The sequence below is a fragment of the Vombatus ursinus genome, unplaced genomic scaffold (assembly GCF_900497805.2).
Source record: "Vombatus ursinus unplaced genomic scaffold, bare-nosed wombat genome assembly UNPS02009205.1, whole genome shotgun sequence".
Lineage (NCBI taxonomy): Eukaryota > Metazoa > Chordata > Mammalia > Diprotodontia > Vombatidae > Vombatus > Vombatus ursinus.
Window position 1 is genome coordinate 59,336,640 of NW_020948983.1, and position 72,089 is coordinate 59,408,728.

At 41.1% G+C, this 72,089-nt stretch overlaps 1 protein-coding gene across 1 annotated transcript; it reads right to left on the reverse strand.

Moving 5' to 3' along the window:
• Nucleotides 1–4,312: 4,312 nt before the first annotated feature.
• On the reverse strand, nt 4,313–55,256 carry ANP32A (acidic nuclear phosphoprotein 32 family member A). Its single transcript, XM_027851496.1, has 7 exons — nt 55,046–55,256; nt 11,935–12,084; nt 11,554–11,676; nt 7,820–8,018; nt 6,300–6,397; nt 4,903–4,966; nt 4,313–4,564 (listed from the first exon to the last, which is right to left on the reverse strand). Exons 1-7 carry the CDS (start codon nt 55,097–55,099, stop codon nt 4,503–4,505), a joined length of 750 nt encoding a protein of 249 aa, XP_027707297.1. The 5' UTR covers nt 55,100–55,256; the 3' UTR covers nt 4,313–4,502.
• Between the last annotated feature and the right edge of the window lie 16,833 nt (nt 55,257–72,089).

Consider the following 72,089-nt stretch of genomic DNA (forward strand, 5'->3'; position numbering starts at 1 on the left):
GTGGAGATTTTGTTGAATCCTGACTGTCATTCACTATGTAAGACTATCCCTCCCCTAGCTTTGCATCATCTGAACACTGGGTAAGTATGCTACCAGGACCTTTATCCATGTTGTCAATATAAGCAGCCTATGTGGTCAGGACATGCTATTAGAGGAGCTGACTTTGGTGAAGGAAGGCCACTTATTTTCAGAGACTTGAACAAAAGAGAAAATGGCAGGAGTTGGGGTGGAAGGTGTGGTGTGTGTGTGTGTGTGTGTGTGTAAGTGTGTGAGAGATATAGAAGGATTTGGAGGTTTGCAATAGGGGAAGTGAGGGACCTCACCAAGGAAGGCCTTGACTTTTTAAGTAAAGTCTGTGGCCATGACACAATGGAGTTCACAGGCCCATCCATTCCAGGATCAAACCTAGTCTCATGAGCACTTTGATATTACCCATTGATCAACTTGCTAAGGTCTGGATCTAGTCCAGTGGGGTGACAGCATAGCTACTAGCAGGGCACGATTTCTTGTTTATTTGGTTGGTTCTTTTTGGGGGGGGGGGGGGTTTAGGCAATGGAGTTAAGTGACTTGCCCAGGGTCACAGAGCTAGTAAGTGTTATGTGTCTGAGGCCGGATTTGAACTCAGGTCCTCCTGAATCAGCGCTGGTGCTCTATCCACCTAGCTACTCCAGGGCACTATTTCTTGATGTCTCATGTAGTTAACTTCCCCCAACTCCAGGGGCACAAGGACCCAAGGAGCCCAGGAGCTAAGCCTTCATGCTTAATTAGGACTGTGAAGTTTACAACCTGGCCAGTCTGTCCATTATTTCAATTTATCAAGCCTATTAATCTTATTGATTCCTTGATTCTTTTTAATGGGAGTCAAAGAGAAAAATAATTAGAGGTAAATATATAAGAAATAAAAAACATGTCATTTTGAAATAAAATGAAATTATTTTGATTAATTGTATCCCTGCTTCCCATGTAGTCAAGAGTTAACCAGACAATCTCACCATGAGAGATATGGCCTATTAATAGGACATAACTTCCTTCTAGGACAATAGCATATGACATTCCTTGGAGCACAGAGGGAGTGTGCTCCAGACTCCTCCATCAAATCCTCAGTGAGTAGGTAGGGGTAGTAAATTTCACCACATAAGGAAACTGAGGCCCAGAGAATTGAGATAATTTACCTAAGGTCACACAGCAAGTTTTGGACAGAGTGAGAACAAGAAACTGGATCTTCTATCCTGCCAGTTCTTTCTGTCTGCCCTAGTCATGGTAAGGGGTTACTGAGCTTCAGCACAAAAGAAAGCCTTCTTCTGTTAACAATTCACATTTATTTCTCCAGTGCTTTACAAAGCACTTTGCTGATTCTGTGGATAATGCAAGCCTTGTGTCATTTTACAGAGGAGCAAACAAACTCGAAAAAGTGATGTGAGTGGCCTGACTACACAGCTAGGAGGCAAGATTGGAATCCAAATCTCTTGGTGCCAACATCCTTTTCTCAGCAGAGCACTGTTTTCCTCATAAGGCCAGGCATGGGGAAGCAACAGTAACATGGAAGTCATTGACCTGCCTAATGCTGCCTTGACCAAGAGGATTTTGAAATGCCATGAATACGTTACCACTCTACCTTGTTGTACCATTTTTTTTTTTGAGAGGGGAGGGTCTGGACCTGTGACTTCATTAGTGTCAGGGACTCCACAAACATAGACGGGCAGCTCCATCTCCATCCTTCGTAATTTATCAATAATAGTAATGGCTTACACTTAGAGTGTTCATTACTATGTGTCAGGCACATTGCAGTGATTACCGTATTTGATCTTTACAACCACCCTGGGAGGTGGTGCTATTATTATCCCCATTTTACAGTTGGAGAAACTGAAGCAAACAGTGATTTTTCTTTCAAAGTAACTTACCCAGGGAATACGTGTCTAAGGCCAGATCTAAACTCCAGTCCTTCTGACTCTAAGCCTGGCACTCTATCCACTGAGCCACCTACCTGCTTGGGAAGCTAAAGAGTGAAGTGGTGTGTTTGTGGTCACAGCTTTTAGGTGCTATGAGGCAGGGCTTCCCTCTGTCCCCATGCCTTGGCACTTGCTAACCTCCATTCCTGGAATGTTCCCCTTCTTCCATACTGCTTTGTAGAGTACCTACTTTCTTTCAGGGCTTAGCTCAAGCACTGCCTTCTCCAGGAAGCCTTCCCTGATACACCAACTGCTACTGCCTTCTGCCAAATTATCTTGTAATTAGTAGCATTTATATAGAAATCTGGGATTTGCAAAGTGATTTACATGTTATCTTATTTTAACCTCACAACAACCCTGTGATGTCAGTGCTATTATCTATCCCCTTTTTTTGAAGAGGAAACTGAGGGTGAATGCCTTGCCCAGGGTCACACAACTAGTAAGTGTATATATCTATATGTATATATGCTGTCTCCCCTACTAAAAGGTAAGCACAGATAGGTTGGGAACTGTGACTGTTTCACTTCCAATGTCTTTGTATGCCTAACAAAGTGCCTGGAACATAATAGGTGCTGATTGACTGACACCCAAGCCCAAGTCTTTCTGACTTTAAGACTGGCTCTTTATCCACTACATTACGCGGTGTTTCAGCTGACTGCTAATTTAAAATGAGAGCTCCTTTGGAACTAACTGTGCCCCCTCTGTCAACCCCCACCCCTGGCCCAGCTTATAATGTTATATATAGCCATGGTTTGGTGTAACCAATCAATGCCATTATCTATTACTACTACTACTACTACCACCACCACCACCACTATCACTACTACTACTAAAATTATGGACACTCATTTAATTGAAGAAAAAGCACTTGCTTTGACAGCTCGGGGCAAATGATCAGGACAAAATGTATAAAACCCCTAAGTCCCCAAAAGCATACCCTAGCCTTCCATCACCCTGATAGGCAATAAGAATAACCATTCAGGAGTTCAGGAGAGGATCCCATTGTTTTTTGGCTTGCTAGTCAAAAACAATGACTGTTTTGACTCAGCTGGACTTCCTGGTTACATTTCATATAGGAAAAAATAAGCTTCACTGAATACCAAAAATCCTGCAGAATTCCTCCTGAGGAATAATAGGCTATTTGGAAGGTGTTCATGAAAATGGCCAGTGGGCCATCGGACTCAAATAAGCCACCCCAAAAAATTGTATAAAAAGATTTATTGAAATTTATCAATGACAAACAGACATAAAACTCAAAGTTTGGCTCTTCTGGGGGAGGTGGGGAACTGTTGCAAATGTTCTTTTATACAGATGAAATATTGACTAGGAAATAACAAGTCACTTCTAAAGCGATCCAAAAGAGGGATAGGAAAGAAAAACTGTACATTCACTAGGCAATTGCAGTCATTTCAGACTTCCACTAGGTAAGAAAATACAATTTTGCATTAGTTTTTCCGTGCTCGGGTGTACGAAAAAAGAAACCCCTACATTACATGCCGTGCTATCTCCTGCACTTCGGTTCATAAAAATTTTCAAAGTATAGAAGCACAAGTGGAAGTCTCTCATTTTTTTTCCCCCAAATGCTGGAGTGTCATAATATAATACAAAACCAAGCAGTACACACCTTGTTTTTGTCCCTTCTTTTAAAAGGGTTGGAAAAAAAATGTTGTTTCTTTAAATTACATTTGTCAAATTAATTTCCCGTAGAACTCAGAGGACTTGAGAACCCTTGGACACCTTCCAAATGTCTGCGATTTTCAGCATTCTGGCGCCTCCCCTAGTCAATACAATGGGGACAGCTTAGTCTTCTCAAAGAACAGAACCCAGCATGGGATTTGGGGAGTAAGAAGGGGAAAGAGAGGGAAAGAGAGAGACATGATTGTGGAGGGGCCAGGAAAATACCTCTTCAAACCAAGACCACCCCCCCCCCAAAAAAAACCAACCCCACCATCAAACCACTCCCTTAGTTGCTATTTACAAACCACACACATGATTCTGATCCTCCAAAGAGGTACAGGGGCAGCCCAGGCTGAAAGTGGCAAGTCACTCGGGAACAAGAAACAAGACATCACCTGCTCAGTGTAGCGGCCTCCCCCTGCTGTGGTGGGTGGGTGGGTGATTGTGCCTGTGCCATCCAGAATAGCACCTATAATATGGCTGGTATTCCATATGCACCCCCGGTCCTGATGGGACAAGCCCAAGCCCAGATGCTGCCCATCTGGGGAGATGTCACCCACCAATATTTGTAAAATGTGAGGTTGCCAACACTCTACTCCCAGAATAAGAAACAGATAGAACCACTTGGTTTATACTTGCATTTACGGGGACTAAACCAGACACAAAGAAAAAGTAGGAAAAAAAAATTTAAGAGCGGCAGTAAAAATAGTACTTTATTCCACCCCTTCCCACCCCCCACCCAATCCACTTTTCCCCTCTCATTCCCACAGCAACATTACAATCAGAAAAAAATAAGTTTTGGGGGGGTGGGGTTTGGGGGATATGGGTAAAAACAGTCAAATCACAATAGGAATTTTTCAAAATAGGTTATTCCATTTAGTCATCTTCATCTCCCCCATCTTCAGGTTCTCGTTTTCTCTTTTGTCCCTTTTCTTCTTCTAAAAGAGGAAAAAAGGGTGGGGGGGGGAAAGCATGATCCAGGTTATATGCATGCCCTGTCTCTTTTTATAGAATACAGTCACTGAGAAAGGAGCTAGATGAGGTACACCCCAGCACATGTTCAACTGTTCCCAACTCAGTGTGTTTCAAACCCAAAAAACCAAACATATATTTTCTGCAAAGCAGGAGAGACAACCAGAGTCTGTGGACAGAGACTATATCTGGCTTAACCTGGGCCCCATCATATCTTGTGGAGGAAAATATACTTGGAGATCTATGTGCAAAGGTGACTACCTGACCATCTCTGTTCCCAATGAAAACAAAATGGCTGCCTTACCACCAACTTCATCTTCATCTTCTTCATCATCTACTTCCCCATCATTGTAACCTTCCTCATCCTCCTGAAAGAATGAAAGGACAGAACATCAAAAATATTGAAGCCTCCTGGGGGAGGCCTCATAATCTGGGGAAGGTTTGTTGTAGAACAGTTGCTTTCCTTGACACTGAATTCGAAAGGTTAAGGATACATCCCTCAAATGCCACCAAGTTCTGTGAAACTATTTAAAGGTCTATCATGTAAGAATTTTTCTAAATCATACTAGAACCCATGTTCTATACCACTATACCACTTCTTAGGGACATGAGTTCTATAAATTAACTTATGGAGTATCACAGTCTTAGAGCTTTAAGGGCCCATGAGATCAGCTGATCTAACCTTCATCTTGTAAAGACATAGACATTGACATGCAGAAAAATAAGAGCTAGGAAGGACAAGAACTTGAACCAGAATCTGGATCTCCTGTCTTCTAATCCAATGCTTTCTTCTATTGCCCTCTTATCTGAGCTAAGCTTCTTTTTTTGAAGAGGCAGGACCTTGTTCTGGCCTGCCAGAATTTGATAAATAAGTACATATTCATGTCCTTTGTTGCTTTATAGGTTTTTTTTTTAAATCATAGGGAGGGAAAGAAGAAGGATGAAAAGAACTTAACATGCCATCATCCCATGGGAATCATTTCTACATATCCTGGGATGCTGACGGTTAGGACCAATGGCCAAGTTCATCTATATTTTATCCCAAGCAAGAGAACCTCTTTTCACTTTTAATGACTTCCCTTTACATTCCTCCTGAAAAAAAAAATTGGAAATGGAATCTCTGCATATAGAACCTTGTCTCGAATATACTGAAGGGAGCCCACTATGTAAAGAAGCCCTGGGATTTTTTTTTTTAACAAAGGAAAACATTCCTTTGTCAAGAGATCTGTAAAAGAAATTAGGTAGTGGGTCTCGTGTTGGCAGCAGAAACACCAGACTGGGAGTTAGGGCATTGAGGTTCTTCTGGTAGTTGGGTTAGTTCTATCTGGACCCAATGGCTAGTGTTAGTACCTTTGGCCAGCACTTTACCTCTTCTGGGACTCAGCTTCCTTGGCTGCAAAACTGGATGCTCTCTTTTTAGGTCTAACATTCTCTGACTGTATCATATCAAATTAGCAGCTGGCAGGATGTAGTTGGGGAAAGAGCAATGGGCTTGGTGTCAGAAAGGCCTGAGTTCAAATCTTATCCCAGCCACTTCCTGACTGTGTGGTCCTTAACAAGTCAATGAACCTCTCTGAACCTCAAAAGTTCCTCATCTGGAATCCTCTGGAATCCTTTCCAGCTCAAAATCTACGCTCAGCACAGAGCCCCTGGATGACAGCTTCAATTCTCTCACCCCACGGTGGCCTTCAGCTGACTTACCTCTTCTTCTCCACTCACGTCCTCCTCTTCTCCTTCCTCTTCCTCATCATCATCTTCTTCATCTTCCACTACCTGGGCATCTTTGTCATACTCCTCCTCTGCACAATCAGAGCCAGAATCAAAGTGATTAGCTGGTCCCTTCCTCTCACATATGTGCTCTAGAGACTACTAGGGCCCGAGTTGTTAGAATGTATAAACAACAGCAGTATTTGCACTAACGTTTCCACATCACCATATGAAAAACGTTGTAATCTAAAAGTTTTGTAGCCATAAAGAACAAAAGATTTCTTATTTGGTCATTGGAAAGGTCAAAAGCCCTTAGGGTGAAGCAAGATGGAGACTCGTTCCATATTCAAATTGCCACCTTCATGGGTGCAACAATTCACAGGACCTGGAAAGATCCGAGTCAGCTTCCCTGCCAAAGCAAATATGTTGCAATCATCAGAATGGTTTGAGTTAAAAAGGAAAAAAAAATAAATATTTTGTCTGAATTATTCAGATGATTGCCTCAATTCTCTACTTCCTTTTGGCAGCAAAAACCCCACCAAAGGCTGCAAGACTGACACAGATCTTGAAGCCAATGCAAAATATAGGGGAAAACCAGGAGGTGGGGTTTCTTTCTCTCTCATCTCTCTAGAGGGTTCTGTAAAGGAAGACAGCTGTTTCCCCAAATTTACTTCACTCTGGCTTTTGAGTACACCTTGGCTGGCTGGTGCCTTTACTGCCAAAGTCCTCTGCACCCTGGGCACCTGGGTAATCCTTTAGTTCCCTGGGCCACAGCTGTCAGGAGAACGCAGGGAATCTCTCTGCCCCCACATCTAGAGAAGGGAAGACATCATCTGCCTCAGGTGATCAGGGAGAGTGCAGCACCAATCCTCCCCCACAGCTAAAGAGGTAAAGTCAGCAGAAGGGAACACTAACCCCTATCTGAACTGACTATGGAGGGTAGAGGAAGGGCATTCTTACTTCCCATGTTAACCTCCTCTGCCCAGTTTCCCTGCAGACAGGATGGTTAAACCCTGGGCCAGGCTGCACTGAGGCCCAGGAGAATTTCCTTCCCTGGGGCAGGGAGAACTTTGGGAAAAGACAGAAATCAAAGGAACAGGAATTATTCTGGTTATATAGCTTTCATCATGGGTTTGGTGAATTAGGACCCTTTGAGAGGCTTTGTGGGTGAAGCCACACCCTTTCCATTCATGACTATTAAGTCACCTGGGTTAAGGATTGCTCACTCTCCTACAGGATATCCCATAGGGATATGGAATTTCTTTCCCAGGAAGGCTTTGGAAAGAGGATAGACAGCCCACACTCCTAGGTGTCTGGGAGCAGAAGGATGAGCTCAGTGACTTTCTGGTCACTGCAAGTGACTTTCTGGGGACACAGCAAGCCCTCTTGCAATTGTTTACCTGTTCCTGGCTTATTCTCTGAAATGAAGAAGCAAAGAACAGCAGAGGCCCAAGAGCCTGAGTGTCAAGGTCAAAGGCACCTGCAACTCTATCAGCTCTCCGTAAGTTACATACCGTCCTCATCTTCCTCGTCATCTTCAAGTCCCTCCACATACCCCTCAGCATCTGAGTCGGGGGCCTCCTCCTCATCCCGGTCATAGCCATCAAGGTATGTGAGTTGGGGGAGGAGTTTGAACACATTTTCTCTGTAGTCATTCAAGTTAGTTACCTCACAATTAAAAAGATCTAAGCTCTTGAGGTTTTCTAACTTTTTCTGAAAGCAAAAAGCAAACAAACAGTGAATCAATGATATGAGGGGACTAGAATTCAAAACGAGGAAAGTCAAAGAAGTAAATATTGGGCTCAGAAACAATGAACAAATATGTATTGTCTACTGTGGAATAAGCATGGTCAACAATACAAAATGTAGATGGGCCATGCATAATCTCTGCCCTCGTGGAGCTTACAAGTTTATTAGGAGGCTAACAGTCCTTAATTATATATAACATATAATACTATATGATATGAGAATTACTATATGAGGTCTGAGGGGAAAGAGTGTTGAGATGGGATAGAACGGAGAGAGTCAGGGCAGGCTTCCTTGAGATGGGCTCTAAAAGACAAAGTGAAAGGACATTCTAGGTATACAAACTGCTGGGTCTGTGTGTGTGTGTGTGTGTGTGTGTGTGTGTGTGTGTGTGTGAGAGAGAGAAGAAAGGGTGGGAAAGGAGAGGAGAGAGCAGGAGAAGGTAGGAGAGATGAGGGCAGCAGAGGGGAAGAGAAGGGAGGAGAGGAGAGGTAGGGGGAGGAGAGAAGAGGGGAGGAAAAGAGAGGAGAGGAGAGGGCACAGTGCAATTTGACTAGAGTGCATTTGGCATGAAGGAGAGTTATCAGAAATAAAGCTTGGAAAGATAGGATGGCCACCAGATTGTGGAAGGCCTTCTGAATGCTAGAAAAGGGGAACTAGAATTTTCTTCAAGAGGAAATAGGGAGCCACTGAAGACTGTTTTCTAGCCCGAGTGACAACTGAATCTGTGAATAAGGAAATTTATTTTTAGCAACATTGTCAAGGATGGATTAGAGACGAGAGAGACTAGAGGTGGGATCTGTAGGGAGGCTTTTAAAAATAGCCTAAGTGGGTGGCAATGAAGGCAAGATCTATCCGCTAACCCCTTGAAAGCAAAATTAATTTAGCAACCACATTAACCCCACGTGGGCTAAAAGGCTTCCCTAAGGCAGGAAGCATTATATCTGTGCAGGCCTTTTAATGATTACAACCAATTCTCAATTGTCTAGGGGCTCTCCAAACTGTGTGTCCCTTCTTTGCTGTAGCCCAAATTGTGGCCACATGTCCCCACCTCTAGTAGAGGAGTGCCAAAGGGATAGTTCAGAGTTTTGTCCTGAGGTGTTAATTTGTTTCTGTTCAGGATTTAGATGTGTGAGGTTTAGGAGCTTTTTCTGACAAAACTTCTGGTCCTCAAATTCTGCTGTCACTTAGTTCAAGTAAAACTGGCCCATCTGCTCACTCATAAAAGTCAAGAAGAAAAAAGTAAACTTTCCTACACCCCAATCAGAATAGCTCTCTGGTTCCCAGGCAAGTTTAGTTAAAAAAAAATAATTTGTGTTGCATGGTGCCTTTTATTTTCTCAAAGTAATTTCATATGTAACACATCTCATTTTAAATTCCTAAGAACCACGAGGTAGGCAAGGTTCTTGTGTCTCCATTTGACAGATGAGAAAATGAAGCCTTCCTCTGAGATGTAAAATGAGAGGTCTAGAGTTACACAAGCTAGTTAAAGACTGAGCTAGAACCCAGGCCTCTTGGTTTCCCAATCCTGTGCTCTTCTTCTAAAATGGCCCATATTTTGAATGAACAGAACAGGGAAGGGAAGCAAGGAGGAAAACGTAGAAGGTGGCAGAAATTAAGGACATGACTGCCACAAGTGGATATGACTAACTAATAGCATGGTTTAAAACCTACCAACAGAGGACAGAGTCTGGGGGGTGGGCCTTCACGGCCCAATGTCTCCGTCCCACTAAAAGCAGGTTTCTACCACCTAGTGGCCCAGTTTAGAAAACACATCATGATCAATCTCCACAGTGAGCTAGTCCTCCCATGGTATTTTCAGTGGCTCACACAGTCTGGGTATTTAAGGTGGCCAATAATCACTGAGCCACAAGGGTTTCACAGGGACCCTATTCAATCAAGCAACAAGTACTATAAACTGCCTACTAGCACCAGGCCCTATGCTCGAGGGTATACAAAAACAAACATACAAAGCATTCAACAATCTCTACTTACAGAGAACACACACCACCCACAGACCCAAGGATTTCTCCAAAATCCTTTTCCAGCTCTAATCCTATGATCCTGGTCTGATCCTATGCTTATCTTCTTCCTACCAAAGCTGTTCCTATTCCGGGTGGCAAGCAGAATGAGGTACCTCAGAAGGTGGTGAATTTCTCATCACCTGATATCTTTAGACAGAGAGTAGATGAGGTTTTCTCATCATCTAGTAGAAATGATTGAGAGATGAGGGCTTATGTTTCTGTTTTAGAGATCCTTCAATTGTTATGATTTGTATTCTTCTGATATGTGATTGGAAAAGCAAAGATGGGGCCTGCTCACTTTTACTGGTACCCCCACTGCAGAGTAGGAGAAACTGAGGCTCAAGCAAATTTGCCAAATAGAACCAGTTCAGTCCCTCTCAGTTACAGCTCAAAACAAATGCCTTCTCTGTGTTCTACTTCACCTAGCCCCCACATTCCAGGGCTGCAGAAGTGCTTTCTAATCACCCCAATCTAGATGATGTTGGGCTTCCATCCCAGGAATGCAAAAATAGTAAATTCATTCACAGGGGCTGGGATTTGCAAGATCTATAAGGAAAAGGTTTGATAACTAAACTGACAACTTGGACAAGATTACAGGGGGAATGCTCAGCTGTTTCAGAACAGACTGCTTGAGTATCCTGAGGCACTTCAGAAACACTCATTTACATTCCAACAGATGTGTTAATCTAATCGGGAATCATTCTGCATTCATTAAAGCAGGTCCCCTCAGGATCTCAACCAGGTAACACTTTGTTAACCTAATTCTAGTTACTAGCTTTCCTACCAATTACTAAGCCACTTAAAGTGATAAAGAGCATTTTAAAATACATATTTAAGATTCAGACTTGCTCTCCTTTGCAACCAATGTGAATTTGTGAGGTCTGGCCATGTTTGCAGCCTTCAGAGTCACATCAAGTCAGATTCATATCTAGGAAAAAGAAATGGGAATCCTTTTCACTTGGGTCCCCTTTCCCCGGGAGGCTACAAAAACTGTAAATCTAATCTGTCCCGGAAGATTCGTGTCCAAAAGGACACCTGGTTAGAACCTAGAAGCTAAGTCCTGAATGCCAGAGCGGGAGCTAAAAGATCATCTGGTTTAACTTCTCCATTTTACAGAGGAGAAAAATGAGGCACAATGAGGTTCCTCAAATTCCTAGAACATATCAGGGTGGTGGAGAGGAAACTGTATTAGGAACTGGAAGGCCTGAGTTTTAACCCTTAGGTCTGCCTCTGGTTTGGTCTGTGATCAGAGAAGTCATTTAACCTCTGGGACTTAATTTCTTCTCTGTGAAATGGGGATGACAGATCTTATCTGTCAATCACGTTGAGATCTGGTGATGATGATAGTAAGAATGTGTGTGAAAGCACTTTGGAAATGATAAAATGTGACACAAGTGTAAAGATTATTGTTATTCTCTATTGAGGTTTTTGTTTGTTTTGGGGAGGGGGGGATGGGACTTCCCATACTAACTACTCACCAGCGGGTCTATTGTGCTGAGGTCTTTTATTGTGTTTCCACTTAGATTTAGATGTGTGAGGTTTGGGCACTTTTCTGCCAATACTTCCAGTCCTCCGGAGATTCTGTTATCACTTAGTTCAAGCTAAAAAAGGCAGGGAAACAAGAAAAAAGCCACCACTTCACATGAGCACACCCGAAGGAAAACAACCAAGCTCCGCCTCCCTTCTCAGTCCCCATGCTCCCCACGAAAAAGGCAAGGCTACTAGTCACAGGAAATTATCTGGCAAGTTGGAGCAGACATCTGGCACTTAACCACTTAACTTCAATTATGCTCCTCAAATATAAAATAATAACTCCCCACCTCCACATAGCAACACACATTCCAATTACTCTTATTTACCTTCTTAAGTTTATTTAACTTTGGTAAGTTTGCAACTGAGGAGAGGCCTACGTTGATTGTACTTAAGAACTCCAGTTCTTCAAATTCATCTGTGAGGCCTTCGATTTTACCATCATATGACCGACAGTTGTCCAGGATGAGCTCTTTCACCTGCATGGAGAGAACACCTTCATGAGGAAAGGTGTGTGGGGGGTGGTTGGGAAGAGAGGAAGCCTCGCTGAACAAGAGTGGGGGGCGGGGTGTGAGAGTAGGAAGCCTTCTGTAATTACACCATGGGTAGACTTTTCCAGTTTGGGGTGTCACGGTGCTGACGACACAGATAGTGTTACAAAATGTGGTCTTTCTCCCTTGGGTCTGGAAACATTAGGGAATAGTGGAGGAAGGGAGTGGGATAGGGAGAGGGTATGCGGGAAGGAGAGGGAGCCAATTTGCTGAATTTAGGAGCTTACCTCATGGCAAAAGCCTCAGAGGAAATACAGGGGTACAGACCCAACTTACTGAAGACAGTGCTGGCTACTTGTGATAATTGCCACATTCCAATCCAACAGCCAAGAGCTCTCAAGTTGCCATTAAAAAAATAACACACACACACACAAGACATAGCCCTAAAGCCACCTGACTTGATGCTACCTGCCAGCATTTGCCTCGGCAACAAGATGGTTAGGTAATCTTCCATGCCCGAGAAGCAGCATCCCACTGGATTTCTTCCTCTGATGGCCACTCATCTCAAGTCACTGCCTGCCCTGTAGCCTTGATTTTTCATCTTTCGTCCCTCTTTGGGGTCAGCCATCCAGCTCACTTTACATTTACCATTGTTTCTCCTTCCCTGTCCCCTATGCTTTCTGTATGTACCCACAGTCTCAATGTCCCTCATCACCAGCTGAAACTTCACCTTTCTTTAGCTTTCCCAAACACCTAGACTTTGCCTGCCCCTCCCCGCTTCTCTCTCCTTTTCCCTCTTCCCCTCCCCTTTCCTCCTGAAACTCACTCTCATTATGGTTATTGCCACAATAATTTCTATCATGTCAGGATGATGGAGGTAGCTGCCTTGTGGCAGAAACAACAACAACCCACTGGATTTGAAGTTACAGGAGCTGGGTTCAAATCCTCAACTCGCCATTTACTGCCTGGGTGACCTTGGGGGAGTCAATCGCCCTGTGCCTCAGTTTCCTCATCTGTAAAATGAGCATACTAATACAGGCAGTGCTACACTTGGAGGAATGCTGAAATGATGGACACAAGGTATTTGGTAAACAAACAGGCAAACACACTATTATCCTCATCACATTATCAGATTAGGGATAGAAGCTAGTAGAGGACAACAGAGCTTCCAAGTACGTCAGAGGCCATCTAGTCCAGCGCCCTCATTTGAAGGAGAAGGAAACCCAGGCAGAGAGAAGGGGCAGTGGCTGGTTCAAGGTCATACAACTGGACCGGCAAAGCTAGGGCTAGAACCCAGGTCCTGATCCTAATCAGTTTTTTCTTTCTTCCTTACAATATACGGGCAGCTCTTCACTACCCAGGGTTTGGGATTTCGGTTTTTGTCTTTGTTGTTTCTGTATGTGGGCTGTTTTTTGAGGGGCAAAGGAAAGATGAACAAGGGCAGAGATAATAGAAAATCACAAACTCGGGGCCTGCCCTCAGCAAATTGCCAAGTTAGCAGTTTGTCTTCGAAGTCTCTGGTTTCCCTCTTTCTTCATGGTCTTCCTCCTCCCCACCCCACCCCCCCTTAACCCTACCCCCAACACAACACATCAATGCCCTTATGCTCTTTCTTCCAGCAAACCAGAGCTTTCATTCCTACCAAGGAGTAAATAATTTATAACAGCTTAAAGGGGAATTTTGCACTTTAAGAGGAATCAAAACTTTAGCCTAAAAGGATGAAGCAGAAATGTGGGATTCTGAGGAGAGGATAGGAGGGGGAAAGGCGGACATGGAGAAAGCTTTCCAAGAGTCTGTGAAATCCCATCTTGGTTTAAGGCAGAAATGGCCCAAGAAAGGCCTGGGCAAACTCCACAAACACTGTGAATTGTTCTCACAGTGGTCCATTCTTGTTTGTAAAGAAGTTTGGTTTGCTTAGATACAGAGCCTGGATATTCAGTGTCCTCAACCCTGCCCCCACTGCAAAGCAAAAAACTAGATTCCTCTGATGGTGTGAGAAAAGGAAAGGGAGGAGAGGTGACAAACAGAGCAGACATATGGCCTGCCCCAACACCCCAGCCAGCAAATACAGCACAAAGGGTGGGTGCTGCCTGCACAACAGTGCTAGATTTGGGAGCACTGGCAACATACTAGCCTTCTGTTTGCTTTCCTCCTCCTCAGCCCCAGGGGCTGCTTCCCCACTGTGGTCCACTGGACCCATTCCCAGAGTACCTCATTTCCACTGTAGGTAGCCTGGTAAAAAGGGCCATATCCTCCAGACTGCTGCTACCTCTCCCAAGTGGGGGAGGGGGAAGTCTGCAAGATGAAGTCACTGGCAACTTTAATTTTCACAGTCACGTCCATTTTACAGATGGAGAAGTAAAAAACTGGCCCTGGCCCAAGGTCTCTCTCCCAAGTTTCTCCCAGGAGGCAGCGGATGGACAAGGTAAAGTTCAGTTCAGTTTTCCAAGGTTATTTGTTAAACAAACTGCACTCGGGAGTAAATGGTGATAAACCTCAGTTCCCTGGAACAGCTAATTTCTCTTTGCCCTTAGGTCTGGGATCTCCCAACTTGCTGATAGGAGAGGATGACACTGGCCAGAGTCTAAGTGGGGAACCAACTAGGGCATATGCGACCAAGGAGCAGAACCCCCAACTCTAGGATATTTTAGACAAAGCACCCAGTAAGTGCAATAGCATAGATGTTTCCCCTCAAATTAGGACATAAGAAAGAGACTTGAGAGCTGGGGCTGCTGTTTCTATTATCTCATCCTCTTCCTTCAACTCTTAGCTCAGTCAGCCCCTTGCCCAGAGCAGGTAATTCAATGTTTGTTGAATTGAATTAAAAACAGTAATAAATGATTTCTCTTTACTCCGTTACCTCATAAGCAATACTTATTACTAAAGAATAAGGGATTACTATGTAACTACAGTACATAGGGAGGGCAGTTAGCAGTGGATACAGGGTAGGCCTGGAGTTGGGAAGACTCATCTTCATAATACATACAGCATCTTACATATATACATTCATACATACATACATACAGCAACATACACACACACACCACATTTAACAGCTGTGTGACACTAGGCAAGTCACTTAACCCTGCCTGCCTCAGTTTCCTCATGTGTAAAACCAGCTTGAGAAGGAAATGACAAACCATTCCTGTATCTTTGCCAAGAAAAACCCCAATAGGGTCACGAAGAGTTGGACATGACTGAAACTACCCAACAATAACAACAAATAGTACATAGTAACTAGAAGTTACTATGGGATTTGGGATTGGGGGTGGGGATACCATGGCATAGGATCATTGATCAAAGGGTCCTAGTTTTATGGCTAGATGGGACCACAGAGGTCACTGAGGCCAACCCCTTCATTTTGCAAATACAAGAAATGTCAGAGCTAGGAGCTGGATCCATAGAATTTTTTCTACTCATCAACCACCTAATTCAATCTGTACCTGCAAAGGAATCCTCAGTGTAACACACCCAGACAGTTATCAGCTAGCCTCTGTTGGAATACTTGCAAAAAGGGGAACCTTACTACTTCTTTCTCCTCCTCTAGGAACCTATTCCACTTCTGGATAGTTCTTTTTTGTTGTTGTTGTTTGGGGTTAGGGGGAAGGCAATAGGGGTTAAGTGACTTGCCCAGGGTCACACAGCTAGTAAGTGTCAGGCTGGTCCTCCTGACTCCAGGGCCAGGGCTCTATTCACTTCCCCCCACAGCTGCCCCTCTGGATAGTTCCAATTGTTAATATGCCTAAATCTGTCTCTTTGCACAAAGATAAGTCATCTTGTCTCCCTTCCCCAATATCCCCAAGTCTTTTCTTCTCCAGGCTAAACCTCCTCAGGAATCTCAATGGATTTATCCCATGACATGATCTCAAGGCTCTTCTCTTTCCTTGTTGCCTACCTCTGGATACCGCCTAACTGATCAATTTCTTTCCTAAACTTTGGTGATCAGAACTGAAAACAATATTCCAGATGTGGTCTGAGCAGGGTAGCTGGACTATATCACCTACTAATTCTTGGAAGTTACTCTTTTTTTTGGTGTTAAGTGACTTGCCCAGGGTCACATAGCTAGTGAGTATCATGTGTCTGAGGCCAGATTTGAACTTGGGTTCTCCTGACTCCAGGGCCAGTACTCTATCCACTGCACCACCTAGCTGCCCCAACTCCTCTTTTAATACAGCCTAGAATCACACTAGCTTTTTTGTCCATCACATTACGTTTGTCCACTAAAACCCTGGATCTTTTTGTTGTTGATGTCCTGTTCTCTCCCATCTAAAAGGTCATTCTTTTTTGGCTAAGAAAACAAAAGCAGAGTAAGAACTGAGCAGTTCTCGTCTTTCTCGTCAGTTATCACTGTCCCATCCACCCATCCTCTTTCCTCCAATCCAATGATCTTTCCACACTATCTCCCATTTCTGGGCTTTGAAAAAAAAAGTCCCTTTTATTAAATATCCTTATAATGGGGCTTGGTCATCTTTGTTAATCTTCATCCCTTACCTGGCTCTTGGAATTTTTTAAATTCCACCAAAGGGGTAAAAGGTAGGAATCTACCTCTTTCCTTCCCCCTAACTTCAAAACAAAACAAAGACTGACTATCTGTAATTCAGAAAGCACTGTGCCTAATAAAACACTCCATTTTCAAGCATTTCAGATATAAAGCCTTTTCTGATACAGTGAATTTGACTCTCCTTTCTACTACCTTCTTCTTTATAGAATCACAGACTACTCGAGTTGGAAGGGATCTAGGACAAGGTCAGCTAGGCCAACCCAAACCTAAAATATGAATCCCCCTCTACAACACCTCCAAAGGATCACCTAGCCTTTGTTTAAAGTCACTCCCTAATCCTCAATTCAATTCAGTACATAATTATTCAGCATTTACTATAATTAAGGCACTCGGCTAAGGATATACAGGCAAAAATGAACCAATCCCTAACTTCAAGGAGCTTACAATTCTCCTGGGCAGGCTGAAAAGGGTGAAGGGGCCAAAGGAGAGATCAGATAAAGTGTTCTAGGGATATTTTGGAGAGAGGAAACTTACAGGTTTGGGGGGGAGTTTGGGGAGATCAACTGTGATTTCAAGGAAGAGTCACTGCCTCAGTTGAACTTTGGAGGAGAGAGAGATTCTAAAAACTGGATATGAGAAGGGATTGCTTTCCAGGCATGGGGGACAAGCTTGTATTTATAAATGCACAGCAGTGGGAGTTAGTACATTGAGTTGAGGAAACAGCTAATAGTCCAGTTTGACTGCAATGTGGAATGCAATAGAAAATGAAAGCCAAATCGGGGCAAGACTGTGGAGGGCATTAAATGCTCGGCTCAAGAGTCTATTGTACCTTAGAGCCAACAGGAAGCTACTGAAGGCTTTTTGAGCAGGACAGTGAAATGGTCAGGCTAGACTCGTACAATATAAAGATTTTTTTTGACACCTTTGTCCAGCAGAATACTTGGCACATAATAAGCCCTTGATAAGTGCTTGATTGGAAGAGGAGTCCTATATAGGAGGGGGAAGGGAAGAGGGAGAATTCTGTTGAGTTTGAGGCATCACGGGGCATTAAGTGTTGCCATTCAGCAACTAGGAAAGAGACCAGGAATATATCAAAGAAGCCCTGGTCTAGGTTAAAATCCTAGTTCTGCTATTTAGGGGAAAGAAATATCACATGCCAGGCACAGTGCTAAGTGCTTTAAAATATTATCTCATCTGATCCTCACAACAACCCTGGGAGGTAGATGCTGTTATTATCCCCATTTTATAGATGAGGAAACCAAGGCAAAGGGGTTGAGTGACTTGTCCAGGGTCACACAACTAGAAAGTAGCTGAGGCCATATTTAAACTCAGGTCTAGTGCTCCAGCCACTACATTACCTGGCTGGTCCCCATTTCACAGTTGAAGGAACAGAGGTGAGATTGCTAGCCCAGGGTCACACAGTTAGGAAGTATGTCTGAGGCTGGATTTGAACTCACATTTTCCTAACTCCAGGCCCAGCACTCTGTGCACTATGGCACCACCTAGCTGCCTGTGTGACCTTGACTAAGTCTTCCTTTCCATGAGCTTTAGTTTCTCATCTGCAGCATGGAAGAAGGTAGGCTAAATGATCTCTATGGTGTAGACTTTGATCTGTCCCAGCACAATGTAAAGTGGGTGCTTAATACAAATTTGCTAAAATGAGGGGTTGTTTTTCTTTTATTAAGGAAGAAATTAACCTACCTGTAATTTCTATTTTTATAGATGAAAAAGCAAAAATGCCTCTTCCATTTGACCTTTCAAATAACTGAAAACAGTAATCATAAGCCCCCCCCCACACTTTAGTATTGTCTTCCCCAGTTTCTTTGAGTGATCTTTATGTGGTATGATGTTTAGTCCCCCTATCAATCTTGTTATTATCCAGGTGGTCAATAGTCCTTCCTAAAACGTGACTCTCGGTCCTGGGGACAATATGTTAAACGTAGTTTGGCCAGAAGAGAGAGTGTAGTGGAATTCACTCACTGCCACCTCTCTGGACTTTTATACTCTTATTAATGAAGTTTTTTGTCTGCCACCATCATACTGTTGACTTCAAACCATCCACTAAAAATCCCTGGTTCTCTTTCCAAGATCAGCTGTCTGGCTATGTCTCCCTCACTAGAGGGTAAGCTCCTTGAGGGAAGGGACTGTGTGTGTGTGTGTGTGTGTGTGTGTGTGTGTGTGTGTGTGTCTTTGTCTTTCTATCCCTACCACTTAGCACAGTGCCTGGCACATAGCAAACACTTAATAAATGCTTCTAGGCTGACTGACTTAAGGAGCTGAGTTTTCTTCTGTCTAAGTGCCAAACCTTACATTTATCCCTATTACACCTCATCTTGTCAGGATCCTCTCATTGTTCCAGCCTGTCAAGGCCTTTTTTGATCCTGATTCTCTCATCCAATACATTAGCTATGCCTCCCAGCTCTCTGTTATCTGCAAATGTATAAGCATGCCATCTCAGGGAAGAGTCAAGGAGAGCAGTCTCTGGGGAGGATGGGTGGGAAGACAGACTTTACCACAATGTACCATGGTTTACACCCTGGGAGAAGATCTCCTGCCCCACTGCTGTATCTGAGGGTTGGAGGAGACTAAGGATTTATGGCTGTGAGCTTCTAGTCTCAGCATATGTTGGAAGGCAACCTGCTTTGTCTGGCAATAACCCTCTCCTACAATCACCAGGCTGTATTAGGCTCAACCTATCTTCTCCAGGGAGGAAGGCATACTGAGAGCCAGAAATGATTTGTGTATGGATAATGTATGCAGTATACTTTCTCAGCAGCAAATCAGATATTATTGATGGATTCCAAAAACTTGTGTGATTATTCTACTTAGGAGAAGAGGAGGGACCTTTCAGTAAGAAAGGGGAAATGAAACAGCAGGTCCTGTGTGCCTCAGTATGTATGTACACACACAAACAAACACACACACAAAGCTAGCTTTAGACTCACTCCTACCTATATGTGGTATAAATGGCACCAGACTTGGAGTCAGAAAGACCTGGATTCAAATACTACTTAATGACTTTGTGACCCCAGGAAAGTCATTTAACCACTCTGGGCCTGAGTTTCTTATCTGTAAAATCCAGCTCTAACCTGTGTCCTGACCTCCAGTCTCACATCTTCAATCATCTACCAGATAATTTGAAATGGATGTCCTTTAGATATTTTAAACCAAGCATGTCCAAAACTAAGCTTATTATCTTTTCCCCAAAAACTGTTTCCCTTTTCTAACTTTTAAAATCCCATCTTCCCAGTCACCCAGACTTGAAACCTAGGCTTCATCCTTGACTCTCGCTCTATCTCCATACGCAATCTGATGTCAAGTCCTGTCAATTCTACCTTTGCTACATCTTTCACATAAGCCCCATTCTCTCATCTGACATGGCCACCACCCTGGTACCAGCCCTTATCACCTCAAATCTGAGCTATTGCAATAGCTTCCTGGCTGGTCGGTCTGCCTCAAGTTTCTCTGTACTTCAGTCTACCCTCTACTCAACGGTCAAAATGATCTTTCTAAAGCACAGGTCTGATCAAGTCACTCCCCTATTCAATAAATTTCAGTGGCTCCCTATTGCCTCCAGGATCAAATATCAAATACTCTGTTTAGCTTTTAAAGTCTTCCATAACCTGGCCCCTTCCTCTCCCATCTCTCCAGTCTTCTTACATCTTTTTTTTTTTTTATTTTTTTAAGGTAATTGGGGTTAAGTGACTTGCCCAGGGTCACACAGCTAGTAAGTGTCAAGTGCTTGGTCTGATGCCAGATTTGAACACAGGTCCTCCTGACTTCAGGGCTGGTGCTCTATCCACTGCGCCACCTAGCTGCCCCCAGTCTTCTTACACCTTATTCCCCTTCCTTACTATTCCTTGCACATGATATCTCACCAATCCAGTGATATTTACTGACTGTCGTCCATGCTTAGAATTCTCTCTCCTTATCTCCATCTGTTGGCTTACCTGACTCCTTTCAGGTCCTTGCTAAAATCCACCTTTTTACAAGAAGCCTTTCCTGATCCTCTTTAATCTTCTCTCTGTGATTATCTCCAAATTAATATATATGCATATGTTATGTGTATGTATGTGTGTATGCATGCATATACACATATATATTGTTTGTACTTATTAGTATCCACATTGTTTTCCCATTAGACTGTGAGCTGCTTGAGAGCAGGAGCCGGTTTTTTTGCCTTTTTTTGTAACCCTAGTGCTTAGTACAGGGTCTGGCACATAGTAGGTGAATAATAAATGCTCCTTAACTAGATTTGACTTGATTGGACCCAATGGCTCTTCAGGTTCCTTTAGCTCTAACCCAATGATCCCTGTAACACTCTTACTCAATTGTATTCCAATCGACTGCCAATTATTCCTTTCCCTGACTATAAGCTGCCCTTCTCATCTCTTTTCATTCCCCCTTCCAAATATGACTACCAGGTACCCCTCACCTAACTGCATCCTCTCTGGGTTATGCCTCAAACAAATGATAAACCAAACCATAATCTCCTTTCCCAATTGAAGTCCCCCCCTTGCCTGGGTGTAAATTCAGTGAATGCTTGAAAAAAAGATGATGCCAAAATGAGGTAATGGTTTGAGAAGGAAAGGGGATGGATTTGTGAGGACAACCTTCCCTTTCCCAGGCATAGACATTCCACCTGAAAATCCCCTAGTGGGAAAGGCTGCCATTTTTGTACTCGGTATGAGGGCAGTTGGGACAGCTAAGGCTACTCTGATGCCCAGCTCATATCCGTCTATCTTTCTGCATTTCCTTCCTGGATGTCCTTACATCACCATGCATTGGTTGGAGGTGTGGGGGTGGAGGGGGAGGTGGAATGTACGTCTCTGGGGAAGCCAGCATCACCAAAGAACCCCTTCTCCTGTGATGCACCGGGCTCTTTGGCGCAGAAGGCCCCCAAAAGAACAAGGAGATGTGCTATTATGGTTGGGATGGCAACCTGATTTCAGAGTCAGCAGCAGCACATTGTTAGGTGCCTGGCATAGACTCTGCTTGTGCAACCCCTCCTTTCCCCCACAGCCAATCTCTTATTCACAGGCACCTAAGGCTAAAAAAAAGGAGTCATCAAGTGCCTCCTGCTGCTTCCATACCTAGCCATGTTCCACCATTTTCTTTACAGGCCTCCAAGGAAGGAGGCCTGGTAAGGGAGACTTACCTTGGTGTGAATGTCTCCCTTGGTGAGAATGGGAATGCATTATTCTGCCTCACAAGTCTGACTTTCAATTCACTTCATCCTATCCTATGTTCCACGGGGTTATAACTCCAAATTACCCAATACAAAAAGAACACTATCTCTTTTACATCTAGTGTATGTGTCCTGCCTTTAAAAAAAAAGTCCTTTTCCCCTGCCAAGTCCTGGGTGTGATCTAAGTGCCAAGTTAAAATTAAACTGAAAATTTGTACTTTGGATTTAAACTACATGTTCCTCATTTTGGGACATCCCCCCCCCCAACAAACTAAAAATATCATTAGTATGTGGTTATATTCCTCCTTCCAACAACTAGAGTTGCTCAGGTTGTAAAAACTGTTTTTTTCTACCTAAAAACAAACAAACAAACAAACAAAAAGCCAAGACCAAAATCCTAGGTTTTATTCGTCAAGTATCAACTTAAAATTTTTTTTAAAAGCAAATTCTTCAAAGTTCAGGCATTACCAATGAGGAGGATCAATGCCTTGGAAAATTATGAAGAAATGGAATCTAGGAGTGGCTGTGCTGATCAACAGAAAGTTCCAGACTCCCCTTTACAGGGTGCATAGCTTTCACTACGCAAATAAAATAAAAGCATATCAGAAACTTGCCACCAACAGTAGAGAAATCTACCATTGCAAACACTGAGTTTAACACCAAATATACCTATTATTACTCTAAGGAATGCCATTAAGCTCCTATGAATAAAGGTAAAGAGTACAGGATATGAAGATAGAAGCCTCAAAGCTCAACTTTACTTAAAATCCTGAGCAAATCACTTAATGTATCTGGGCCTCAGTTTCCTCATCTGTAAAACTGGCAGTGGGAGGAAGGAGTGGAAAGATTGGCTTTAGAATGCTCTCTGAGGTCCCTTGCCAGCTTTTTGATTCCTGACACTTTGTCCAATTTTTCCTTTAAATTCTTTTACCTTCCTCTCCAGTCCCTCTGGACCATAGGATTTAGAGCTAGAAGGGAACCTTATAAGTTATCTAGCTAGTCTTCCACTTCAACTCTTTCTACTTAATTGCCTCTCTAAAATACCTAAGTGTCTAGGTAACTGATTTTGAGTTTTGCGCTACTACATATGCCGGTGAGCAGGGGCTGCTTCTTCTATGGGCAGATAGTATTGGGTATCCTATTATTTCCATCTGGCATGGCCTTCAGGCCTATGTACCCATTACCTATTACTGCCATTTACCTGGTGGCCCTTAATGGAATTTTACAGACACTACCTCCTCCACAAAGCCTCCCCTGATCTCCCTTGTCAGAAGTACCTACCTTTATACACCAAATTCTTACAGTACTTTGTTTGGCTCTCTGAACCATCAGTCACAGGGCATCCTGTCCTAGAGTTGTGTGTGTATACAGGATCACAGATTTAGTTTCAGAGTTAGAAGAGAACTTAGAAATTGAGTCTGACCTTCCTCCCACTTCATTTGAACAAAAAAAAATGAGGCCCAGAGAGACTATGATTTGTTCTAGATGGCATAAGTAATAAACTCGGAATCAGGCTCCAAGGCCAGGTCTTTTGACTCCAAAGTCACCATCTGAGTTCAAATTTTGCCTCAGACACTTCCTAACTGTATGACCTTGAAACAGTCACTTAACTGCTGTGTGTCTCAGTTTCCTCATCTGTAAAATGGGGATAATAATAGCATCTACCTCCCAGGGTTGTTGTGAAGACCAAATGAGATAGTAATTATGAAGTGTTTAGTACAGTACCCAGCACTATATAAATAAATGCTACATAAATGTTATACATATATGTATATGTGTGTATATATATATACATACACATACATATAACCAAAAATCTTCTCAAAACTCATACCTTCCCCCATTAGAAGGCCATTAGGGCAGAGACTATCTTATTCTATCTTTGCACCTATAGAACTCATCACAGTGCTTTATATTAGAAGCTTAGTTATTTTTTTAGAAAAAAAAATTAATAGTAGGTGATCAATAAATCCTTACGGAGTACAATCCAACTCTCCCCAACACTATGTAGTAGGATCACAAAATCATGGAAATGGTAGGGACTCAAGAGATTATCTAGCTTAAGCCTTCCCCATTTTACAGAGGAAGAAATGGAGTACCACAGAAGTAAAATGTCTTAGTCAAGGTAACAGAGCCAGTTGGTAGCAGAGCTGGGACTAGAATATTCAGTTTCCTGGTCCAGTGGTTGTTCGACAGGACATAATCAAAAAAAATTAAATCTTTATTTGTCCATACGTGTGTGTGTGTGTGTATGTGTGTGTGTGTGTCTGTGTATGTATGTAGGTATGTATGTAGACTGGTTCTTCCATCTCATCTAGGCTCTAAATGCAATATTGGCCTGATCTCAATACTGATTGGCATAGGAGCTTTAACCTGTTCATTTTTTTTCCAACCAGAACTGGTTCACCCCTCCTCAGGCAGCCTAGAGGCCCTCTGCTCCTGGGTGCTCACCATACTGACACCAGACTTAGTTTGGAGGTTCAATTGGTTTTAGCCCTCCTGAAGCTCAAAACTCCTAAACTCCAGTGATCCACTAGCCTCAGGCTTCCCAGTAGGACATATTAATTTAAGCACTTACAAGTATTCATCCCTTTAAATCTCTTAGATCATGAAAAACAAAACAAAACAAAAACTATAAAAGAAAAAAAAAGATCTTTCTGAATTTCCAAACCGTTTTTGTTTTGTATAACACAGCATGAGAACACAGACAGGCAAAGCAATGAAGACACATGGAGGACATACTGGGTGACGACATCCCTTATTACTTTAAGGAGCCATCTGAATTCAGGATGAGGCTACGCCTCGTGCCGCCGTAATTAAGCTGTCCATCACCGCCCTAGTTTAATAGGCTAATCCCAAATGGGGAGGGGAAGAGGAAGGGAGGGGGGAATAGAAGAGGGAGATTGTCAGAAGTTAATGTAATGTAAGCATTGTTGCTCCCCACTCAGAATTGGCTTCCCTGCCTAAGTGGGTGAGGGATTGGGTTTCTCCCTCCCAAGTGCAGGACAGCTGGTTCCTTTGCAGGACTCACACACTGAACTGAATGAGCAGACCCAAGTGTGGTTTGAAATGACAGCCCAGGTGTAAGACAGAAAGATTTTGGTTTGGGCTTTTTAAATAAGCCAATTCAGCCAGGTTCCATCCCCCTACTCATTCCATGATAGCAGTTTCTGAGAATTTGATGAGACACAGGAACATAGGGTTAGGTTTTGAGTGATGCCAGAAGGGAAGTCTGGGGCTCTTAAGTAATTATGGAAATGAAGAACCACCTGTTCTCCAAAAATACCATGAAAACAAAAAATGTCCCTTGAGAAGGTAACCTTGTTAACTGCTGCCACCAGAGGCTGTCAGCTCTTTACTCCATCCATTTCAGTCAGACTGGTTTCCCAATCTCCCTTGCCCAAGCTATCCACTGCTCTGTTTCTGGGATGGCCGTTCTGTCTGCTTATCTGCTATTACCTATTTCTTAAGGACCATACCATACCGCCCCTCCTCCCCCAAGGCCTTTTCTCCCAACCCTGAGGCTGGGTGATACGATCCAGTTTTATCCAGATCACTGGGCAGTCACAAGTAAACATCTCAAATTGTGAAGTTCTGCTCCCAAACACTGGGCCACACTGTTCTAACTCGGAGTCTTACAAATCACAGCCTGCTGTCTTATTAGAGAGATTCAATTTTCCTTAAGCAATAGCAAGTCAGGAAGAAAGGTTTGGAAGGAACAGAGTAAAGATGGGAATCCTGACTCCACTTCGATCCCGGCATATCCTTCCTTCAGAAGCCTGCTCTTCATCTTTAAAATGAAGTGTAAAGCCCTTAGATCAAGGGTTTACACTAATTCAAGGCCTTTCACAATGAAGCTTTACATTATCTATCTGTTTCCTCATCTTTCTATACTCCCCTGACCCAAGCTTCATTTGTCTCCTCATTCATCCCCTTGACTATGCCATGGAACACCTCCCCTCATCTCCCCACTTCCCACACAAATCACACATGTAAAATGACATTCCCTCTCTTCTCTGCCTATCTGTTCTTACTCATCCTTCAAGGACTATCCTCTTTAAGGTCTTCCCGGACCAGCCCAGCCCTCAGTATTAACTCCCTGGTCTGATGATACATATTACCTATGCCTCACCACGCTATTAGTTTTCTTTCTATGTATGTGCCCATCTTCCACTAAAGTCCTTAGTGCTGATGCCTCACTGAGGCATGCAGGTGACTGAATTCTTCAAAGTTATCCAGGCAGAGTGAAGAACCTGGTAGATCCTACAATAAACTGCTCAGCTTTGGGGACAGGCAGGGTAATGGACTGTATGAACCAACCACACTAAATGCTTAAACTTTATTATTAGGTTGGCCCCAGATAATGAATTTTTCCATTACAGAAACTCTCAAAGACAGTATACTAAATTATACTCCAATGGCAATCTGTGGTGTTGGAGGTATGGTGTAGCTATGCTCTGAAAGCCTCTATGTCTCGTCTCTCCCACCTAGTCTATAAGATCCTTGTGGGCAAAGATGACTTCTTTTTGTACCATCCACGGAACCTGATACAATACCAGGCATATCAATGCTCAGGAAATCAACCAATAAATTGATGATTACTTAAATGAATCACTAGAGCTTGGATGGAGTTGTCAGAAGGGCCTCTCTACAAAGGGAAAGTTTTAAGGTCCTCTAAAAATCCACTCATTTGCTTCTAGAGGGAGAAGGACACCCTCCTTACATAAAGCCTTAAAAGTTACCGGAATAGTTTTCCAGGCCTGCTGGCCAAGTTGAATGATTAATCTAGTTGAACGGGTCTCCTGAAATTGGCTTCTGGTTTTGAAGCTTGGCTAGGGGGCTGTTTAATGTATGGTCTAACAAACCAGCATAAATAAATGTCCTCAAGAAAATAACTTAGCATTTTAACAAATAAGAAGGAAAATCTGAGTTTGTTTCCCTGCGACAAAGAGGGACACATCTATACGATGACTGGCTCTGGGGGGAACTACAGTAGATGGCAGCAAAGTGGGGATTTTTCTCTGGGTGAAGCTAACTGACCCGATACAGAAATTGAACCCATGACCTTGGCCTCATTAGTCCTCTACTGTGGCAACACAGGATGACAGAACCATCTGCAGTAACAGAGGTACTGCAAAGCCCACACAATTTAAATGCTGCCAATCCAATGTGGAGTAGGGCAAAAACTGAGAATAACCAGACAGAATTTCTAGAGCTAGGGCAGAAAGCTTTTTTTGATCATGAACCAGAGAAGCCACTCCCATGATCACTCCTCCCCACAAGAGGACCATATATAAAAAGCAACTTAGTTTAGGGTCTGTTTGTTTTTTCTTAAAGAGAGACGTATAAAACAACCACTTTAAAACTACAAACAATAAAACTCAAAATCTTATAAAAGTAAATGTTGACAACTAAAAATAAATAGTTAAAAAATAAAACTACCAACAAGAATCAAAAATTCATCCCTAAGTACAACAAATACTAAGAAATATACTTTAGTTCCATGTTAATGACCAGCTTGGGGTGGGGGTGGGGTAGGGGAAGGAATAACATAGGGGAAGGAAAAGAAATAAAAAAGAGACAAAAAGATAGTAGCAGGAAGACAAGAAGAGAGAAGCCAGACTCATTTGTTAAGATGAGTATTAGGAGATTACATTCTGTTTCACTTGGGTTAAGGGATTCAGGTAACAGGATTTGATTAGCTGATTCATGTCTTCACAGGTCCTTAAGCAGAATAAAAATTGTAAATAAGAGGAAGTATTCTTTGAGAATAAGTGGAAAAAATGGATTATATAAAACACAGTGATCCTGACATCAACTCCTAGCAAAATTTATTAAACAATCCAAGAACTTAGAAAAGAAATTAGTGATCACCAGGAGTCAGCACAGATTCACTAGAACAAGAACTTTATTTCCCTTTTTGGTAAGTTTATTAGGCTGGTAAATTAGATGAATGCCTGTATTCCTATTTCAATAAGGAATTTGAAAAAGTCTCATGATCACCATTTGGAAAGGTTAGGCAAATGTGAGTTTTATGATTGTACAGCTTCAAATCTGTACCCCAAAAGTGTTGACTAACGATGGAGATCAACTTTCAGGAAGGCCTCTTGTGGCTGCATTAAAGGATCTGTACTTGGATCCATTCAACCTTTTTTTTTTTTTTAATCAGTGGTGTGAATAGGAAGGGGTCTGCTTACTCAACTTCAGGAATACACAAGCTAATGTGACAGGTGAGACAATGAAGGTTTTTAAAAGATCTCAACAGTATGAAACCATAGGTGGAAAATGACAAGTTATAATCCAACAGGAACAACTCTCAGGGCCTAAATTTAAGTTTTTAAAGCAGAAACTCATAGTAGGTGCTTAATAAACTCTTGTTGATCGTTGTTTGTCTTTTGTTCTAGGAGGAGAACAAAGTCTCAGAGGTGAAGTCTTGGACTTGCAAGTGAACTGGATTTAAGTGAGGGAGGGCTGTGCAAAGTCACCAGCCTCCAGAGTCATCTGGGTCCAGTGGCCAGATATAGATCAAGACAACTGGAGATGGCCCCAGATGCAGTGGGAGACCTTGGCCTTTTTAAACTATGATCTTTCCCAGGTCTCAGTTTGTTGGAGGCAACACCCATTCCGAGATTAAGGCTAGGTAAGAAATGTTGTTGCTTGTTGATTGGCTGAGAGTTAGGCAGGTGCCTTGCCATGGTCCTGCAGTTAGTATGTGCCTGGGACAGCAGTTTAACCTCTGTTTTCATGACTCCAAAGCCTATCTTTATTCACTTCACTATGCTGCTTCTCAGGAAACATCTTTGCTTTCTTTACATCTAAATACATGAAAGGCTATCACTGAAAGAGTTAGTAAACATTCCTTGTTACTTCACATGGAGAGAAACTTAACCATTAGGATGAAATAAATTACTTCTAAGGTCCTGACCAAGGGGCAGCTAGGTGGCACTGTGGACAGACCATTGGGATTGGAATCAGGAAGACTCATCTTCATAAGTTCAACTCAGACCTCAGATATTTACTAGTTATGTGACCTTGGGCAAGTCACTTCACCCTGTATGCCTCAGTTTCTCATCTATAAAATGAATTGGAAAGGAAATGGCAAGCTGCTTTATGTATCTTTGCCAAGAAAACCCCAAAATGATGTCATGGAGAGTCAGACACGACTGAAATGACTTAATAACAACAACAAAAGGACCTAACCACTGCTGAGAGTCTATGACTTCATTTCTTATCCTAGAGAAGCTCCATTCCTGCTAGAGTAGGTATTATTCTCTGGCCTGTAAGCCCAATGGCCAGAATAAGAAGTTCATCCTTACCTTAGAAAAGAAGCCTTTTTTATCATATGAAAGTAAAAGGAACAACTGCTTCCAAAATGTCACGTCTAAGACTGCCAGTGCTTCCAAATAAAAAAATGGTACTAATTCTCAGTAAAAATCTTAGGGATAGAAGCATTGGTGTAGGGAACCTCCAGAAAAGGAAACTCCCTCCAGCAATGCAGGTTGGAACCTTCTCTGAAACATATACTCTTAGAGAGTTGCCCAGAACATTGAGAGATAAAGTGACTTGCCCAAGGTCACACACCCAGTTATGTGTCAGAGGTGAGACTTGAACCCAAGCCTTCCCTATTTCCACTTTCCCACCAAACCAGAATTTAAGCAGAATGAATAAAGCCCAGTAATGGAGAGTGGAACCATAGGGCAGTGAGGGGATTGCATTCTCAAAGCAAGAGCTGGAAAAGGGCAGTGGTAGCAGTGGAATGCAGGACAAACATGGGATGTGAAGTATGGTCTAATATGGAACCAGCTCGATATATATTGGGCAAAGCTGAGCCTGCACTCACTGATCTGTTACTTCAGCTCAGTCCTATCCCCTAGTTCATAAACTTTACTTTGCTCTTGGAAAAATTCCCTTCTAGTTAGGGTAACCAGACTCATCCCAACTAGTAAATTGAGTCTCCCTTCAAATGATAAGCTCCCAGGAGCCAAGAAATAGCAGTGATTTGACACCTGTCAAGGGGAGGATCCTTTACTCAGACCACTACAGAGTGAAATCCTCTAGGTGAAGTCCCTGCCCTTTTTAATACTATGTGGCTATTTTTTGAACTGAGCAAGTACTGGTTCACAGCCCTGTCCATATGGGTCAGGGTAATCCTGCAGTGCTCAGTCTGTTGCTAAGGTAGAAGACCACGGCCTAAGCCTCTTGGTGCACAAGGCTGTATAGTCAGATTATGTTCACTCATGAGACCTGTGCTAACCAGCCTGAGTATTTTACTTCTTTGCCAAAATACCATTCTGCTGGGAAAGAAATTAGATGATGTTTTATAGTCTGGTGGGGGTGGGGCAGAGAAAAAGAGTATTACAGAGTCACCCTTTCCTGGAGTCTATCCACCTGGATGTAATGAAGCCTGGACAGGCAAAGGATACTACTGTTTATATTTATATATGGTAACAACTTGCCTCACCATCTAGACAGAAGATTTCTTGAGGTCACTGGCTGAGACCTAATTACTTCCTTTTCTCCTCAGAGCCTCACATGGACCTTCACCTAGCACACAGGTTCTTAACCTGGGTTCAATACATTTTTAATTGGTAACTATTTCAATATGATTTGTTTTCTTTGTAATCTCATGTATTTCATTTTAAGCATTTAAAATTTAGGCATTTAAAATGTAAAAGAAGGGATCCAAAGGCATCACCTGCCCACTAAAGAGGTCCTTGACACAAAAAATGGTTAAGTACTCAAAGCAGGACCTCATCTATTTATGAGAACATTAAAGCATATCCCTCCCAAGTGTGGAACAAAAAGCCATATTCATGAGATTTCCATGCAATTTTTAATTATTTCTGCTGATAGAGGAGAGCACAAATTATCCAAAATAATGAATAATCCAAAAAATTATTTTATTGGGCATTAAAATACATTGTTGGTGGGACTCTGCAACAATAAACTTCAGGGACTCAATTGAGTTCAACACTTATGAAGTACCTACTGTGTTTGAAATGCCTTGCTAGGTGCTAAGGATACAAAGACATAAATAAAACACAGACTTTGCCTCGCTGTCCGAGTAGATACAATGTATGAATGTAGCAAGCCAGAAGCAGATTTGTACCTCCTGATAGGTAGTCTCTTTAAGTTTGATGTTGGCAAGTGCAACTAACTATCTCACAAACCTTCTAAATATGATTACCTTTCCACAAGGGAGATAGATGATTGTCAGACAAATTAAATGTTGACCAAACCAGTCTTTTGTTTTGATTTTTGGACAATGTAAAATGGCTTATTTTAAAATAAAGAAGAAAGACTTTATAGGATCACAGATTTAGGCCTGGAAGGGGACTTCAAGGTCATTGAGTTCAACCTTCACATTTTACAGAGAGGGTACGTTTTGCCCATGAGCCTAGAGGTACCAAGTGGCAGCCTCCTTGGGCATTAGAAAGGAAATGTTTACAGTAGAGAAGGAATAAGGTTAATGGGAACACCAGCAATAGAGAAATTCCCCAGAAGGTTGGAATATGTATGTTATCAACTATCCTACGCTGAAGTTGGTCAAAAGGGGCTATAATTAACACGTACCATAAAAGTTCTCTGAAGGCTCTTTCAAATTATATGCCCTTACCCTACAAATAAATTTCATGTTAATACATCCACATTCTAACAGCCGAAGTTTCTACAAATATGTATAAAATTTGGCCAAATAATTTGTGTTTGGTCAGCTATTTTTGTTCATTGAAATGAAGTCTACAGTTGAAGCAAAAGGATGCCCTGGGTGAGGAATACAGTAAGGTAAAATAAAAACCTTTACAAAATATGAAGCCAAAAGATCAAATTTTATTGCACTCACAACATTTGAAAGTCATTAAAAAAACAAGTCTCTTTTCAAAGAAGCATCTTTTCAGTAAAAACAACCAACAAATTGTTATACTCTATGTACTGATCCTTAGAGAAGAGTTAATGACTAGGTATGGTAGGCTAGGCTTGGAGTCAGGAGCTGGGGTTCTAGTCTTAACTTGGTTTCTAACCCTGTTTTACCTTAGATGAGTCATTTCATTTCTCTAGCTTTGAAATGAAGAGATGGGACTAATCTCTCTAAGGTTCCTCCAATTCCAAAGTGAGTCTCCATGGACCTCAGTCTAACCCCAGACTCAGTGACTAGTCTTTTCCAAGATCCTATTGGGAGCTAAAAATCCTCATGTAATCATTAGCTCCAACATCACCACATAACCCCTACATCTGTGGAGCTTACAACTTTTCAAAGCACTTCTGTCCATATCTGTGATCTTATTTTAACCTCATGGCAATCCTGGGATGTAGATAGGACAGGTATTAACTTCACTTTTTAAAGCAATGAACCTGAGGCCCTGAGATGAATCAATTTGTCCAACAAAGAAGGTTAGTTGTAGAGCATAGACTAGAAGTGAGTACTCCTGTCTTAATCCCATCCTGGGGACAGACACATTGTACTCTAGGAGAGTACCAGAATGATACATCAGGGCAGTTCTTCTCAGCACCTCAAGAGAATCCAATCAACATGCCTTGGAATCTTCGAGGACTGACTGGTGAGAGAAAATGTCTGCCATCCCATGCTACCATCCTCACCTTCCAACCATTCATTTGTGCTACACATTTTGTTCCTAGATCACAGAGTTAGAGGTGGAAGAGTCTTTCGAGGTCAGATATCTGGTCCACCTCAACACTTACAGATAAGGCTCAGAATAGGGAACATGGTTAGTCCATGACAAAGCCAGGAATAACTCCTGACTCTAAACCCACTGAACCCTGAAAGTGTCTAATTATGATATTCTGCTAAGTTCTGCTTTGATCTCTTATCATTACATTAACTTCCTTTATGCCAACTTAACATATGATAATTTGGATTTACACAAACAATCTGAATCGGGGGTGATTATTCACTTTATAAAAAGAACCTGTCATACAATTCCTTTAAATAGAAAGTTCCCTATGTTGCATTTAAAGGAAACTCTCGATTTTTTTTTCAAAATATATTTATGTACAACTTGTCTGAAACATGTTCCTGGGACACTCCCTCATCTTGAGGACACTGGGGACCCAGTAGATTGAGTGCTGGATTTTGAGTCGGAAAGACTTGAGTTCAAACGACCCTGTCTGCCTTAATTTCTTCATCTGCATAAAGGAATAATGATGGAATCTTCCTTACAGGGTTATTTTAAGGAATATGTGTGTGTGTGTACAGATATACACATATATGTATATAGACACATATACCTACATATACACGTGTTTGTATGTGTATATGTAAGTGTGTATTTATGTATATGAAAGTGCTTTCTTTGCAAACCTTAAAAAAACACATAAAGGCCCATTTGAGGCCTAGTTCAGTGGCCACTCCCTCCAAGAAACCTTTCTAGATTCCCACTCTGCTGAAGGAGAGGGCAGGGAAATCAGTCCTTTTCACATTCTGCCTTACAGTTATTTGTAAATATGATTACAGTGATCAGACTGTAAGCTCCTAGAGGGCAAGGACTATGTCTTTCTTACTTATCTATGTTTCCTTAGTTTCTAGCACAATGTCTTACACAGAGCAGACACACTAAATTATTGAATTATTTAGTAAACTCAATAACAAGTAAAGCAAACTGTCCCAGACAGTGTGGACAGAATGTAGTCCTAATCCCCCAACCTCCTTCACTCATCAATTTCCCTTTCCCTAGAAAAACCCTAGTTTCCATATTTCTGAATTCCAGATGCTCTCCAAAAACTCGCCTCTCCTTTCCTCTCGAAAGATAAAATAAGATAAAGCACATTAAAAGTGCTTTGTAAACCTTAAAGCACTATATAAATATTACTATTATTACACTTCCAGTTACTGGCCTTAGGCTTGTCCATTCCAATTACTCTGCCAAGACTTTGGAAGATGAGATTACCATATAGTCAGCCCTCATTTCACCTTAAGTCCCTTTTAATGTAAGTCAAAGCACCAACATTTGAAAGTATTTATTTCAATTAAAGTATATCAAAATGTTGAAATATTTTTTTTCCCAAATGAGTTGAAGTTCATGGTTTGCTCCACTCAATAAAGCAACAAACTTACAATATGGTTCTCACAAGGAACTTCCCCTCCCCATCCTACTCTTTCCTGGGCTATACCTCAGTCAAAGGAGATCTAACAATGGTCTAGTAATGAAAGGGATGAATGCTAACTACCAGCAAGTAAGCTGAGTGGGGGTTGAAGATGGCTGGTGATGGACAGAGCCCTAAAGAACCAGGCAGCAGACCTGGGGCCTAGTACTGATTCTTTCCTTAACTAGCTATGTGTAACCTCCTTTTAGTTAGCATTGTTTCATTATTGCCTTTGTATCCCCAGAGCACAGTGCCTGGCACACAGCACATACTTAATAAATGCTTGCTAATTGAGTGACTGACCAATCAAAGCAAGGCATTTATACACCCTCCTTAGGGAGCGACTGATTTACTCTGTGTCTTAATGTCCCTTGGAGGTTTTTAGCCTTCATTCAATCCAGCAACCTGACTTGGCCCAAATTAAGTAGCAGCACATCATGGAGGCAAAGAGAATCTCCTGGCATTAAACATATTTATAAGAAGCAACAGAAGAAGGCATTCCTTTTTTGCACCCTTAGGTGGCTACCTAACTTTTCTATCCCCAGTCCAGGACTTGGGCAAGTCATTTCATCTATGTAAACTTCAGTGTCCTAGTTTGTCAAATGAGAAAAATAATATTTACTTTACTTCACTGGTATCATGAAGATCAAATTAGATAATGGTATGAAAAAACTACAGAAAAACTCCAAAGGAGAATTATGTAAATATAAGCTATTATCTTTATCTCAAACAGTTTCTCACTAAAAAATAATTCATGCAAAATAACATACGTATGTATACGTATACCCCTACTGATATGTACACTAAGTCCAACATTGGCCTAGGGAAAATGTGTCTGTGTGGAGATGGTTTGGGGTTCCTGAAGAGCCAGTGGCAGTGAAGATATACAGGGTTTCCCAAAAGTCTTAGTGTAGTTTTAAGTCACATTTATAGCTACAATTACAATTACAGAGCTCAGACTATACTTGCTCCTAGAGGGCAAGGACCATGTCTTTCTTATTTATCTATGTTTCCTTAGCATCTAGCACAATGCTTTGCACAGAGTAGACATAACAAATTACTGAATTATTTAGTAAACTCAATAATAAGTAAAGCAAACTGTATTTAAGATGGAATACAGTCCCAACCCTTCAACTTTCTTCACTCATTAATTCCCCCTTCCCCGAAAAGAAACAAAACCCTAAATTCTCACTTCTCTGAATTCCAGTTGTTCTATAATACCTTAAAATTGCACTAAGACTTTTGGGACACCCTGTAATATAAAGCACACTGGATTTGGAGTCAGAAAACTTGGGTGTGAATTCTGGCTTAGAAACTTATATCAGGTGACCTTGGAGTGCGGTACTTCCTCCTTCTAGAGCTCAAGATGAAGAAACTAGATTAGATGAACTCAAAGGTACTTTCAGCTCTAAATCCTATGGTTTATGGGATGGGCTAACATTTAATGTGAATAAAGAACACGATGGTGGGTGCTACATCTGGCCCCTTTATTTGTGTGAATGTACTTACCCTATCAATAAACTAGTAAATTAAACTGTTCACCTCTCAAATGGGACAAAAGACCTGGGTTCCAGTCCCATTCCTGCCACAAACTTGGTGAAAGCAACTAAGCAAGCTTGCACATCATTCTTAGTTTCCTAATCTCTAAGGTGAGCTGTAGTTTGTCTAAATGATAATAACAATAACCAAAAGTTACACAGCTTCAAGGCTTACAAAGCCCTTTACACATACAAGTTCATTGGCATCTCAAAGAAATACAGTGAGGTGACAACATGCCCATTTTACAGATCAGGAAAACTGAGAATCAGAGACACAAAGCACCTCACCCACGGTTATATTGCTGTTGTTCAGTCATTTCAGTCATGTCTGACTCTTCATGACCCCATTTGGGGTTTTCTTGACAAAGATACTAGAATAGTTTGCCATTTCCTTCTCCAGCTCATTTTACAGATGAGGAAACTGAGGCAAACAGGGTTAAGTGAAATGCCCAGGGTCACACAGCTAAGAAGCGTCTAAGGGCAGACTTGAATTTAGGTTTTCCTGACTCCAGGTCTGGTGCTCTATCCACTGTGCCACCTAGCTGCCCTGCCCACGGTTATACCTACTAGTGAATACCAGAGGCAGGATTTGAAGCCCAGTCACTGTTGCCTGGGCAGAGCCTCTCTAAAGGTTCCTTCTACCTCTAAAAGGGTTAAGATTGTATGAGTTATTTTTGTTCTCCTGGCATGGAGGGGATAGCACTGGACCTGGAATCAGTAAGACTTGGGTTTAAATCTCACCTCAGATAATGACTAGCTGTATGAGGACATAGAGCTAGTTGAACCTGGCTGAGCTCCATCTTCTCCATCTGTAAGAAGGGGATGATAAAGCCTGAAGTAGCTACCTCACAACACTGCGAGACTCACATGAAATGGTCTGTGGAATGCACTTACAAACTTGATAGCATTTGCCAAAATATTCTTCTTTTGAGGAAATATCATCCAGCCTCCTCATCCCAGATTATTGAAAGTACTGAATGTATTGGCATCAATACGTTCAACTGAATTCAACTCAAACATTTCTTGAGTACCTGCTACAATACAGCATGTCTCAAAAGTCTTAGTGCAGTTAAAGTTTTGATAGCTATTAAAGACCAATAGTTATTAATAGTGATTAAAGCTTAAAATTACGCTGCCTTTTTATTAGCTTTAGATAAGCTATGAAAGCTTAAAATTGTACTCAGACTTTTGAGACATGTGTTATGCATAACACTGTTATTGATATGTGTCAATGTTGGCCTCCTGGGGCTGACATAGGATCATAGATCTAGAGCTTGAAAGAACCTTAGAAGTCAATCTCTTCATTTTGTAAGTGAAGAAACTGAGGCCCAGGGAGGTTAAGTGACTGGACCAGGGTCACATAGCTAGTTGTCCTGTCTGAGGCAGGATTTGAAACCGGGGCTGGATGTAACTGACTTCTAATGTGGGTGTCATCTAGGACAAGGGACCAACACCTGTCCCTGAGTCAGTCGCTGCCAGTCAAATACAGAGATGCTTCAACATATATACAAACCTGACTTTGCAACTCAGCCTTTGATGGTACTAACCAAATGACCACTTATGGTGATTAAAGGCTCTTTAGTTCAGCCAAAAGTAATTACATTTGGCTCACCTGAATTTCGGCTACAGCTTTAAGTGAATGGTACTCTTCCCTCTTCTCCTCCTGAAGCAAAATTTCTTGGATCATTTCTCTCCATGCTGTCAAACCCCCAATCCCATCTCTCAAGTCTCATAATAGGGATTATATTATATAGTTCATTCTTTGGCTCAGAACAATGGCATCTTACTCTCAAGTAAGCATGACTGCAGAAGCTTATGGGCTGACACCCTTGGGCATCTGCAGAATGGGATTATGCAGGTCTAGAATACTCAAGATATACCTAGGCTCTGTATCTACACCCTATGTTTATGCACTCTTTCAGTACATTTACATTCAGCAAGTTACAATATTTGTAGGTAACTTAATTATGGGAGCCTTTAAAGAAAGATGAACTACAATATAACAAAACAGCTGGAGATTAAAATGGAAAAAAAAAGCCTTTATTCTTGGGAAATAGTACAATGACTAAACATTTTATGGTCTACAAACTATATACAACATTTCATTTGCTCTTCATAAAAACCCTGTATTGTCTCCATTTTGAGGGGACCTGATGGCCATAACTGTTAAGTGGCTTGCTCAAGATTACATAGCTAATGAGTAGGGGAGCTGGGACTTGAACCCAAGTGAAACTCTGGCTCCAAAACTAGTAATTTTTCTACTATATACCTTATATATAAAATATATAATATTATATAATGATATATAATTATAACATAATATATATGGCATATAGTGAGGAAAATTACCATCTCTTCCTCTCTCTCTGTGTATATATATATCTATATATACACATACATATATATAGATATATATATATCTGAATGACCGGTGGCCCCAAAGTTAGCAGAGAATCAGCCTCAGAAAGCCTTTAATAAAGCACCTAGCTCTATGCAGAGCCATGCCACACACTGTAAAACCCACCAACAGGAGAGTGCCTGCTTCCTGACGTGTAAAGTTGGATATAAGGCTGTTATCAGTGTGGAGGGAGCTGGGTCCACGCTCACCAGATATGCAGACAACTTAAGAAACATGGAGGGAATGTGAAGGTTTAAATAACTGGTGTTATTTACTCATCTGAGAAGTGGGTAAATGTTGGGGGTCAGGGAAGGGGATGCTGAGTCAAAGAAATTGTTCTGTTATTGTTCTCCATATTATTCCTTGCTTCCTGCCCTCTACAATTTTAGCCCTACCTGATGTGTGAAGTTTCCCTGAATTTGACCTTCCACCTCTACCTCATCGTATGACTAAAAGCTAACCTCCATTCCTGGCCTGCACTTCCTTCTCATCTTCATCTTTTGGAATCTTTGTCTTTCTCTGAGGCTCGGTTCAGGTGCCCCCTCGAATGTAAAGCTTCCCTAATTCCACATTCCTTCCTCAGCAGAAAACATTCTCTCTCTCTCTCTTTCAATTACCTTTCATTTATTTACTCATGTGTATTGTTACAATCCCAAGAAGAAAACGGGCTCCTCCAGGACAAGGACTTATTTCTGCATAGTAGGTGCTTAATAACTCTTGGTTGAATTGAATTGTGTGCATTCAAATGGGATGACCTCAGAGAGAGTTTAGTCCCTCTCTGGGATGAGCTTCCTCATCTGTAAAATGAGACAAATGGCTTCCAGGGTTTTTTCTAGTTCAGATATTTTATGATTCTAAACCTTACCATTAAGGGAGGGTTCCTGGAGGAGGCAGACTCTCTAGGGGGGTAACTAAATAAAAGGAAAAGCATGACATGGTGAAATGGAGTTCAACGAAAAGAACACCCAAGATTTTAGGATCCAAAAGAAGGCTCAAAAAGCAAGAGAACTCTAGTGACTAAATTAGAAATGTATGATGCTTTGCACATCTTGGACACTTGACTGTTGGTTGAAGAAGTGGGCCAGAGTGAAGAAGAAGCTACCAAAAGATGCAGATAGCCTAGCACACTCTCCCCAAGCAGCAAAATGGAGATGCGGAGCACAGGAGGGCAGGGATGTCCACGTCCTGGCTGGAGTCCCAGAACGGGAAAAGCATCAAGGATCTGCTGTTTGCCTGCCCTCTCTTCTCCCCTACCCCATCTGCATCACCAGCATTGGGGGGCAATGTGGCTACTGCTCTCAGCTCTGGGTAAACAAAAACTTGCCAAGAACTGAAGCTAGGCAGCGTCTCGGCTCACTTCATCTCATTCTACAAGCTCAGACACCTTCGAGATTCTTGCTCAGATTAGCCAGTTACCCTCATTCATGGGAATCATCCAACCCGGGGCAGTGAGTTAGAAGGCAGGTCCCAACCTTCTGTCAGTTTCCTGAGGGGAGAGAATGAGAAAGATGTAGTCTGTCTCCACCCACAATGGGGGAAACCTCCCTTTATCGTTAATTTGGCCTCCTAACAGGAAAGAGAAGCATGGCATTGTGCAGGGGAAGGGGTAGGCTTCTCCTACTCTTGCTCTCTTTTTTCTCTCCTTTTTCTTCCTTCTTTTCTTATAACCCCTTTTTTTGCTCGCCTAAGAGCACTTAGAGTCTGTGCCACACAGTTTAGCACTTACTCATGTACTTTCTCTTTTTTGTGTGTATATGTCTCACCTCCCAAACTTGACTAAATTTCTCAAGGCCATGTATTCTTCTATATCCATCCCTACCCAGTGCCTAACCATATGCCCTCTGCAGCAGGCACTCAAAATAAGTAACTTATTTTTTCCCTCCCTTCCTTTTCCTGATGTCTGTGAGACCCATTGGTGGACCCCACCCACCACCACTGCTCAGAACTGATGTGGGACTATTCAAAGCTAAAAGAATTGCCCATCCACAAAATGAGTCTTCATTATTATTGTGCTAAGGTGGATCTCTCCAGAGTCCCTTTCCTCCAAATAGCACACAAGGCATTTTACAAATCTGACAGTAATCCTGCTAAATCTCTCATTTCCCTCCTCCCTCCATAACGCACCACCTCATATAAGCCACACACACAGTTCCCATCACCACCACAGAAGGCACCAGAGATCTGGCAGTACAGACCTTCTAGGGGACGGATGGATGAACAGTCCCTACACAACCTGGTTCTGTTCTTGGCTTTGCATGTAGTTCCTGCCTCTCCTAGAAACACCAAGAGTCAACTCTCCAGCATTCAGAGGCTCATCAGCCTGCTGGTTATTTGAAGTCCCCTCCCTCCTTCCCTCTCTTCCTTTCTTCTTCACTGACTTTTGCTTCTCCTCACCACTTCATCCACTACTCACTCGCCTCTCTGACAAATGACAATGGTCATTCATGTAGTGCTTGAAAGCCAGCAAAGCACTTTACCAAGAAAAGTCATTTGAGTCTCATAACATCTCTGTAAAGCAGCTCCTAAAAGTATCATCACCCCCATTTTATAAATGAGGGTTAAGTCACTTGCGCAGGGTCACACAGCTAGTAAAAAGTCAGTATGACATTTTAACCTAGTCCCATGTTCCAGTCAAGACTCCCAGTCCAATGCTTTCTCCACTACACAAAAGAGTAAACTACTCAATCTTGAGCCCAAAATCTAGGGCACTGGGGAGTCGCTTGGGGATACCAGAGAATTGCTAATGGCCTACTCTGCCCCCACTTGAAGCACACCTATCTTTCTCTTCTAAGGTATTCAGAAATGCTGAATGGCCTCAGGAGCCAAGAGTTACACCGGGCAGATTTATGGGAGAGTGTGGTAGTTGTCCTCCATGACATCAACCTCAGAAAGAATGAACGCAGGACTTGCAGCAGTCAGGAGATGCACAGCTGCTGTGGGCTGACCACATGACCTTGGGCAAGGGTGGCGAAGTAGAACAAGTGCTGGCCTGGAAAGGAAGAGAAACTGAGCTCCACTCTTGGCTGCGTCCCATAGCCAATGTCGTCCCCACCAAAGACTTGAAATACAGCTTTGGACCTCAGCTTCCACAACTACAGAATGAGGTGGTTCTTGAAGGCCCCTTCTCTTAACAATTGCATTGTCTGGGATGCTTCGAGTCATTCCCCATTATTTCGCTTTTCAGGCTCTGCTCCTGACTCACTGGGCTTTCTCTCCCATGCCACAGAAACGTCTTCAGCCTGGAGGATCATTCAAGCCCTGGACTTCTCACACAAGGAGTATTCTCTGCCCCTGATTGGCTGGTTGCTCCCAGAACTTCCATTTTAAGGAGGCAGCCCAGGTCAGACATGTCTTCATTCTGCACTTCTGACTCTCTGGACTTTGTTTACTATATCCCCAAGATTATCCCTTCACTTTGCTTCCTTTTATGTGTTGCCTTCCCCCATCAGACTGTGAGCTCCTTGAGGGCAGGAACAATTTTTGCCTTTCTATGTACTTAGAACAAAACTGGACCCTAGTGTAAGTGCTTAAAAAATGCTTGTTGACTTGGTCTTTTTTCTTCTCTTACCCCTGGGCCATATCCAATCAATTGCCAAGTCTTAATGATTCTACTTGCTTTCTATCTCTTGCATCTGTCCCCTTATTTCTACTCATAGGACCACCACTCTACTTCAGGCACTCATCTCCTCTCCTCTGGACTACCTCAAGTGTCCTATTTTGGCTCAAAGAAACCAGTCTCCTCCCCCACCCCACCACAACTCATGTCATTCCTCTGATCAAGAACCTTCAATGGCTCCCTACTGCCTCTAGTATAAAATACAAACACCTCAACTTGCCATTTAAAGCCCTTCACAATCTGGCTACAGTCAGCCTTTGCAAGCTTTTTACACAGCCCTACCCTTTACATACTCTGCATTCTAGCCAAGCTACTTGCTATTCTTCTGACTTGGCACTCCCTCTTTCACCTCTGTCCCTTAGGCACAGCCTGTCCCTCATGCCTGGAATATATGTCTTCATATATTCCTCTGCCTCCTGCTTCCTCCAAGGTTCAGTGCTATGCCACCTCTTCTTCCTCTTGTGTTCTCTTCCTTCTTTCAAAGTTACCTGAGTTTAAATCTGGCCTCTGACACTTTACAGCTGTGTGATCCCAAATTTGTGCCCATCTTTGAGGGTAGGAACTATTGAAGTTTGGTTTTGTATTTCCAGGGCTCAATATGATGTCTTGCATATACTTAATAAATATTTGTTGGACTGGAGTTATGAAAACTAAGTCACTTGGATTCTCTCTCAGTTTCCTCATCTGTAAAATGCATAGATCACCTCCCCTACCTATCTTTTTGGGTTTTTATAAAGACATGGAATGCTATGTAAATGTGCTTTGAAAAGTACAAAATATCATACAAATGTGTGGAATTGGTATAAAACAAAGAGCCACTCCTTTCCTTTCTTCTTCCTCCTTTAGACTTGCCAGTGGTACTTCGGTCTAAAAGGCTACTGATGTTAGAATTAAGTAACAACTGAGAACAGGACAGAAGAATTCACTTATCCATCCTCTTGATTCTTCCTGAGATTGATGAGGTCAGAGAAAAGAGAAGGAAAGTTCACACTGCCACCCACGCAAGACACTGGAGGAATAATCATCTCACCATCTCACACTACATTGGATTGGCGATCTTATCAAAAAAAGCATTCCCTCCAATGGTGCAAATCATAATTTATCCAGGCTTCCTTTTCCTACAGTACTTTTTTTCTACTTCTTCCCATAAGTCTACCATACAAAACTTATCTAATGTATTGGAAGGTTTAGCACTATATATTTCCCAACTGTAATTCATTCTGTTCTCTTTCACCTTGTCAATTCAGGGCCCAACTCACTGTCAACCTGCAAGGTCTGTTTAAGACATGTGTACTGATGGACTAATGAAATGGTTATATGTCATAATCTGGAAAACAGACATTTTTCATCCATTTGGATTTTCCTGTGTGGATTGTTAGGTAAATCTCACTTGAGTGGTTGCTGATCACACCAGGGAAACCACATAGTATTTATGTGTGTTCACTCCCTTCTTTTTTCATAAATTTTCTTTTATTTTCAACCAACAAGATTTTTTCCCGGTCCTCTCCCTCCAACTCATCCCATTTTGGGGAAAATGAAAAACAAAATCCCTAAAACAAATATGCATAGTCAAGTATAACAAAACACATTCTCACAATGACCATGTCTTAAAATGCATGGGCAGGTAGGTGGTGCAGTGGATAGAGTGCTGGGACTGGAGTCAGGAAGATTCATTTTCCTGAGTTCAAATCTTGGCCTCAGACACTTACTAGCTATGTGACTTTGGGCAAGTCACTTCACTCTGTTTGCCTCAGTTTTCTCACCTGTAAAATGAGCTGAAGGAAATGGCAAACCACTCCAGTTCTTTGCTACTAGCTGCTGTAAACATTTTTCTTCTGTACATGTTGTTCTTTTCCCTCTTTCTTCAATCTCTCTGAGGTATAAGAAGCCATAAGGTATCCAGGGATTAAATATAGGGAAAATCTCTTTAATTGGGACTACGTAAAGAACATCCTTCCATGGCAGAGGCAAATATGTATCTTTTAGCATCACTCTTCAGGTTTTATGCCTTACTGAATAGTAAAATCAGAGGACTGATGAACAAAGTTACCATTGTGGTTACATCTATCAAGGAAACACTTTGTTGAAAGAGACCCTTTGTCTGAATTTTGCTGTAGAATCAATTATTTTGTAATCAATAAACAAATAGTAGATCTTGTATTCTCAACCTTTCAATCAATTGTGTAACTGTGATCTGCTCTAGGAAAGGATTTATTTTTGTTTTTCTATATAGATCATTCATAGCATCATAGATTTAGAATGGTAAAGGGCCTTAGAAGTTATTAAATACAACTCCCTCACCTTAAAGATGAGGAAATCAAAGCCCTAAGAAGTTAGGTGACTTGCCCAAATAAGTATCTGAGGTGGGATTCAAACTCAGGTCCTCCTAACTCCAAGTCCAATACATCATAATACTTCTAGAGATTTTATTCATATAAGAAAATAGGCAAATAGGTTGTTGGTTTCTGATGTCATTTCCAATCACTTTTTCTCAATAATATTTACCCTTTGTGGTGTGTGTGTGTGTGTGTGTGTATGTATGTATGTATTTTCTCTTATTGCCTGGATGCTTCCTCTCTTGCAACTAGCTTGAAAATTGATTCCCTGATGCTCACAAAATTGTGTTGCCTCCCTTCTGCGCATATTGTTTAGTCTGCTACTACTATTTTCTTATATGTCATTTCCACTTCTTCATAAATAGCACATCAGGGACTGAGATGCTGAAGGTCAAATGTGACCATTTCAAACAAATAACAAATAGATAAAAAATGGAACAGATCTGCTAGAGTTTCTTAATAGTGACCTATTTTCATTGTTAAACAAAGTGGAAACCACATTTGGAAGGGATATAATAAAAAAGCCACATTTACAGATACACAGCTAATTGTCCTGTGACTCTTCAAACTAATACAATAACTAGAATTAGTCATGGAAAGCTTCAGAGAAAGCTGACTTGAATGAAATTGGGGAGGGGATAAGGAGGAATGTTATAAATTAATACAGTACATAAAGAGGGGACAATAGTGGTAAAATGGCCTGTGCAAAAGTAAGTTTGGATTGAAGATGGCTCAGGAAATATTTAAATCGTATCGCTTAAGGGATGCCTCCAAAGTGAAGAGTACAAACGTACAAATGAAGTCAGAAGAGAGATAAGAGAGAAGGAGAGAGGGAGAGAGAAGGAGGGAGGGAGGGGTAGGGGGAGAGAGAGACAGAGAGAGACAGACACAGAGAGAGACAGAGAGAGACGGGGGGGCAGTATTGGATGTAGGGATCGGAACAGGAGAGATAATACTTGGCAGCTTAGCTAATGGATAGAGTTCTGAACTCCAAGTTGAATCCTCCCTCAGATACTGTGTGACCATGGGCAAATCACTTAACCTTTTTTTTTTGTAAATGGGAGTGAAGATAATATCTACTTCACTGAGTTGCTGTGAAGATCAAATGACATATGCACAATACTTTGCAAACCTTCAAGTGCTGCATGTTAGCTATGATTATGATTATTTGAATAAATGAAAAAGTATTTATTTAGTACTTACTCTGTTTAAAGTACTGTGCAAAGCTCTGGGGACACAAATAAAAAAAGACAATCCCTGTTCTCAAGCATACAATTTCATAGAGACAATCCACAATGGAGGGTTCAGCAACAAATCAGATGGTAATATATTTTCTTCAGTGAAATTTCCATGGATAAAACTACACCTCAGTGCCAAGTGCTTTGGTTGTGAGAACTTTTGTTTTCTGGTCGTTAGTCACCATGGCCATAGCACCTACAGAAGCAGTTGCATTTCCACCAGGTGGCATTTCCAGCAGGGTTGTTTCCCTGGATGATGTCCACAAGGGGTGAGCTGGATGAAAGTCGTGACTGGAATGCATGTGCTGCTACTGTCAAAGGTCTGAGGCTTATTTGTCTATAGGTGACAGTTGGTCAGTAGTTAGTGGTGGTTGCTATGTCAGGCTGCTTCCCCTCAGAGGTTCCTCCCTTGGTTGAAGGCCTTGAGGACCAAACTAGAAACTAGGAATGTGGCCTGTGGCCATCCAACAGCTTTTAAAGAGGATGAGACTTTCAGAGCAGTATGTCAGGCATGGGAAAGACCATCTTAGAGATACAAGGCTTGGAGATGTGGCCAGTCTCACATGTAGATAGGCTTCAGAGATTTCTTCTAACTATCCATCTCAAGCACAAAAAGTTAACTCAATTTCAGACTTAGAACAAGAATATAGTTCTTCTACCTCCCAAGCAGGGGCACCAATAATTTCCTCATCCATTGGGGATCCGAAATAGAAATATCCTTTTGAAAGGCGACATATGAACTTAAAATCACATTAAAGTAAATTACTGATATCAGATCCTTTCCTTGGATCAGGTTTTAACTGGGGAAATGTGAGGGAAGCAAAGTATCTTGCAACCCGTACTCAGGCCCAGCTGTGTTTGTAGTCCTGGGTTCTAATACCAGTTCTGACTGGTTTTGGGGCTTTTAAAACATCTCTATGCCTCAGTTTCTTCATATTATCTTAATAAGGATGTGATAAGCTATAAAAATAAATGAAAACACTTTGAAGGAAAGAACTTCTATCTGAAGCAAGTTACTTTCCTCTGTGGGTGCTTTCACTAACTGTAAAATGAGGTAGCTAAGTTAGATAACCTCCAAGTTGGTTATCAGCAACAAATCCTATGGTTGTAGATAAGGAAATAGAATATTATTTCTTCTTTACAAAATCTTGTATTAAAATGCATACCATTACAACAAATGTAACTAAGTGATTCCCATATTTCAGAAAATGGTACAGAAAAATAGAGCATCATTTGTCTCATTTTAAAATAATTATAACTTAAAATCCTTTCTCTCAAAACATAACTGATTTGTTATCTATCATTTATGGTATAAGAATATCTAAATGTTATGATATATTTTTAAAGTTTATAGGGATTTGCCAAAATCGAGGTTTCCCAAGTTGAAGTGTATTTGATGGAGTGGAGAGGAGAAGGCATGAATAGGGAAACTTGATCAAAGGGATACTTCCTGAGGGGACTAGACCCCTGAGTTTTAAGGTAGACTAAAGCTGCATGAAAAGCCAAAAGACCTGTAAACTGTATCTCTTGCCTCTGCATATTGAAGTAATAGGTTTGTTATTTTCTTAAAGAATTGAGACTACAATTGTAATTTTGATGTCCTGTCACATTTATTTAAATCAATAGTCTATCACTAGTTTAGAATATATTTGGATCCAGAGCTAATTAGACATGGAGATAAACGGAGTCAAGTGGAGAGGTAAAGGACAGTCTGAGGTAGCAGCTCAATTATAATTTTAAAAATCACTTATATAATACCTGTTCCATAGAAGGCACTCTACTAAGTACTGGTGATACAAAGAAAACAATAAGGTTCTTGCCTGTGGGGAAATTTTATACAAATAACCATAATTAAGTTAAAATATGATAAACACACAGGAGAGGTCAAACATGCATAGGGAAGGTCAAACAGGCAAGATCATGATGATGATAGTTAACATTTATATAGTACTTACTGTGTGCCAGACACTATGCTAAGTACTTTTCAAATATTATCTCATTTGACCCTCACAACAACCCTGGGAGGTAAGTGCTATTACTATCCCCATTTTACAGATAAGGAAACTGAGGCAAACTGAGATTAAGTGACTTGCCCAAGGAGGTCAGATTTGAATTCAGGTCTGCCTGATTTCAGGACCATCAGTTTATCCACTCTGCCACCTACTAATCAAAGTCAGGTACATCAATAGTTCCATAGTTTTAAAATTTCAATTTGGTGTACTGAATTTAAACTAAAACTCTAGGCCAGGGATTCTTAACTTGGGGTCTAGAAGCTTTTAAAATACATATTTTGATAAGTGTATTTCAATATAACTGGTTTCCCTTGTAATCTTTTTTTTTTTTTAAATGCATTTAAAAACATGACTCTGGGAAGAAGTCCAGTTTTCACCATATTGCCAAAGGGGTCTAGGACACAAAAAAGTGAGAATCCCTGCTCCAAGGTTACAATATTTAAGAAAGAGCACAAACTCTGGCTTAAGAAGTTATATGGTATTTCAAATAGTAATTGCTATAAATCACTCAAGCCTGCATAGGTTAGAGGCATGCTGGTGCACTGGTGGCTAGCCTTGCAATTAGGCAGACTTTGGTTCAAGACTTGCCTTCTGATATATATTAGGTATGTGCATGTGGACAGATAACTTAGCCTTTCAGTGGCCCCAATCAATTCGTTCAGATTCTAAGTGGAAGACAAATTGCCCATCTATATGTATTTGTAAGAAGGAGTTTCCAAACCAGGAATTCTGTATGAGAAGGAACTCAAAAGTATGACAGCCCTACCCTGTCCCTCCCCCCCTCCAAAGGGCAACTTAGTCTTGAGAGAAAGATTTAGCAAGTAGCCTGGTTTGGTAGAAACAACATGGGCCTTTGAAGTCAGAAGACATGTAGAATCCTAGCTCTCACATATATTTGCTGTCTGACTCTGGGCAAGTTACAGCCTCCCTGGGCCTCAGTTTCCTTATCTGGCAAATAGGGATAATATATCATCTATTTCACTGCAAAGTTAGAGGAAAATGTTTGTAAAAATTTAATTATTATAGAAATATTATTAGCTGCTTACCCCAGAAAACTGAGCTTGATATATGGTTTGATATCCTCTTGAAGTATAAAATCCTAACTTTTCAGCAGCTGATAATCTCTCTTTTCTTAAGGGTCTTACATTTTCTCCAGTCCTTAGAACTAGCACTAGAGGCCAAAGATAGGAAAAAGCTAAAAATCAAACCAGTCTATTTATCAACACTTTAGTAAAGAAAAAAAGTTTAGTGGAAAAGGAAGTGGTTGACACTATAGTTTTTGGTTATTTATGGTTTTTAATCATTCATATCATACTACTCACAATTAACTGGTTCCAAGGGTGGGGAACCTTCAGCCTCGAGGCCACATGTGGCCTTCTAGGTCCCTTGGTGCAGCCTTTTGACTGAGTCCAAGTTTTACAGAACAAATCCTTTTATTAAGGGGATTTGTTCTGTGAAGTTTGGATTCAGTCAAAGGGCCACACTTGAGGACCTAGAGGGACACATGTGGCCTTAAGGTTGCAGTTTCCCCACCCCTAAGGATCTCATATAAATGCTGGTCAACGCATAACACACAGATATACGCAGTTTAAGACAATTCTATAGCTCTGCCTCTGCTTTTAACAATATCAATTTCCATATGCATAGTGCTTTAGAATTACCAAAAGTATAATCTGAAGGTAAACATTTAACCACAAAATATTTTATAATCACAAATTAGATTAAAAACTTGGAAAGAGCTTAATATGTAGTACAAAGCAGCTAGGCAGTTAGTTTATCTAGAGCTGAAAGAGACTTCAGAGGCCATTTATAGTCCAAACCTTCCATTTCATGAAGAAACTGAGGGCCAAGGTGGGTAAGGGATTTGCCCAAGGTCACCCAGGTAGTAACTACCAGAGGTATTATTTGAACCTATTTTCTATGAATTCAGTCATTATTTGTCTTTTGAGTCCAGTGCTTTTTCTATCATTGCTCTCTGCCTCCCAGAAGATCTCTCCAACACTTCAAAGTGTTCTGTGCTGCTGTTGGAATTCATGTAGTCTAATTCCTTTATTTTACAGATGGGGAAAGTGAGGCTCAAGAAGTTAAGTGACTTGCTTACCTTCACAGAGGTGGTAAGAGCCAAAGCCTGGATTTGAATCCATGTTCTCCAATTCCAAATCTCCTTCTACGGACCCACATTGTCTCCCATATAGGAACTCCATGACACCAAGAGAATTATAGGATTAGAGCTTTAGGGTTAGAAGGGACTTTAAAGGTTAGAGTCCAATCCTCTGCATTTTACAGAAGAGCAAACTGAGGCATTTTCACTGACTGTCCCCTATGATTGGAATTCTCTCCCTCCTCACCTATGCCTCTTGGCTTTCCTGGCTTCCTTCTTCAAGGCTCAGTTAAAATCCCACCTTCCACAAGAAGCCTTTTCTGGTCCCTTTAATGCTAGTGTCTTCCTTCTGAGATTATTTTCATTTTCTCCTGTATATAGCCCATTTGTACATAGTCAGTTGAAAACTGTCTCCTTCATTAGATTGTGGGCTCCTTGAGAGACTGGATTTTATTGGGGTGGAATGGGGGGAGGCAGGGAAAGAGTTTTATGAATTTGTTGTTGTTTTTGGTATGCCCAGTACTTAGCACAGTGATGGCAATAGTGGGTGTTTAATAAATGCTTGTTGACTTGTTGACCTGACTAAGGCCTAAAGTGGTGGTGGCTCCTCCAGAGATTCTTTTAGTATCGGCACAGATTATCAGTCTTCAGTGGCTTAGGTCATGCCTCCAAAAGGGGTCAATAAGAATTGATCAGTGGATCTTGAAGGCTTACTCAGTAGAAATCCCAGATAGCAGCTACCAGCTAAATTACGGTATGAATTTCCCCTCACCTGTACTCAAATAAGACCACCAGGAGATTAAAAAGAAACCTTTCTAAGGAAGAAGTTTAGAGGAGTAGAGGAAAGTCCTACTTTTAGTCCTGCCTAGGTTAGGTAGCAATTCAACAAGCATTTATTAAGGTCCTACTAGGTGCTATACAGGCAATTTACATAATAACTGAGCACTGGTAATATAAAACATAACCCCTTGAGAGCTGGGACTGTCACTTTTGTCTTTGTATGCCCATTGCCTAGCCCATAGCAGGCACTTAATATATACCTACTGATTGAATATGTCGGAATACACACTTTTTTCTACCCCATATATGCTATGCCCAAATCTTCATAAAAAGGTATTGCCTAAGAGCTATCCCTGGCCTTTTTCTGGACCTCAAACACCACAGGGCTTTTACTTTGAAGTGTTCTTGCACCTGGTATTATAGTGGGAGAGAGAGGAAGCACTGGATAGAGACTGAAATAAGTGACTGTTGCTGCTTTGGAGAATCTGGATCAGTTAGCCACTTAATCGAAAGTACTGTTACATCCAGAAAATCATAAACTTAACCAAACTCATTTCCTTGAAAAATATACAAAAGAGGGCTTCTCCTAATACAATTTAACCAATAATATTTTCCAGTTTTTTTCTCTAAGTTTCAGACCTTCAGGATATATATATGTGTGTGTATATACATATAGAGTCTTATCACCTTTTCCCAATAAATACCATCTATTCCTTTCATCAAAACTATAACAATAAAACAAATAAGTGTGTGTATATGTTTATAGAGTCAATCTCCAATTATCTATGGCAATATTTCATATCTGCTTTGTTCCCACCCCACCCTCCAAAACTTCCAAGGTCTTTTAAGAATCCTGGGTCCCTCAGCTCTAAATATTCTGAGAATATAATCATTAGACCGGATGAAATATAACTAGGTAAGTAAGACTGCTACAAAACGATTATATGATGTATTCTAAAGCCTAATAATGATGTTTTGTTTCATTATTGCAAAAGGGGGCTCCCCTCATTGATGTCGACAGAACAGCATAGCCCTGTATTCATGTGTTCACAAGAAAACTCATTCACTCACAAAGGATCTGGCAACAGGTGGTTGCAACTCAGATATTTTAACCTGCAAGATGTTTGGCTCGTCAAGCCTCACAGAAGAGCCTTCCTTCCAAAAATAATGCGGCTGTTTAAAAAGTGGCTCAACCCAAGAGCAATCAACACTAATTTTGCTCTGTGAAAATAAAACATGAGAAGGACTTATGAATATAAGGATTTTGTACTGCTTTTAAAAAATATCTTGTTTCCTTTTAGTTTAAGGGAAATATTCATAACCTCAATCTCCTCAAAAGAAAAATGAAGGGAGGGGTGAGGGAGGACTCTAGGACTTCCACTAAACGCTGACAACCAGCGGAGGCGCTGTAATAACCTACTAGAAACAGAAAGAACGCGACCTACCTTCCCGGAGAGCCCAGCCCAGGAAGGCGTTTTCCCAACTCATCAATAATTCGTTCCCTCCCGTAGGAAGCGGCTGCTGCTGCTGTTGCTGCGGGCATCAGAGATCAAAAAGTCTTGTGCATTTAACGCCTCCCCTCCCCCCCCAAAAAAGAAAGAAAAAGATCGCGTTTGCCCCATCTTTGGCCAGTTCCAGTGAAATAATGTCAGGTTAAAAAAAAAAAAGGCAATATCGACGTAAAAGTTAACTCCAAGGTTCAGGGTGAGAAAAATATAGGAGGGCAAAATATTTGGGTAGGGAAAGGACCGCGGGAGGAAGAGGAGAACCCGATTCGGTGTGGCCGTTTACACTGAGAATTCCATCCTTTCAATGTTACTACTCCAAAGAACATATACAACAACAACAACGTTCCATTTAAAGATACAGGACATTCCATTTAAAGATACCGGGCGACTCCAAGGGAGCGGGAGATGTCCCTGCAGAGAAACCACGAAATATGGGTTCCTCCTTCACCCTTTCCGGCCCCTACGCCGCCCCAAAAAAGATCAGGCAGAGGCGGCCAAGCTTTTCATCGGTCACTCTACTACCAGTCAGTTCGTTTGGAAACTAGTCGTGTGGGGCGGTTTCGGAGATGGCGCAAGACTTATCATTTTACCTTTATTTTCTCCCCTCCCCAGTGACAACAGCCACAGTGACAAAATGGCAGCTCTCTGCGCTGGCAGTCATGTTACACACACACGCAGAGCGCAGTGAAAGCGCCCCTAGAGCCTTCGCTGCAATTCCGGAGCAACCTTCTCCCACCTCCCCCCGATAACCATAAAGTACACCTCTCTTCTTAACCTCGAAGCGGGGGAGGAGAGGGGTGCTAGCCGTTTGAGCACCTCGGGCTCAAAAACTGCCCCGGAGAAATAATATTGAGTATTTTAAAGGCTCAGGTTCACGGCTATCAAATATCACGCTCAGCCACCCACCCTAAAACACATACGCACACCCTTGTCCCACATCTCCCTCCCCGAATATCGCACAAATCCTCATGGAGACAGTCGCCTTCATTTCAAACCCAGCGTTTTTCTTTTGCAGCTCGATGGGGGAGGGGGGGGGGCGGGACGGGAGAAACCCAGGAAAAAATGGCTGCTCGTCCTATTTCAGCTTCAACGCGGTGTTGCCAGCCTCCCGGACAAAGTTGAGAAAGGATTTGGAGGTGTGTACACGGGGACTAGGGGAAGGGGAGGCTTGGGGGGGCGCTGGGGGCGCTCTCTCGAATCCTTTCGGAAAGAAAACAAAAATACACGCACCCACTTCTCTCCTCTCCTTCCCAACCCCCTTTGTCTCTTATTACCCCGTTTTCTTACCAAACAACAAGCAAACTACCCCCCTCCTCCCCGACTAATGCCCAACCACTCCCCATTGGAGTGAAGCAGGGATCTGGGGGAAAAAGAATATGAAGGGTAGGGGGTGGGGGGAGGGAGGACGCGTGTGAAATATCGTTTAGTATGCGCGTCGTATTCCCCTCCCCCCTCAACATAAGAAGACACGAAGACTTTGTGAAGTTTAAAGAGCGGGTTCAATTCGCTCCCCAATCTCTCTTCCATTTGGTTAAGAATGTTTTTAGAACCCACTACCTGATCCTCATAAGCGCCCAACGCTGGCCTCAGCCCCTCCGCCCCCATGGGGAACATAGCTCTAGGTTTTATCTATGGTTGGGTGGGGGTCGTTAAAGTAGGCGACCAGACCAGTCTCCGTGCAGACTACACGCGGCACCCCGCCACATCTCATCCCCTAAACCTTAGAGCAGTCATCCAAAGATGTAATATGAAAACATTACCAATATATTTGTAGTAATTCTCCCTTTCGATGAACACCCCCCTCATCTAATAAAGCATAAAACACACAAATAGAGTATACACAACTGCGTTATGACAGTGTGGGCACAAAACAAATCTTGGTTTCAAAAGTCAAATCGAGGTTTAGGGGAGAAATTATGGGAGGAGAAGTGGAGGAAGGGAGGAGAGGAGGGAGGAAATGGGTGGAAAGGTTCCATCTTCCCCAAGGATTAGCCTTTCCTGGAGCGGGCGGAGCGGGTGGTGGTGTTTGGGGTCCGGTTATAATGCTCTCAAAGTTGCCTACGCGCCCAGTCTACGAAACCCATCGTCTCCCGGGTTTCAGCGATAACCTCGTCTCTTCCCGCCCTGCGCCCCTTCGAATGGGAAATTGGGCGAGACTGCCACAACCCCGGTCCCTTTATTTTTAAAGTATAAACAACCTCAATCTTTTTGAAAGAGGGAATATGAACTAAGTCGATACAGCAAGAATTATCATGGTAATTAGTGCCAACACTTCACCTTCCCCTTTTCTTGGGTGTGTTTTGCAAGATGCTCTCTCGTTTCCCATCCATTTAAGTTTCTTCCGTCAATGCTACCGCCGCTGCCCAATCAATAAAAGCTAAGGGAGGTAAGCTCCGATCCTAGAGATACAGGTTTTCTGGTGCTCGCATAAATCTGGACACAGCCAATACCCACCACCGCCACCAGCCATGGACTGCTTGCGTCCTGACAAACTTTCTTGTTCTCGTTTATTCAGCCAGGCGCCCAACAGCTGCCTAAGTGCTAACCGCGGAGGAAAAAAAAAACACCCGGGGTGGAATGCTTGTTTTAGGGGGTAAAAAGCCCTTCACCTTTGTGGGGGTCAGGGTTTGCTGAGGACTGGAGTGAGAAGGGGTACATACTGCCTTTTACTAACTTGAAATCGCTTTCAAGGTGGGGGGAGGCGCGGTGATTTCAAACGTCTTCTCCCTATAAAAAAATCCCCTTTTAATTTTTTTGGGGAGGTGAAGGAGAAGAGGGATCCTCAGCATCTGAAGGGAAGGTAGGATAGAGTAAGGGAGAAAGAAGAGAAAGAGAAAGGGAGACAGAGAAAGGGAGGGAGGGAGGGGGAGAGAGAGAAAGGGCGCGTTCACGAACACTACAAAGTTACAAATATGGCTCCCCCGTCTCTCGCCTGATCACTGCAAAGAAACGAAGACGCACTTTAAACTCGAACCATTCCCAACTCCACTGCATCCTCTCTCCCCACACTCTTTTCCCTGGGTGGGGGTACTTAGCCCAAATATATCGGGAACTAAACCCGACTCAAGAAGCACAAAACTTATTGTGTGCTGTGTGCATGGGAAGGGAGGGGGTACGGGGTGGGGGGGGTTCTCTTCCTTCCTTCCTTTCTTTCTTTCTTTCCTTTTTTCGGGGGGGGGTAAATTCAGGAGGCAGCCCCTTCTTCCTCCCCGCACCCCTCCTCCTTCATTTATCTTTCATCCAGACACCGACTCATTGGAGCAGCGGGCTCGTAATGTGTTATTTTTTCCCTCATTCTCTCAGACCATAACGCGTGCGCCTTCTGGCCCCCCAATGGGGTGTGCACACACACACACACATACACACAGACACATACAGAGACACACATACACACACATACACACATACACACACATACACAGGTAGTCACACACCAAGGGCAGCGGCGGCAGCGGCAATAGCAGCCGGAACATGCATGGCCATTGCAACCCCCACAACCTTGCAATTCATTTGCAGACAGGCTTCCCAGCCTACCCCACCCCCCGCGCCAAAAAATAAAAATAAAAAAATACACCACCACTACCCCCACCAAAAAAAGTGGAAATACATATATCTATTTTTGGCAAATGCTCACATCGGAGGGCGTCCTGTTCCGCAGCTCTAAATGAATCCGTTTCTCCATTTCCATCTCTCGCTCCCTCTTTGCAGAAGTCTCCCGCTTGGGCGGTATTCAATCAATAAACCCCGAACCCACGGCAGCGCGTTTTAGGACTTTGAAGGCTCAACCAGCTCCGCTCGGCTCTCGAGCCCCCAGCACCCGCGGCGCACACTAACCTGATCGCCGCGAAGGCGGGCTCTTCGGGCCCTCGGCGGAGCGACGGCGGCCCTGACCAATCGTCACGCAGGGCCTCCCGGCGGTGGCCAATGAAGACGCCGGCGGCGGAGGCCAACACCAATAGGCGAGCGGCGGAGTGGGCGGGGGGGGGCACTGCTCTCGGGTTGTGGTGCTGGAGACGGACCCCTTAGATTTCGGGGCGGCTGGAAAGAGCTGCGGCCGTTCGGCGGCAAAGTAGGGGAAAAAAAAAGGTGACGGTGCCTCGAGGTGCCGAACCGCCATGACTAGCCGCCGCCGCCTCGGCGTTATTCCCGGGGGCGGGGCCGCAGGTGCGTTATGTAGGGGGGCGGGCGGGCGGCTTCCGCGTTTTGTTGGGGGAGGAGGTGGGGACGGATAACGGGGTGGGGGGCCCACCACCGCGGGCTCTGGGACAAGGCCCTGAGGAGGGCTTGGCGCCGAGCCGGGGGTCGGGCCCTCCAGTCCGCGCGGTCGCCGCGGGGCGGGGCAAGGCGGGCGAGCATCCTCCGGGGCTGCCCTCCCCCCCTCCCCACTCCGCAGCCGCGCCGCGCGTGGGAAGAAGGGTGGGCGAGCCTCAAAAGGATCCGGAGTGGCGAGGGAGGACCGGGTATTCGGGGAGGGGAAGGATGTTTGTGGTTTGTCCCACCGTCCATCCCTCCGTCCTCCCTCCCCCCGCTTCCTGCCCAGCCCCCCCCGAAGGAATTCCACTGCCCACTGCCTCCCCCCTACGCCCCAGCCCCATCCCGGGGCTCAGCCATGCCCCGAACTCGTCCCTCAGTTGCCAGAGCCCAGTATAGTTCACTCTTTCCCTTCCCACCCTTCCAAATAAATAACAATTACCCTGTTGCTCCGGGGTGCTCCAGGGGTGCTAGATGAACTTCTGGCGTTGTTATCAATACCCTCTCCACGGTATTTCTAAGGCTGTCAAAGAAACATCAGCCTCGATGGGGAGAACTCCAGAAGATGCTTCCCCTTTCCTTCCCTCCCCCCCCCATTAAATATATGGGTGGATAAAGGAATGAGACCTGTGGATGAAATAAATAATGCCACTCTTTTTTTTTTCTAAAGGAAGAAGGAAAATAGAGTGAGAGGAGGTGATTCTAATAAGCTTTCTTTAGTTGTCCCCAGCCTTAGATACCTATCTCTGGCCTTTTAGCATGAGGGAGAGTGAAAAGTGTTACAAACATATTTCCAAGACTTGGTTCACAGCTTTATCTTTTGATTTTTATCAGTTGACTACTTATTTAATTAAATTTAGGTTACAGGAGAGCTTTCTTCAAAGTTTATATATTGATTTTATGGGAGAGACATTGGAGACCTTAATCTTTACAAACACCCTGAATACTAGATTACTTTCCATAACTTCGCCAGTGAAAGTGAGTAAAAGTTGTCAGTTCAGCAGGATTATATGGGACATTCTTGCTCTTTCCTCTGGTTAAAGTTTAAAGGCATAGCATTTTTTGAGTGGGGAATGGGCCTTAGTGATGATCTTTTCCAGCCCCCTGATTTTGCAGTGAGAAAACTGGTCCAGAGAGGTTGCAACTTGCTGAAGGTCAGGCAGCAAATTAGTGGTAGAGCCTGAGACTAACCTGACTTTCCAGTCATAGGATTGTAAACTTTCAAGCTAGGTGGGACCTTCAAAATCATTTAGGCCAACTCTATCATTTTACAAATAAGGAAACTGAGGCCTAGAGAAGTTAAGTGATTTGCCCAAGTTCAGGGCCCTTTGTACTGTACCATACTTTGTGCAGTGTACCTATTGCCTCATCACTAAAAACATCAAAGACAGCTTTTCTGCCAGATCTAAAGATGTTGCATATGTTTCAGTGGGGAGGGTTGGTGGGGAGTGGACTTGCTGTATGTACAATAAATGTGAAATATTGTTTCGTAATTTTCCAATACAGTTTCATTTTTTTTACGTGTAAAACATTCTTTCCTTCAGTGGAAGAGGGAATCAAAAGGGACAGGAAATAAACAGTACACATTTATATAAACAAATAGAATATATACACTGGGGAGACAACTCTAGTCACCATAAGATATTAAGCTGATGGATTACAGATTTAGGCCCCTCACTAGAAAATGGCACAGGACATTCTTAACAGAAACATATTTAGTTAGTTCTCATTTTCTGATGAAATACCAAGTAATAAACAAAACATAAAAGGGTGAAATAATATTTAAATTTTGACTAGCTAGGAAATACAGAATGAAGAGCGTAACTAAAGATGTTACCTTTCCAACTCTGCCTATATTTTTCAGAGCAAAATTAGCTTAACTTTTTTTTTCTGTCATTGGGTAGTATGTGTTCATGGGAAAGACGCTAATTTTTATAAAATGACTTCAGCCTTGTTAACCTTTGCCCCAAATATATTTATATGATCAAATTATTCACATCAGTATTTCTTTGATGTGAGTATTCTCTCTATACCTACATAATTTTTGAGAATGGCGGTGATTGAAAAATCATCACCCTTCAATGAGCCTTCTGATGATGAGCTTCTTTGAACTTAGCTAGAAGCTAAGTCCTTGTCCTTGAAAGATGGGCAAACATGTCCAGCCTTAGGCCTTTGCAGCTTATTAGGATTTTCTAGCCCTCTTGCTCTGGTTTTTGAGAACTCGAGTCACCACTAATCCCCTCACTTTAATAAGGAAATCAAAAATTATCTTTTTTTTTCTCTTAATGTGCTGTGGGGTTTTGTGTACGTGTCTTTTGTAGAAAAAATAAGGCCTTGAGAAAGCAGACTACCTAATTTGCCCATGACTCAGTTGCTACTTAAGGATATAGTGCTTAAGAATGTATCAAAACAAACCTCAGAAAAACTTAGCCAAGAACACTTTGATTCAATATAATATATGGTAACTGTGTAACATAGCAGCACAGAAGTTACTGTGTTTTTAAAAAAAGGATCTTTTGCTGCAAATTCCAGGGGTTGACTGATGATTTTAAGATCCAGAAATAATTAAACAATTTTAAATTGTTTCAGCAAAAACAAAACCTTAGCAGATACTCATATTCATTGTGTATGTATCACACTGAGTGGAGTTAGTGATATAAATACATAACTGTTTTGATAATAAATTCACATCCCCAAGTAACTAAATTTATTTCTGAGCTGAGGAACATAATGTAACCTGTATTGCTGAAGAGGGAAAGTGTTCTTTTGCCACTAGAATAGCCATTATTACCTGGCCAATCAGGTTTTGAAACAGTATAGATGAGCCCAGTCAGTTCCTCCAAGCCGAGAGCAATTGAATGTTTTATGTAAGTACTAGAAATAGTATGATAAAATAGTCACCTACTATGCAGAGTACATGTGAAATCAAACTGAAAATATGAAAATAACCTCTACTTGGGACAGTCAAATAGGAGGGTTGGAGAAGAGGGTTGATGAAAAGACCAGGTCTTAAATGAAATTGAGTTCTGTTTTGTAGAAGCGTATTTGTTTTATCCATTTTGATAGTAGATTTTACATAGGAGCTTAGAAAATCATTCTTTCACTTTTCTACTAGACAAGCATCACACTATATTCATACTTCAGAATAACCACTAAACACTGAAGTAATCTGAAAAGTAGAATTTATAGTAATAGCTCACATTTTTATGTAGTACATTATGGTTTTCAAAATGCTTTGCCTGTATTAACTCACTAGAATTGCCCAACAACTCTCTGAAGTAGATATTTGAAGTATTATCCTCATTTTATAGATGAGAAAACTGAGAATAGTTTGTGACTTAACCAAGATACCACAGTTAAGTGGCAGAACCAGACTTAAACCCATCTCCAGACATCAAATTCAATGCTCTTTCCACTATATCACCACTACCCACTACCAACAACTGCCCTTTCATCCCAGACCATTCTAGAAAGGTATTTGTATTTCTTCTGTAAAGATTTTAAAAAGATGTTTTCTTGCTCTGTCTTGGAATTGTTGTAATTATTGGAAAGTGCCCCTCATCTAGCTTTAATCTCTTACCTATAACAATAATCACATCTGATATTGCTATATAGCATTTCACTGGTTGCAAGATATTTTTCCTCCCAACCACCCTGTACAGTAGGTAGTGCAAATATTACTATCCTCTTTTTGCAGATGAAGAAATTGATTTAGGTGAAATGACTTACAAGAAATTAAACCAGTCCAGTGCAACATATAGCCTGCGGGCTGCTTGTAGGCCACCAAAGGATTTTGGGCAGCCCTTGAAAAATGTAGGGTTGAACCTGTACACTCTCCTGTTTGTCACATGACCCACAGCAACCAACCATCCTCAGTCTGTTTCTAGTCTAACCTATCTGTGGCCTGAAGAAGTTTAGGCTATTTTAATTTTGGCCCCTACCTATTGCCAAGTTGTGCAGGTCTGAATTAAACAGTAAATGGCCAAAGCAATTCTGACCTGGCCTCAATTTTCTTATCTGTAAAATAAGGGCATTGGATTATATCGTTTTAGAGGACCCTTTCCATCATCCTATGATCCTTTGACTACCTCATTTGCTCTTTTGGGCGTAAGTGAAGATGGAAAAAAGTTAGCATCTTCCTCTTGAGTACTCATAATAATTAGAAAACTAAGCTTAATTTTTCTTCAGACTGAATAATGTACACACTAAAACCTGTCCACTGCATTGGAAACTCCTATATAATACAGTTCTGGTGCCTGGAATTCAAAGACAGTTGTGACATCAGTGTGATTATTTTCCCTTTAGTATGTATTTTAAATAGTTTTTAGGGGTGTAGATTATTCCTTTAAAGTCTAATGTTAACCAACACATTAAATTAAAGTGAGATTTGAATAAAAAAGATATTGACATTATATCTAAAATGTTTACTTTAAAAAATTGACTTTTGTTTAAAAAGGCTTTGATTGTGCTTTTCCAAAGATCAGAGGTTACTACCTATCAATTTTATGTATTTACTTTATATTTAAATATATTTATTTAAAAGACAAGTAAGAGAAGAGAGATATTTTGAACTTAAGCACTTGTCTGGATATTTAAATCCCCTACTTGATACACATGTGTCAGAATCATTACGTGAAATATTATGTATATAATTTTAAAAAGCAATAAAAAGTTAAATACTCTAACTTTTAAAGATGTCTTAATATTTCAAAGACAAGAAAATTCAAATATATAGCCTCCATTTGGAATTACTATTTAAGAGAATTATATTAAAAATAAATTAAGCATTAGTGAACCAGCTTTCTACATAGTTATTAAGGAAAATTTGAAGTAAATAGCAGTAACAGTGAACCTGTCTTTCATCTTCAACAGAAGAGCCTAAGATGTAAGAAAACATTTTTTAAAGCAGGAAAAGATTTGTATTTTTGTGTTTTAGAGCAAGAATAAATGTTTTGGAAACAAATAACGGAACAACGTTTGAAAAAAGAATGTATAGGCTACCTGGGTGCAATTAAACAAGTATGAAGAAACTTGAAAGAACATACATTCAGACTACAAATGTGAGTATGATAATTCAGCCTGGGTCAAAGTTAACCTTTTCATAATTTCAGAACAAAAAATTTATTAGATGCTTAAACAAAATCATAAAGGGCATAAATTACAAATGAAATATACCTACCTAATGAAACAGGGCCCTCAGAGCCCCTATTTGGTAACACCTGGTTAACAGTTTGGTACTCTATGCTGTATGTACTTGAAAGCAGTAAAACTGCATTCAAAAGTTTTATAGGTTCTACTCTGAACTAATTTAGACTAATTTTCATATTATTCAATCTGTTGTAAAAGGTGAGAACTCTGAAAATGGGATATCTGGAAATATTGAAACCTAGTAGTAATTCATGGTGGCAGAGATGTAATGACTTAAACTCTGTCACGAGTGACCATACCAAAGGAACGAACTCTGCTGCATTAGACTAGGCCTTCAAGTGATAATGTCAAAGGACCACAATTTTGACCCTTATGGATATATGCAGGATATATTCAATATCCTGGGCCGAGAATTTACTTCTAATGGTAAAAAGATTTATGGCATTTCTGATCAGTGAGAATTATTTTAAAAATATATTTATTTAAAAGACAAGCATGACAAATATGCCATACTAAAAATCTAGTGATAGCTCATGATTCTCTGTTCTAATGGAGAGAATTAGTAGCATGGATAATCATTAAAGAATAATTTCTGTTTGATATGCCGAGTCTTCACAATGATTCAAACTAAGGAAAAAATATGGTAAAGGTCTGTCTATAGGACAGACTCATACTCAGATCAGCTCCTTTCCTTCCCCACTCTCTGTTGGGAATAGATTACATCACCTCTCAGACTAACACAAAGAGCCAACCTAAAAGCAGAGTTGACCTCTGAGCTAACTTGTTCATTCACACCTTCCCTGGAGTAGAGATATAATTGATTTGGCTTAAAAGGCCTCCTCTTACATCTCTTTCTAGTCTAGAGTAAACAAAGATATTGTATATGCCAACAAAGTGCTTAACTAAACCGAGTAGATGATATGAAAATTTCAGAGTAAGAATTAACGTGGGATAATCCACAGTGGAGAGACATGATTGTAAATTATAGAGGTTAATCCTAAAATATAAAATAAAAAAAATAGGACTCATTGTTTTATACTTAAAAAAAAACAGAGGAGAATGTAAGGATTTCTAGAAACCTAATGATACATGGTAGTGTGGAATAGTAATGGATTGTCACTAATGAGTTACTGTCCATTGCTCTGTAGACATTTTAAACCCACCAAACAGAAGAGTACGCTGTTTGGTGAAAGGGGAAGGATGTAGGTAGTAAAGACACTTGGTTTGTTGATACATATGGTACAGTGCAAAAGGGAAGAAGAGCGATTCAAATCAGAATACTGCCTTTTTCAAGGACAGTTTGCAAGGGAAAATTTGCTGGCAGTATAAGAAAAGTGAAAGTCACAGGTACATCAGTGATCCCAATTCCAAAGACTAGAAGGAGAATATCAACAATTCAAAAGGAACATTTCTGAAATAACTGCATAAAGGAAATGTATTGTCACCTTTTACATAATTCTGGGCCAATGAAATTCCATTTAGGAGGCTTCACGTGGGAAAAGCAGTTAACAATATTATGCTGAACCACCAAAGAGATGGTTCTAAAATTCAGATGTAATTATTCCACCTCCCTCCCCAATAAAATCCAGTAGCTCCCTAGAGATAATAGGCATGTTTGGCATTTAAAGTACTTTATAACCTGGCCTCTTCTTATCTTTCTAGTCTTCTTACACATTATTTCCTTCCATGCATTCTGCAATCTAGTATACTGGTCAGTCTCCATTCTCCAGGTTTTTGAACTAATCTCTGCCTCTTGAAATCCCTGGTTTTTTCCAAGACTCGGTTCAAGCACCACCTTCTGCAGAAGTCCTTTCCTGCTCCTCTTAGCTGCTAGTGACTTGCTGTCTAAGTTCCCTTGTATCTCCTTTGTGTGTAATCCATATTTGTTAGAATGTTAGTTCTTTAGGACCAATGGTATTTTATTTTTTGCTTTCTATCCCTCTCACCAGACCCGACTATAGTCCAAGACATTAATGCCCTCAAAGCAAAATAGAAATTATTTTTTGGTTTGCTTGATGTTAAGGATTATCCATGCTACTAATTCTCTCCATCAGGATAGAGAATCACAAGCTATCACTAGATTTTTAGTATGGCATATTGGATCAATAAAATGGCAGTTGAGAGATCTCACCTGGGAAAAGCTGATACTATCATGTTATGATGACAATTTCCCTCAATTTCAAACAACAACTTGGGACCTGGGTGCTAATGCCAGCTCCCTTACCTGTCAGCATTGTGATCTAAGGTGAATTACTTCAAATGTGTAAAATAAGGGGCTTGGAATACACCATTTCTAATATCTAGCTTGAATATTCTTTGATTCTGAGTTGATCTACATATAGTTATGCCATTAAAAGAATTGAACTTGTCTTCATTCTATCTTGACAGATATTAAAGCATGCTTTGAATGAATGGAAGTATCTCCTAAAGGACTTAACATTTCAGCAGAACAGGGGCAAAACTAACATTCATCTATAAGCAAATGCACTTGATCAGATTTTTTAAGGAAAATGCTTTGTGTTTTAAATTTTAACATTTGACATCAATCTTTTTTTTAAAGCTGTGAGAGCCCTAGCTTTCTATTCATGCAAGCTTTGAATAGATTGTTATTCCATTTTTTTTTTGCAATCTGTAATATTCAAGTGGTACACAAAACTAATATAAGAAGCTGCCATGTATTTTTTTAAAAAGCACTGGTAAATGAAGAAAAGATGAGAGACTGCTTATAAACTTTTTTTTTTGGTTTTAAGTGACTTTCTTCTTTAAATGAAAGTTCAATGGCAATAGGCATGGCTAGGAAGCTAGAAGAATTGTTAAGTAATGGCTTTATTCCTACTGTAAACACTAACAGAATAGAAAGAAAAGATTTCTTATTTCTAGAACTGTTTTTGAACTATTCCAATAAAAGTTGATTTTCAGTATAAAATCTTACTTCAAGTTTCTACCCAAAAATTGCGTTTTGAGTTGTCTTTTATAATTCATATTAGGAAAGGTGAAGTGAAAAAAACCATTTTTGAAGTGCCTACTTTGTGACAGGCAATGTGCTAAGCCCTTTACAAATATTATCTTTTGATCTTCACAACAACCCTCTGAGAGTTGGAGAGCTAGGAGTAAAAAAATTCCCAAGCTTAATAGCGATATCACATCCTCTTGCTGTTTAGCAACCATCTCTTCTCTCTCTAAACTTTGTCATTTCTTCATTCTCTAAATATGGATCACTTCAACAATTTCATTTTTATTTGTTAATTAGGAAAAATATTGCTATTTTGAGGAGTTCCTTTGCTGTTGTTGTTGTTGAAAGGGTCCTTGCATGTGAAAGCTACATTTTTCTTTATATACTAGAAATATTCATGAAAGTATGGAAGCTTTGTTTTATTGGTTTATGAGCTATTTCATGGAAAAGCATGCTAATTGAAGGCAAACCTATAAGAACAGAGGATGATGAAATTTGAATATTCAATTCAAGGGGTATATTTTAAAGAATTTACTATGGGTTAAACACTGCTAGGTCCTGGCGATACAAAGTGGAGATAGCCCCGTCCTTAAAGAAGCTAATATTCTGTCAGGAAAAAACAACATATACATAGATAAGTAAATACAGAGTACATGCAAAGTGTAGATGGGCATCACCAATACCTGGGAGAACCAGAAAAGGCCTCTTGTAGGAAGGGGTAGCTAAGTGGTGCCTTAGTGCTGGGCCTGAAGTCAGGAAGACCTGAGTTCAAATCTGGCCTCAGACACTTACTAGTTGTGTGACCCCGGGCAAGTCACTTAACTCTATTTGCCTCAGTTTCCTCATTCTGTAAAATAAGTTGGAGAAGGAAATGGCAAACCACTGCAGTATCTTTGCCAGGAAAATCCCAAAAATGGGGTCATGAAGAGTCAGACACAACTGAAACAACTCAACAACAACAACAACAAAAGGAGGTGGCACTTGAATTGAATCATGAAGGGAGCTAATTATTCCAAGAGGCAAGTGAGGAAGGAGAATGTCAGGTGTGGGAGACAGCCTGTACAAAGACATGGAAGTGGGAGATGCAGTGTCCCACAAGTCACACAATTCCTAGTCCTTGTTGGAATCTTAATCTCCTGTGGGATTTTGTCCTACAAGGTCAGATGAGATAGTTTCCTAGAATAAAGAGTGTGTTAACAGGAAACTGAATCTGAATGGGAGCATCTACTAAAGAAATCTTACAACTTTGGCCTTTGTTTATAGATGGAGATGTGAAAAAAGTATTTGCTCTTTTAACTAATTGTATCCTTATAAAATATTTTAATTGTCAGGGCAGCAGGTCATTGAAGCTAGGTAAATTCATGCAAAACCTAGCATACTTTAAAAAAATCTGCTTCCTCACTTTTCCTAGGAAACACATTATTATCATTCTTCACTGATTTTACACACACACACACACACACACACACACACATACACACATACACATTTACATAGTTGTACTATTGTACATAATTTTTATGTATTTATGTATAGTTTATGGACAGCCTAGAATATAATGGATAGATTACTGGACCTAGAGTCAGGAAGACCATAGTTCAAATCTAGCCTCAGATCCTTATTTGCTATGTGACTCTGGGCAAGTCACTTAATCCTCTGCCTCAGTTTTCCCATCTTTAAAATGGGGGGAGGGAATAACAGCACCTATAAGACAGATTTTGTAAATTGCCTCACAAACCTTAAAATTCTGCATAAGTGCTGCTATTATTATTATTGTTATTATTATCATATTTTACAGGAATGACTGACTCCCAAAACAACTGTTGGCTCTGTTCCTTAAAATCTCCAGAGAAAGAGATTCAGTCATCCCCCTTAGAAACAAGTTCCAGCATTTTATAGCATTTGAAGTCAGAAAGGTAAAATCAAAGTACTTTTAGTGGGTACCGTGACAAGATAACAAAATCCCAGAGGCAAACACCCAACCCTCTGTGGAAAGACGAATTTCTTATAATGCAGACAACATTACTTTGCATATATGACTTTAAATTCTTCTCTTCTGTTTTGCTCTCCAAGCTAAATTAGCTTAATTCCTTTGGCTTTTTTAAAAAATAAGGCCAATTTCATGTTGTTTTTCTCTCTTTAAGTTATTGAGGCCAATCTCTAGACATGAACTGTTAGGAAGTATAAAATTTACATGTGTTGATATCCACAGGTTTGTACATTTTTGTGATTTGTATTTTTAAAAGCTAATCTATTTGCTATATTGTTTGAACATGTTGTTGTTGTTATTGTTAATTATTTGCAGATGCAGAAAGAGAACAACACTGAGGTATATAAAATGATGGGGCTGGGATCTGCTGGAACCTGAATTGTCTTTGTCTTGTTTATTTTGTGGTTATTGGATGGATTAAAGCACAGACATTGGTCTTTTTCTTCCCCCTTCCATGTTACTTTGTAAACATGGGACTAATAATTCATTTTCATTTTACCTTACTTAATGATAATCTACCCATTTCATATTTTATAAACAGTCACCATTTCATTTGCACTAATGGTAATAAATTTTTCTTTCCATTTGCATGTCTAGTTACAAACTGCTCTTCTGTTAGCAAATCCAATTTCTTAAATTACTGTAACTGAAATCCCAAATGGTTCTAGATTGAAAGTACTTCTTTTAGGGAGCCAGAAAATTAAGAACTCATATTTTTAGTGAACTAACCCAGGCATTGATAAGAACCATAGACCATAAAGGGCTAAAGAAAAGGTGGCATGACCTCATTGAAGGAAAGGGAGAAGAAAAGGGAAGGGTGGTGCTGGCAGGGACCAAGCAAGACATTCCAAAGAGGCAATTGAGTCCAATGAGAACCCAGCAAGGCAGGATTCCAGATTGGCTGCTGTAACAAAACGCCATAGTGGTGAAAACACTGTCTGCCTCTAGGTACACCACTGGGTTTTAAAGATATGAAATGGTACCAAAATAAGAGTACATGCCAGGGCTATCTCAGTCTCCTCTCATTTCCACAATGCCACAATTGGGCAAATAGCCACAAGGGCACAGGTGGTAGAAATGAATTAGGGGAGAAAAACTGGAATATAAATAAACAGGTTTCCCCATAACTTTAATCTCTAAAATATTTTGCTTCTCGTGAGTAAGACATTTTTATTTTACCCTCTTGAAAATTAGCAGAATAATTCAACTATATGACCAGAGTTTTATGTGATATCTATAAAGGATGCAATAAATATTTATTCAATTCCCAAACTTTCCTTGTATATGGAATTTCTAAATCAAAGCTAAAGTGATAGACATTTTAATGTTACTTGTTCATAATAAACTCAGAATATTTAATAAACTTTTGCTAAGTATTTGAGTGTTTATTGTCATTCTATTAAATAATGAATCAGACCCTATTCTAAAAAAATCAAAAGTATTATAAAGACATTAAAATGAAAACCTTTAACATCAGGTAGGCTGACGTATTTCATGAAACTTTTGTGATCTTTTGTCACAGTACTAATTCAGCTTGTGAAGAAAATAAATTTGGGACAATTTATCCCTTCAATTGGTATGCAAAAGATCTTCATCTGTCAATGTTATTACATTTATATTGTTATGTTATTACATTTATATTGTTAAATGACGTATAGTGTCTAGAATTACTAGATCTAGGTAGAGTTTAAGGGTTAACTGTGCATGTGTCATATAAAATATCCAAAAAGTGAATCTTTCTTATTTTCTGATTTTGGTTGAGAGATACAGTTTGAAGGGAAGGATTATATTGAAAAAGTCTTAATTTCTCTGCTGTCAAGTGATTAACAAAGTAGGATCTAGATTAGAACGTTGGGACTCAAAGAACTGGGGAAGCAGAGAAATGGGGAAAATTTGTATCAAAATCATTATACTTCTGAACTAAGACATGGAATTTTAGTTGGGCAATGTGATTTTTGAATACAAGGAATCTGTGGATTCCAAATCCTGTCAGTTATTTCAAAATGTTTCAAATCTGCCCGCTTCCCATTGCCAGTAACCCAATTCGGGCCCTCAATACCATGTAACTGGTTTGGGGGTGTGTGTGTGTGTGTGTGTGTGTGTGTGAGACAGAGAGAGAGAGAGAGAGAGAGAGAGAGAGAAAAAGAAAGAGAGAGAGAGGAATCCAACATGACTCTTAGCTTCTTCACTTTTATTATTTTTATTTTTTGGTCTTTATTTACTTTTAGTTTTCAACATTTACTTAAGATTTTGAGTTTTAAATTTTCTCCCCCTCCTATTTCTCCCCCCACCATGGCATATAATCCGATATAGGCTCTACATATACATTCATGTTAAGCATATTTTCCCATTAGTCATGATGTAAAGAACAATTAGGACTAATGGGAAGAACCATGAGAATGAAGCAATAGAACAAAACAACAAAGGAAAAGGAGAGCAAGTAGTATGCTTCCATTTGCATTCAGACTACATATTTCATTCTCTGGGTATGGATAGTAATTTCCATCATGAATCTTTTACAGTTGTCTTGCATTGCTGTGAAGAGCTAAGTCTATCAAAGTCAGTCATCCCATGATATGGTTGTTACTGTGTACAGTGTTCTCCTGGTTCTGCTCATTTCACTCTGGATCAGTTCACGTAAGTAAGTCTTTCCAAGTTTTTTTGAAGTCTGCCTGCTCATCATTTTTTTTTAGTTTTTTTGTTTTTTATTAATAAATTTATTTATTTTTAGTTTTCAACAATTACTTCCACAAGATTTTGAGTTCCAAATATTCACCCCATCTCACCCTTCCCCCACCCCAAGATGGCATGCATTCTGAATACGCCTTCCCCTAGTCTGCCTTCCCTTCTATCTCTCCCCCGCTTCTCTTATCCCCTTCCCCTTCTATTTTCCTGTAGGGCAGGATAGATTTTTGTACCCCATTTCCTGCATTTCTTATTTCCCAGTTGCATGTGAAAACATTTTTTTTAAACGTGGTTTTAAAACTTTGGGTTCCAAATTTTCTCTCTTCCTCCCTCCCCACCCACCCTCATTGAAAAGGCAAGCAACTCAATAGAGGTTATACACGTACAGTTATGCAAAACACTTCCATAGTAGACATGCTGTGAAAAAATATCTCTATTTCCCTTAATCCTATCGCACTCCCTCATTTATTCTATTCTTTCTTTTGTCCCTGTCCCTCCTCAGAAGTATTTGCTTCTGATACCCCCTTTCCCAATCTGCCCTCCTCTCTATCATCCCCCTACTCTCTTGTCCCCTTCCCCCCCTATTTTCCTATAGGGTAAGACAGATTTCCATACCCAATTGGGTGTGTATGTTATTCCCTCCTTAAGTCAAATCCTATGAGAATAAGATTCACTCATTCCCTCTTACCTTCCCCCATTTCCTCTCCACTGTAAGAGCCTTTTCTTTTCTGTTTTTTTTTTTTGTGAGATAATTTACCCCGTTCTACCTCTCCCTTTTTCCTTCTCCTAGTATAATCCTCTCTCATACCTTAATTTTATTCTCCAGATATGACCCCTTCATCTTCAACTCATTCTGTGCCCTCTATCTGTCTATCTATCTATCTACCTATCTATCTGTCTATCTATCTATCTATCTATCTATCTATCTATCTATCTATCTATCTATTTATACATACATATAATTTTTTCCCTCCAACTACCCTAATACTGACAAAGGTCTCATGAGTTACAAATATCATCTTTCCATGCAGGAATGTAAACAATTCAACCTTAATAAGTCTCTTATGATTTCTCTTTCCTGTTTACCTCTTCATGTTCCACTTGAGTCTTATATTTGAAAGTCAAATTTTCTATTCAGCTCTGGTCTTGTCATCAAGAATGCTTGAAAATCCTCTCTGTCACTGAATGACCATTTTTTCCCCTGAAGGATTATGCTCAGTTTTGCTGGGTAGGTGATTCTTGGTTGTAATCCTATCTCCTTTGCCCTCTGGAATATTATATTCCATGCCCTGTGGTCCCTTAATGTAGAAGCTGCTAAATCTTGTGTTGTCCTGATTGTGTTTCCACAATACTTGAATTGTTTCTTTCTGGCTGCTTGTAATATTTTCTCCTTGACCTGGGAACTCTGGAATTTGGCTACAGTATTCCTAAGAGTTTTCCTTTGGGGATCTCTTTCAGGAGGAGATTGGTGGATTCTTTCAATTTCTATTTTGCCCTCTGGTTCTAAAATATCAGGGCAGTTTTCCTTGACAATTTCTTGAAAGATGACGTCTAGGCTCTTTTTTTGATCGTGGCTTTCAGATAGTCCAATCATTTTTAGATTCTCTCTCCTGGATTTATTTTCCAGGTCAGTTGCTTTTCCAATGAGATATTTCACATTGTTTTCTAATTTTTCATTCTTTTGGATTTGTTTTACAGTGTCTTGATTTCTCATAAAGTCACTAGCTTCCAATTGCTCTATTCTAATTTTTAAGGAAGTATTGTTCAGTAATCTTTTGAACTTCCTTTTCCATTTGGCCAATTTTGCTTTTTAGGGCATTCTTCTCCTCATTGGTTTTTTGGACCTATTATGCCATTTGGGTTAGGCTATTTTTTAGGGTATTATTTTCTTCAGTATTTTTTTGGGTCTTCTTTAGCAAGCTATTGACTTGTTTTTCATGATTTTCTTGCATCACTCACACTTCTCTTCCCAGTTTTTCCTCTACTTCTCTTACTTGCTTCTCAAAATCCCTTTTGAGCTCTTCCAAGGCCTGGGACTGATTCATATCTTTCTTGGAGGCTTTGGGTGTAGGAGCTTTGACTTTGTTGTCTTCTTCTGGTTGTATGTTTTGATCTTCTTTGTCACCAAAGTAAGATAATATAGTCTGACTCTTTTTGCGAGGTTTGCTCATGATCTCAGCCAATTCCTTGAGTTTTAAACTCTTTGTTAAGGTAAAAGTCTGTTTCCAATGTGGAGAATGTACTGTCCCACACTTCAGTGGTTTGTACAGCTGTTTTCAGAGATACTTCTAGGGACCTGAAAATTTTCAGTTCTTCCAAGGTGCTATGATAAGGGGCCACAACAAGCTCCACCACAACAGCACTCCTCCTCACCCCAGGACTACCCCTCAGAACTGTGACCCAGATACAAGCACAGGCAAAGCAAGAGATTCCTGCCTCAGCACTGGCAAAGAGATCCCTGTGATCTCCCTCTAATCAGCCACTCCATTCCCCCTCAGTTTGTGGGCCAGAAGCTCAGGAGGTAGCCACGGCCCGCGCTCAGGACTTGTGGCTGAACCTGGCTTTTCTCTCATCGTCGTCACAGACTTTTCCCACTGACTTTCTAAGTTGTCTTTGGCATTCATGGGTTGAGAAGTCTGGAAACTGCCACAGCTGCCTGCGGTTCAGTCCTCTGTGCGCCCACACGGCACTGCACTCCTCTCCCCGGTGGGCCGATACACCTTTCCGATGAACCATCCAGGCTGTCTTTGGCTGAAAATTTGTTTCACTCTGTCTTTTTGTGGGTTCTGCTGCTTTAGAATTTGTTTAGAGCCATTTTCTTACAGGTATTAGGAGGGGTTTGGGGGAGAGCTCAAGCAAGTCACTGCTTTCCCTCTGCCATCTTGGTTCCACCCCCCTACAATTTCTTTTCCTCATCATTTCTTATAGCACAATAGTATTCCATTACATTTATATACCACAACTTGTTCAGCCATTCCCCAATTGATAGGCATCCCCTCAATTTCCAATTCTTTGGCACCACAAAAAGAGCTACTATAAATAGTTTTGTACATTTGGATCCTTTTCCCATTCTTATGATCTCTTTGGGATACAGACCTAGAAGTGGTATTACTGGGTCAAAGGATATGCACAATTTTATAGCCCTTTGGGCATAGCCCTAAATTGCTCTCCAAAATGGTTGGATCATTTCACAACTCCACCAGCAATGTATTAGTGTTCCAATTTTCCCACATCTTCTCCAACATATATCATTGTCTTGTTTTGTCATGTTAGCCAATCTGATAGATGTGATGTGGTACCTCAGAGTCATTTTGATTTGCATTTCTCTAATCAATAGTGATTTATAACATTTCTTCACATGGTTGTAGATAGCTTTAGTTTTTTCCTCTGAGAGCTGCCTGTTCATATCCTTTGACCATTTATCAATTGGGGAATGACTTGTATTCTTACAAATTTGACTTAATTCTCTATATGCTTTAGAAATGAGGCCTTTATCAGAGACATGGTTGTAAAAATTCTTTCCCAGTTTTCATCTTCCCTCCTAATCTTGGATGCATTGGCTTTATTTATGCAAAAACTTTTCAATTTAATGTAATCAAAACTGTTCATTTTGCATTTCATAATGCCTCCTGTTTGGTCATCAATTCTTCC

Bases quoted from the DNA above. Each gene is read 5' to 3' on its own strand.
- ANP32A (XM_027851496.1), bottom strand. From the start codon at position 55,099: ATGGAAATGGAGAAACGGATTCATTTAGAGCTGCGGAACAGGACGCCC. The intron at 6,398-7,819 runs GTATGTAACTTA...CTGATTGTGCAG, and splicing joins TGACGAGGAAGATGAGGACG to AGGAGGAGTATGACAAAGAT. The intron at 4,565-4,902 runs GTAAGGCAGCCA...TTCCTCTTTTAG, and splicing joins AGATGAAGATGAAGTTGGTG to AAGAAGAAAAGGGACAAAAG.